The 72,089-nt window shown below is 39.7% G+C and overlaps 1 long non-coding RNA gene across 1 annotated transcript; it reads left to right on the top strand.

Annotated features, from left to right (window-relative positions):
• Positions 1–44,559: 44,559 nt before the first annotated feature.
• LOC120234658 lies at positions 44,560–56,515 on the top strand. Its single transcript, XR_005529155.1, has 4 exons — positions 44,560–44,624; positions 53,584–53,638; positions 54,084–54,170; positions 56,393–56,515. It is a non-coding gene; the product is annotated as an uncharacterized LOC120234658 (long non-coding RNA).
• Positions 56,516–72,089: the final 15,574 nt, after the last annotated feature.

The following is a 72,089-nucleotide window of genomic DNA, read 5'->3' as shown; positions in this document are numbered from 1 at the left end:
ACCACATCTTCTTGATCCATTCATCTGTTGATGGACACTTAGGCTCTTTCCATGTTTTAGCTATTGTGGAGAGTGCTGCTATGAACATTGGGGTACATGTGCTCCTATGCCTCAGCATTTCTATATCCCTTGGGTAAATTCCTAGCAGTGCTATTGCTGGGTCCTAGGGGAGTTCTATTGTTAGTTTCCTGAGGAACCTCCACACTGTTTTCCAGAGGGGCTGTACCAGTTTACATTCCCACCAACAGTGTAGGAGGGTGCCCGTTTCTCCACATCTTCGCCAGCATCTAGAGTTCTCTGATTTGCTCATTTTAGCCACTCTGACTGGCGTGAGGTGGTATCTCAGTGTGGTTTTGATCTGTATTTCCCTGATGAGGAGGGATGCTGAGCATCGTTTCATGTGTCTGTTGGCCATCTGGATGTCCTCTTTGGAGAAGTGTCTGTTCATGTCTTCTGCCCATTTCTTCACTGGGTTGTTTGTTTTTCGGGCGTGTAGTTTGGTGAGTTCCTTATAGATTCTGGATATTAACCCTTTATCTGATATGTCATTTGCAACTATCTTTTCCCATTCCGTTGGTTGCCTATTAATTTTCTGGGTTGTTTCCTTGGCTGTGCAGAAGCTTTTAATCTTGATGAGGTCCCAACAGTTTATTTTTGCTCTTGATTCCCTTGCTTTTGGGGATGTGTCAAGTAAGAAGTTGCTGTGGTGGAGGTCAATGAGGTTGTTTCCTGCTTTCTCCTCTAGGGTGTTGATAGTTTCCTGTCTCACGTTCAGGTCCTTTATCCATTTTGAGTTTATTTTTGTTCATGGTGTGAGAAAATGACCTAGTTTCATTCTTCTGCATGTTGCTGTCCAGTTCTCCCAACACCATCTGTTAAAAAGGCTAAGACAGCCTATTTTTACAGTATTAGATTCCATAGATATAAAGTTACTTTGTCAATTTTCTTTCTTTTTGATTTTTTATGTTTATTTTTATTTTTGAGAGAGAGACAGAAACGAGTGGGGGAAGGGAAAAGGGAGACACAGAATCTGAAATAGGCTCTAGGCTCTGAACCATCAGCACATAGGCCAATGCAGGGCTTGAGCTCGGCAATGGTGAGATCATGACCTAGGCTGAAGTCAGACGCTCAGACTGAGCCACCAGCTGCCCCTACTTTATCAATTTCCTATATATGTCAAAGGCTTACTCTCAGTCTTTTGCTCATCTTATTATGGGTCACGATAGCTCACCAACTGGCAACAGGCCAAACATTTGTCATAGCTGCCATATGCTCTGTCTTAGACAACTATCTGGACAGTTGCTGCCCATAACACCATGTTGCTGCCCATAACACCATTGATTTGAAAAATAAAGATGTCAATTGGATTGACAATACAGTAGTCTTTTTTCTGTAAAGGGCTAGATAGTAAATATTTTAGGCTCCGTGGGCCAATCTCTGTCACATTGACTCAACTCTACTATCTTGCTTTCCAGGAGTCATGAATGATATGTAAGTACATGAATGTGGCTATGTTTCAATAAAACTTTATAGTCAATGCTATATGGATTGTATATAATTTTTATGTACCATGAAATATAATTCTTTTTTGATTTTTCAACCATTTATAAATATAAAAGATATTCTTACCATGTGGGTCACACAAAAACAGGCAGCGAACTGGACTTGGCCTACGGGTTATAGTTTTCTCATCCTTGCAGTAAACCAATTTTGGACAATAGAAATATCCTGCAATATCTAATTTCCTTGATTCTGCTGAGGAATAAATGCAAGCTACCATATTTTTGTACTTTGTAATGACTATTCCTGGTAGTATCTGTAAACACAAAATAGCTTAAAAGGCCAAAACTGCACACTGGAAATGATAATAAAAATTTAAAAAGATTAGAACTCTCATGGATTGCCCACAGGAATGTAAGAGGATGCAGCCAATTTGGAATACAGTCTGGCAGCTCCTCAAAAAGTTAAGCCCAGAGTTACCATATGATTAATAATTTCACTCGTAGAGTGAAACAAAATAATCAAACACTTGTATGTGAAGGTTCAGGGCAGCATTATTCATCATAGCCAAAAAGTAGAAACTTCTCAAATGTCCGTTAAATGATGAATAAATGAAATATGGTATATCCGTAGAATGGGATATTATTTGGCCATAAAAAAGAATGAAGTAATGATATATACTTTAATATGGATCAACCTTGAAAACATTAAGTGAAAGAAACCAGATGCAAAAGGTCACGTATTCCATGATTTCCATTTATATAAAATGTCCAGAATAGGCAAATCCATAGAGATAAAACTACTTTTCATCTCTAAAATGCTGGTTGCCAGAGGCTAGGGGCATGGAGAAGAGAATGGAGAGTGTATTTTTGAGATGATGAAAATGTTCTGGAATTTGATAGTAGTGATGAGTATACCCTGTAAATACACTAAAACCCAATGAATTATATACTTTATAAATTCTATGTACATGAATTATATATCAATAAGGTTAATTTAAAAAAATTAAGCATGGAGGTATTTTATTATTTTAGTTTTTACTGAAAAACTTCATTTTTAATTTTTAAAATTTAATTCCAGTATAGTTAACATACAGTGTTATATTAGTTTCAGGTATGTAATATAGTGAGCCAACAATTCTATACATTACTCAGTGCTCATCATAAGGTTGTTATTTTTTCAAAACTTAACAAAAGAATCAAATTTTATCAACAACATTTGACCTGGAAAAATTTGACCTCAGTAAAGATAATAGCCATAGTAAAAACTTTGTTAAAATTGATAACATTTTATTTGAACAAAACATTGATAAATCTTTCTTGATGAGATGTGATTCAACACATTTTTATCTACTATTGATAAAAATTGACTCAATGAAAATGACTTTAGCTGAACAAACAAAACAAAACAAAACAAAACAAAACAAAACAAAAAGCCCTGGTAGTGGTTTAGCTGATCTCCATAGAGAATGGACCAAGAAATGAAATGGGCTTAATGGCATTCACTCCCCAAATCATTTTGTAACCCAAATTAATAAACATTAGTACTACTCAGTTATAGTATTTGTATTACAAATGCAGAATCAAAACATCCTTAGTCAAAATGGCAGACATGGAGCACATGGGTGGCTCAGCCAGTTAAGTGTCTGGCTCTTGATATCGGCTCAGGTCATGATCTCATGGTTCATGAGTTCAAGCTCTGATGTCAGGCTCTGCACTGACAGCGTGAAGCCTGCTTGGGATCATCTCTCTCCCTCTCTCTCTGCTCCTCTCCTGCTTTCTCTCTCTCTCAAAAATAAATAAACATTAAAAAAATGGCAGATAAAACACATCATACGCTGGGATTCTAATATCACTCTAAAATTTGTTGTATTAGCTTGCTAGGGTTGCCATAACAAAATACCAGAGACTGGATGACTTAAAAAACAGGTACTGCTTTTGTCATAGTTCTGGAGCCTCAAAGTCCAAGGTATGGGCAGAATTGGCTTCTTCTGAGACCTCTCTCCTTAGCTTATAGGTAGCCACCTTCTTCTTGTGTCCTCACATGGAGTTTCCTCTGTTCATATGCATGTCTGTGTCCAAATTTCCTCTTCTTATAAAAACACCAGTCACATTGGATTAGGGCACACCCTAACATCCTTATTTTAACTTAATCACCTTTTAAAGGCCCTCTCACCAAATAAAGTCATATTCTGAGGTGCTGGAGATTAGGACTTCAACATACAAATTTGTGGGGCACATACTTCAGTGCATATCATTTATGTGGTAATAGTGCATGTACACACTTTATGACTTCACAGGCTCCTTGAAAGTTAAGAATAGGAAACCTTAGGTATTATCCATCTAATGTAGCTTCTACCTTCGATCAGAAAGAGGAATGGAGACAACATTACACAAAGCACATGTCTCTGACTTTCAGCTTTTTGTCCCAGGATAGAAGAAGAGTCTGTATTCAAGAGGAAAACAATATCCTTCAATTTTGTTGCCATAAATGACACCCTGTTCTATAACTAAAGGAGTGCTCTTTGAGAATCATGAAAATCTTGTTTGCATAGTTTAGTAATGATGGAGCATTACTTATGAAAATGTAGTGAACAACAGACAACATCTTTATAATCCCAATGCTGGACCACACCCAGACATTGTTTTAAAAAGGGCTTCAGGATTAAGTTCACCTTAGATTGGTATCAAGAGTCTCCCTTAGAGGCTTTAGCTATCTGATAACAGGTATTCGGGCTCAGAGTTAGAAATGGGAGAAGGAAAGCTTCAGAGGTCACTAGTGCTTGGTTTTTGGAGCCTCTTTTCTTAGCTAGAGAAATTTAGGGACTTCTTAAATTGCTAGGGGAGAAGATGTCATGAGGACACCAAGTTTTGATGAAATCTTAGAGATTCTTTTGACAGTATTTTAAAAGTGTCCTGTCTGGAAGCAAATTATAAACAATTGTTATTAATTTAATTCATTCATGTTTATATTCCTCCTTCCACCAAATGTTTATTAAGTGTCTACCATATATCAAGCATGTTCTAGGTGATGGGTATTTAATTATGATCATATGGAGGCCACAGTTAGGAAACAGGCCATTAAATGAGTAATTACCATACAGTGTGATAAGGTCTGTAGTAGAGAACAGCAGAGTGGATCATAGGAGCCTGCAGGGAGAAGGGCACCCATGTCAGGCAGAGTGGTCAGGAGAGCTTTCCCAAAAGGCATGAGGGCAAAGCTGAGACCTGAAAATAAATAGAATTCAGGTGAAGATGGATTGGGGGGGTGGGGAGCTGGTGAAGGAAATACGCAAGAGATGTTGATGGGACCAGAACACATTCACTTTGGCTGAAGCATAGCATGTAGACAAGGAGGGAACACAGGTGAGGCTGCAGGAGTAGGTGGGGTGGGGATGACGGGTGGGGTAGGGGGATGTAGCTCCTAAAGATCTCTTGAGATAGGATAAAAAAAAGGAGCATATTCCAGGAGCTCCTTATTTACTCTTGGTCTGCTTCTATGATTCTGAGGTGCTCCAAGGAGGCTGTATTATGACTATGGGCTTTAGAGCTTCCTAACCTCATTACTTAATCTCTGTTTCAGTGCCCTCCCTTATCTGTAAAATGTAGCTAAAATAGTACCTACCTCAGAGGATTATTGTGAGTATGAAATAAGATTATGCATATAAACTGCTCTGAAGGAATGCCTACAACATAATACATTCTCATGAAAGTGTAGCTATTAACAGAATCCTTATTGTGAAGCCCATCTTACCAAATCCTAGGGCCTCTTTGTTCTAGAACGAAATTACAGTGTTTTGGCTGTTGAAGATTTCTTGCCTTTTTTACCTTGCATCCTGGGTTTCAAAATAATGGTAAGAATGTGTTCTAATTGCTTTATGACACATGCTTGGAATTATGGTCTCTTTACTGTTATTATGCCACAAATGCTCCGAGCCTAGAGCCTGGGACATTTATGATCAGGTGAGTCATGGAGTAGTATACAAGTCCAGACTGCTGTAGGGAACTTCCTGTTTGTTGGTCAGTGACTGTGAGAGCTGGGATGGTCTGGGTAGAGTCATCCTCATGGCCAAACGTCCACTGCTCAGGAAAGCTGAAGGAAGCTACGGCATACTTTGTGCCTTGTTAATAAAGGAGCAAAGGTTTCAGGTGAACCTTGGAATTTGTGGTTTCTCGGTGGGAAGCTGGGTTAACGACTTGTTTGTACTTTTCATTTCCTTTCATGGGAGGCTAACAGTAATTCCCTGGTCTGGTGATTGCTGTAAGGACTAGTCTTGTATAGTATGGTCCTAATATAAAAGCAGTTAAGGAATTCACTTAGTCAATTACTTTGATAAGTATTTACTGATGCTGTATTAAGAATGGGATATAAATATTACTAGTACATGGTCCCTACCCATGACAGGTGAGATTGATATGTCTACTAATAATTGAAGCAAAACAGTAAATGCTAACATAGATTTCTGTTCACGATGCTATAGGGTCGTAGACGGAAAAATTCTAATCTTGTTCATGGTTCTCATGGTTAATTTTATGTGTCCATTTGCCGCTGCCATGGTGCCCAGATACATGGTCAACTATTATTCTGGGGATTTCAATGAAGAGATTTTTTGATGAGATTAGCATTTGAATCAGTGGACTTTTGAGTAAAGCAGATTGCTCTCCATAATGTGGGTGGGCCTTATCCAGTCAGTTGAAGGCCTCAATAGAACAAGACTGGCAGACTTTTCCCAAGCAAAAAAGAACTTTGCAGCAGATGACCTTCATCCCAAATTGCAACACTGGCTCTTCCTGGATCTCCAGCCTGACAACCTTTGGACTTGAACTGTAGCACCTGCCCTTCCCTAGATCTGCAGCCTGCCAGCCAATCCTACATTTCTTGAGTTTGCCAGCTTCCACGATTGCATGAATCCATTCCTTAAAATTAATCTCTTTACCCCTATATTTACATCCCATTGCTTCTGTTTCTCTGGAGAACCATGAGTAATACAAAGTGATCAGGGAAAGCTTCACAGAATAGGTGATATTTGAGCTGAATCTTAAAGGATGAATCAGAGGCGTCTGTACAGGGTTGGGTAGGGGCATTCTAGGCAGAGAGACCTGCAAGCACAAAGACATAGAGAGTTCCAACAGCAAGGGGCTTCGGGAAAACTGTTAACAGCTTGGTTTTCTTGAACTCAGGATGTTTGAGAGATATGGAGGGAGATGGGAAGAGGAAAGCAGGAAAATCATGAAGGGTGCGTATGTGTACATGTATGTGTATGTGTATGTGGTGAATATGTGAGCAGTCACTCAGAGGTTGTGGGGAGTGGAAAGGAGTGTTTAGAAAGTGCTGGAAGTAGATGGGATTCAGGCAAGAGATGGCAAAGGGATGCATAAGGTAGTGGTGGCAAGGAAGGGGCAGGAAAATGGCTTTGAGAGTTGAAAGGGATATTTATGGGACCTTATGGATTGGGTCCAAGGTGGGGTTAATGGCAGCAAGGGCGTAGTAAAGGATGGCACCTCACTCTGGTTTAGGCCTATTGGTTGGGTGGTGGCACTGTGACTCATCTATTACAGATTTTATGATGTTGGATTATCCTGGATAACTTCCAAAAGGGTTTAATTAACAAAGTGCTAAAACAGAACTAAACCACAGACAACAAGAATAGCCTGCTAGGGAGGTTCTGGAAAAAGAGAGAATTAAAACATACGTTATAGATCCCCATCTCTTATCAGCTTCACTCTATGTCAAAGATAGTTAATTTCCCACTCAAGCTGGAGCATGTGAATTCTAGGGGGACAACCTGAGCCTAAAGTAAAGAAGTTGTGATGCCAGCTTCCCTATTCCCTGTATATAATTGTCCCCGCTGCACGTGTAACAAAGCAAAGTATGAACTGACATCATGTCCTGGCAGAAAATGTGGTCCTTCCTTTGGGATAACACGGTAAGACTGGTTTTCCTGCAATGCCCTCACTTCCTGCCTTCAGGAACATGCACCATATGAGGTCAGCCTGCAATTAGCTTGCTTGTGCCCACATTCCTTTGTAGCACTTTGGAGTTTATTATAAATTGCCCTGAATATCTCATTTTTATATTTTGTGAGTCCACAGCCCTCATCTTATTTATCCACTATGTTTTTCTTGAAGTTTCAAGTTTCTAGTCCCTAACTTTGTATGCCTTGTTTTTCTCCCACATTTTATTTAAATTCATGTTAGCTAACATGTCGTGTAGTATTGGTTTCAGGAGTAGAATTTAGTGATTTGTCACTTGCATGCAACACCCAGTGCTCATCCCAACAAGTGCCCTCCTCAATGCCCATCACTCATTTTCCCCACCCCCCACCAACCTCCCACTCCATCACCCCTTAGTTTGTTCTCTATACTTAAGAGTCTCTTATGGTTTGCCTCCCTCTCTGTTTTTATCTTATTTTATTTTTCCTTCCCTTCCCTTATGTTCATCTGTTTTGTTTCTTAAATTCCATTGACTGCTTAGTAATATCTCACCTCTTCTTTATTCATCAGTCAATGGACATATTTGGGCTTTTTTCATAATTTGGCTACTGTTGGTAGTGTTTTTGTAAACATTCAGATATATGTGCCTCTTTCAATAGTAATTTTGTACCCTGTAGATAAATACCTAGTAGTGCAGTTGCTGGATCAGAAGGCAGTTTTCTTTTTAACTTTTTGAGGAACTTCCATACTGTTTCCAGAGTGGCCGCAGCAGTTTGCATTCCCGCCAGCAGTGCACGAGGGTTCTGCTTTCTCCACCTCCTGCCAACATCTGTTGTTTCCTGAGTTGTTAATGTTAACCATTCTGACAGGAGTGGGGTGGTATCTCATTGTGGTTTTGATTTGTATTTCCCTGATGAGGAGTGATGTTGAGCATTTTTTCATGTATCTGTTAGCCATTTGTATGTCTTCTTCAGCATTATGTCTGTTCGTGTCTTCTTCCCTTTCTTTTTTTTTTTATATTGATTATTTTGAGAGGTGGGGAGGGGCAGAGAGAGGGAGAGGGAGAATTTGCTGATAGCACAGGGCTTGATCCCATGACCTGCGAGATCATGACCTGAGCCAAAGTTAAGAGTCATACACTTGACCCACTGAGCCACCCAGGTGCCCCTCTTCTGATCTTTTCTTAACTGGATTATTTATTTTTATGGTGTTGAGTTTGATAAATTCTTTATAGATTTTGGATACTAGCCCTTTATCTGATAGGTCATTTGCAAATATCTTCTCCAATTTGGTAGGTTGCCTTATTTAGTTTTGTTGATTGTTTCCTTCATTGTGCAGAAGGTTTCTATCTTGATGAGGTCCCAATAGTTCATTTTTACTTTTGTTTTTCTTGCCTCCGGAGACATGTCCAGTAATAAATTGCTAGGGCTCAGGTCAAAGAGGTTGCTGCCTGTGTTCTCTTCTAGGATTTTGATGGTTTCCTGTCTCACATTTAGGTCTTTCATCCATTTTGAATTAATTTTTGTGTATGCTGTAAGAAAGTGGTCCAGTTTTATACTTCTGCATGTTGTTGTCCAGTTTTCCCAGCCCCATTTGTTGAAGAGACTGTCTTTTTCCCATTGGCTGTTCTTTCCTGCTTTGTTGAAGATGAGTTGGCCATTTAATTTTGGGTCCATTTCTGGGTTTTCTATTCTGTTCCATTGATCTATGTGTCTGTTTTTGTGCCAGTACCATACTATCTTGATGTCTACAGCTTGTAATATAGCTTAAAGTCCAGAATTGTGATGCATCCTTCTTTGCTTTGCTTTTTCAACATTACTTTGGCTATTTGGGGTCTTTTATGCTTCCATACAAATTTTAGAATTGTTTGTTCTCACTCTGTGAAAAGTGCTGGTATAATTTGATAGAGATTGCATTGAATGTGTAGATTGGTTTGGGTAATGTTGACATTTTAACAATATTTGTTCTTTGAATCCACGAGCATTGATTGCCTGTACTTTTGCTTAAGGCAATAGGAATTATTTGTCATCTGCCCTTAAAACTGACATTTACCTATTCATTCATTCATTCATTCAACAAACATTCATTGAGTGTTTACTATGAGCCAAGTATGTGATCCTGCCCAATCTACATCCTTGACTCCCTCTTCCCCTCAATAGTTGCAGTCGTAGAGACGTGTTCCTATCTCAAGGCCTTTCCACCTATCTACTGGCTGCCTGGAGTGCTCTCCTCCAGAACTTCCCAATACTCAGGTTTCCTTGATCTCATGTCCTCAGAGAGACTAGCCTTCCATGCATCTGCTCTCTATCTCATTATCCTTTGCTTTGTATAGAGCACATGTTATAAAAAATCAGCTTGTTTGTTTAGTTGTTTACGGTCTATTTCTTCCTGTTTGGGCATAAGCTACAGGAGGGCAGTGTTGTTTTGTTCCCTGTGTAACCTGTGTGCTTAGCATGGTGCCTGGCTCGTAGTAGGTGTTCTGTAGGTATCTTTGGAATCAATGAATCAGCTGTTTTAGGCAATGAGGCATCTGCCCTGCTACTCTTCATGGAGAAGATGGGCTTTAAGTACATACTTGTAATGAATATACCGTACGAAACAGTGCATACAGAAGTATGGTAACTTATTTTTTTTTTTTAATGTTTTATTTATTTATTTCTAGGAGAGAGAGAGACAGCATGAGCAGGGGAGGGTCAGAGAGAGAGGGAGTGACAGACTCTGAAACAGGCTCCAGCCTCTGAGCGGGCAGTCAGCACAGAGCCCGACGCGGGGCTCAAACCCACGAACCGCGAGATCATGACCTGAGCGAAAGTCGGACGCTTAACCGACTAAGCCACCCCGGCGCCCCTGAAGTATGGTAACTTATAACAGGGGGAATTCATTGAGACCCTGGGTTCAGAGAAAGGCCCCTGAACCCAGTGAAATTTAAGTGGAGACCCAAAGGACTTCACAATCTCTTTTACACACTAGTCAGTATGGCCCAGTTTTCTTGTGCTTTATGCTACCCAGAAGCTCCTTCAGCTTTGACTCCTAGGATAAGACCTTTGATTATTAATGGGGTAAGGAGGTAATGTACCCTTCTAGCTATTTTAGGACACTCAGCACTTTTAAGATACATCACAGTCAGTCCATTTTAGCATATAATAAATAAGAATGTGTCAATCCAGCCCATTTTACCATCATGTTTATTAATGGGATTCAATGTTTCAGCTGCTCATGCATTCATTTAATGATCACAAACGTTAAACTGATGCCAACACACACATGACAAATCTTACTCCGTGTATCTCCTCTTCTGCAGAGGCAGTTAACCTTCATGCTGCCTGCGGTTGTTTCTTCCACTACAGCAGCACTGTTGTGTTAGGATTTAACAGAAGAGAGTTTTTCTCCTTTATATACCACAACGTTGCCAGTGAAGGACTGTCTGGTGTGCATTTGTGGGTTGTTACTCTGATGATCTATTTTATTAAAGGGTCCCTCTAGATATTATTACCTTGATCTTGCCCTTGATATCAAAAATGTCACTGCCACATGGCTGATGGAAAAATGTTTCATTGCTGGGAGCAGAGCCACATAAACACTTAATCACAGCTCTCCCTTTCCCTGTTTTATAACCCACCATAACCATAACTATCTCCCCATATATTTATTTCATTGCTGCAAAAGTTGATGTTTGTTGATTCAGTGGCTAGTTAGGGCTCCTTTCTAGTCCACTGAAAAGGTCTTTGTGTTTAGGGAATCAAATTATAATTTCAGCTGGTTTCTCCATCTCTTCAACAGAAAAATGGGTGTGTGACCAGAATGTACAATATGTAATTAGACTGGAAGATGGGACTCTGTTATTCCAAAGCTACAGTCAGGCCCCAGAGGATGAGAATTGGAGGAGTGGCTATCTTTGGAGTCCTCTGTCTTATAGCCTTCTTTCTCTGTTATCTGTGTGACCTTTGACAAACCTCATCTCTTTATGCAGCCCTGTCTTTCCCTATGAAGCCACGAGATTGGATTATATTGTGTGTGGACTCCCTTCTGGGAGGCAGCCAGAAGATTTATTGACAAGGTGTGGACATTTCTTGCTATGGTAAACTTCTGTTTGGTAGAATTGCTGAGGGACTCCATGCAGGCGACTTTATGGCCTCTAGTTACCTCTTCTAGCTTTTAGCATCTTTGAAACCAGCTGGAGGGAAAGAGAGAAGAGAGAATAGAAAATTGTGCTTACTCTGTAAACAGTTAATAATGCTATCAATTTCTACCTCATTGCCATATAATGGAGATAGGAATCTCATTATTCAGAGACATGCAAATGTAGCAATTCTAGTCTTTACATACAGCCTCTGAATCACCATGCTGTTCACACCATGTAATTGCTCTGTGAACTCAGGCACATAAAAAATGTCACTCTAATCACTGCCAGTCACGGCACTACTGAAGAAAGAACTAGAATAATAGGTATTTGAAGGGGGACATGCTGAGGATTGCACTGTTGCAAGGCAAAAACAGGTTGCCAGACACAGTGGCCTCTGATTGGCTTTGCAGAGCCACTGGCTGGAAACTGACACGGCTGTCCCCCAAATAATGGCAAAGTTTGAAGGTGGCTCCGAGAGACTTATTTTAAAATTAAACTAGCAAGGTTAGAAATGAGGGCTTTCTGTGTCCTTGAAGAATGCTATCAGATCTGATCTTTAACTACATTACTCACTTCCACTATACCAGAAATAGGGACTTTTGGGGCTCCTGGGTAGCTCAGTTAGTTAACTGTCCAACTCTTGATTTCGTCTCAGGTCATGATCCCACTGTCATGGGATTGAGCCCCACGTCGGGGTCCACACTGAGTGTGGAGCCTGCTTAAGGTTTTTCTTCTCTGTCTCTCTCTGTCCCTCTCCCCCAATTACATGCTGTCTCTCTTGAATAAGAAATAAACAAATAAAAAAGTAAAAAAAAATGGAGACTTTTAGGAGTTTCTTTGGCCTAGATATGTGCTGTCCAATATGGCAGCCACCAGCCACATGGCTGTTGAGCACTTGAAATATGGCCAGTACAATGAGATAAGCTGCAAATGTAAAATACATACTAGATTTCAAAAAATTATGGAAAAAATGAATGTAAAAGAGCTCTGTGATAATTTTATACTGGTTACATGTTAATAATATTTGAGGTACGTTGAGCTAAACAAAATATATATTCAAATTATTTTCTCTTTTTTTTTCTACTTTTTTAATGTGACTACTTAGAAAATATAAAGTTGTATATGTGGATCACATTTTATTTCCCTTGGACAATACTAGCCTGGAGAAATCAGATGCTTGTTTATGCTAATTGCTAAGATTCTACCTTGTTTTTATGGCTCTCTTGACAAAGTCAAGTTCCTTTAAAGGGGATTCTTCACATTGATTCAAGGAGTCTGGTTCCTTGTTGCTGTTTAGGCTCAGAGTTCTTCATATCAGCCTGCTCACCATTCTTCCTGGCACCTCTCTGCTTGTCACCCTTGACCGTGACTCCCAGTGTGAACAGCCTGGGTAAAATATGTCCCTGTTTTTGTAAAGAAGGCACCGTTTCCAAGGACACTTGTCTCAGTTCTAGGTGGACTGTGACTCATGGAGGTCATTGGAGTGTAAATCTGACACAGGTTTAACCTTTTGATGGGATTTGGGTTTTGTTTCAGAAAAACTATGGGGGCATCAAAACAGCAACACATCACTAACAGCATGTGGTTGTAGAGAGAAGTAGGGGTTGTAGTTAGATGTCAGAAAACAGATTCAAATCCCTGGTCAGCCACTAGTTAGCTATGTTTGATTTGGACAGATCACTGTGCTGGAGCCTCAGTTTCTCTTTTTGTCAGATGCCTACAAGATGAACTCAACAATGCTTACTTCAGAGAGTTGTTGACATATCAAATGAGATAATGTATAAGAAAATACTTGTGAATGTGCAGCTCTGTTTATGGTGGCAAATTTATGGCCAGAGGGGTAGATCCTGTGGGCAGATGGTTTTGTTTGGCTGGAAAAGTGTGTTTTGTTTATTTGGATCAGAGTGCCTGCAGGGGGATGCTCTCAGTTTGTGATAGACTTTACTTCTGTTGCTATCTTAACTCAGCTGATTGGCATCACTTGCCTGGTTGCTGAAGATTGATGTGTTTGTGTACCTTCTAAGATGGGAGAGGCAACACGTAGTAACACAACCATGCCTGATTCTAGCTGACGTGGTTCCTACCCCCAGGGGCTCAAAGGAAGCATGTAAGTTATACCATAACCAAGTCTGGATGAACACATGTTTACCAAGCACCTGAAGGCTGCACCAAATTCCAGGGCTAAAACTTAAGAGGAACAAATCAACTGTGGATAGAGCAAAAGGATGAGCAACTCACTCTGCCTTAGGGAAGGATATTTAAGAGGTGGGGTATAGGAGGAAGAAAAGTAAAACTTTTTAGCCAAGACTGGGCTATACTTAAAATTAGGCACTTGTCATATGCCATCTCATCCATTCCTTAAAAAGCTCTCAGAGCTGAATATTGTTATCTTCATTTTGCAGATAAGGTCTGGTGGTTTATGGAACCCACCCAAGGTCACAGACAATGGACAGAGCTAGGATTTGAATCCAGGTTCCTCTGAGTGGGCCCAAGGCCACCCAAGTGCTTTCCCTTGGGATTAATGAAAGCATGATTCATACTGATTGTTTTATTTCTGTTTGCTGGGCCTCTCTCCTACTTCTGACCCACTGCTTTCTGAGAGAGTTGTTGTTTTTTTAACCTAAAATTTATTATTTATTAAAGTTACAGTAGCATACTTTTAAATGCATAAAAAACTGCAGAATTTTTTCAACAAAGTTACCAGATATATTTAAGGATATGATAAAGATATGACTTTTGTTCTGTTTTAAAGTCATCATGAGACCCAAAGTTGTACATCTGGGAAATGTACCAATGAAGCTCTCTTCCACTGGTGTGTATATTTTAATTGGTGTCATGTGAGAGTCTCTTCCATTTTGGTGATTGGCTAGAATCCAAGGTTGTTTGGAAGATGGTACTTGAAGTTCATAAGGCATCACTAACTCTTCTAAGAGGAGATGGACCACAAACGTCAAAGAGAGGGAAATGCCAGGTGCTGAATCCACCTTCCTGTGTTTGTTCACTTCCTAAGGAGACTGTGTCTTAGGTATCCTGTCCTATCTTTCCTTTGACATAAAGGGGGTTTTATGGCCTGTGGAAGTTTGTTGCTGGGACATCTGACCAACTGCAGTGAACTCTGATCCCTGCAGTAACCAGGGCTGTTTTATCATAAAAGCTGGGGGGCTCTGGTCCTCTTTTTAAAAAAAAAAAAATTTCTAATGTTTATTTATTTTTGAGAGAGAGAGAGAGCAAGCATGAGCATGAGAAAGTGGGGGAGGGGCCCAGAGAGAGGGAGACACAGAACCCGAAGCAGGGTCCAGGCTCTGAACTGTCAGCACAGAGACCACTGCAGGACTAGAACTCATGAGCAGTGAGGGAGACCATGACCTGAGCCACACAACCAACTGAGCCACACAAATGCCTGGTTCTTGACTGTAGTAACCTTTAGCATTGATTCCCCACCCTCCACCTGGTAAGTTGCTTTGACCCCTTTCCATTGCTATGGCAATAAAAAGGCCTTTGTCTCACCCCTTTACCCTAGGCTGCCTTGGGATTGGCTATTTAAGTGGGCAAAGGTCAGGATGAGACAGTTACAACTGAGCACGCCTGGGGCAATGGCCTTGTTTTGGGCTTGCTATGTATCAGGAGACAGCAGCCTTTGTCAGCCTGTGTTTGATTTCCTCTGCTCAAGTGGGGGTAAAGGTCACTGTGCGCTCATTCAGAGCCCAGGCTCTGGAATCTGACACACCTAGGTTTGAATCCCTACCACACCAAGTTCTGGGTGGGTCACCTGGGGCAAGTTGACTTAACCCTTAGCCATCTAAGCTCTATTTCCTCATGTATAAAATTATGTGGTAAGAGCAAGGTTGTTGTGAGATTTTATTAACAACAAGCACTTATGTTGGTCTTACTAAGTGTTAGGCACTGTTTTGAGTGTTTTACATCTATTAACTTAATGAATCCTACAAAACCCTATGAGGTAGGTACAAGTAGCATCCTCATTTTACAGATGAGGAAACTGAGACATGGAGAGGCTTAGTAATTTTCCCAATGTTCCAAAGCTACTAAATGCAGACCTGAGATATCAAAGCAGTGTGAGTCAAGTCTGTTCCTAAGCACTAGGCTATGCGTAAATATTAAACACATGCAAATTTGGAACACAGTACATGTTCAAGAAATTCTGTTAGTCCAATTATTGTTATTTTTGATGGTCCTGGCTTTCATGGCTTCCATGATCCACTTCAGAAGTGGAGTGAGACTCTGAGGCATTTTTGTAAGATTCTGACTTTTTTTTCATAATTCTGAGCTTGGGTGAGAGTATTGTGCCTGAATTCAGTTCCTCTGTCTTTTAACTGTAACTAATTAAACCTAAATATGTTCATCACATTTTTCAGTTTACATTTGACATCATACTTAATGATGAACACTGGCATCTTCTCATAGGTTTCTTATCAGCTAAAGTGAGTTAAGGTAGGTAAAGTACTTAGACATGTGCTTGACAGTGAGTATGTGCTCTATCAAAAAAGAGTATAGAAGGGCCTTGAATATGATTTTACCTGATCCTCCACTTTGATCTTTCCTTGTGGGGCCTGCATATGTTCCCAGGTCACCTAGGACCAACCCAGACAGCTTACAGTTGTTGGATACTGTGTTGCCGTCTGCCGGGTCAGTAGCTCCTTGGGGTCAGAGTCTGGCTTGATGCATCCCTGATGGTCAAGGCCCACCATACTGACTGGGGCACTGAAAAGAAGCAGGAACTTGGCAAGAAGCTGAATTACATTTCTTCGTTCCAAATTCCAACAGGGAACAGGCAAAAAGAAACAAGAGGAACATATCTTCCTTTCCCAAACTTGCTTTTCTGCCTTTTAGGTCTTTATTTCAATGATTATTTCATGACACAAGGAGCTAATAACACCCTTCAGGTGGCTTAATAGTTAATCTAACATCACCTCGCTCAAACTATCAAAATTACATAGAACTAAGTCACATTACATAGAAAATAGGGTTAAGGGACTATAGATACAATAAGGACAACATTGGCTCATATTGTTTCTGTAACTGTGAAGATTCTTTGCATATAATATCTTTCTATGCGTATATATTTATATATTACATATTGAGATTTACCTATGTATCAGGAATTGTATGAATGTATGTATGTATTTAAATCTGAGAGCGAGCACAAATGGGGGAGGGGGAGAGGGGGAGAGAGAGAGAATGAGAGAGAGAGAGAGAGAGAGAGAGAGAGAGAGAGAGAGAGACTTAAGCAGGCTCCATCCTGAGTGTGTGGAGCCTGACTTGGGGCTCTATCCCATGACCGTGGGATCATGACTTGGGCTGAAATAAAGAGTCAACTGACTGAGGTACCCAGGCACCCTCAGGCATTTTTAAAAGCTTTATCTGGGGGCGCCTGGGTAGCTTAGTCGGTTAAGCGTCCGACTTTCGCTTAAGTCATGATCTCGCGGTTCGAGGGTTCGAGCCCCGTGTCGGGCTCTGTGCTGACTGCCAGCTCAGAGCCTGGAGCCAATTTCAGAGTCTGTATCTCCCTCTCTCTCTGACCCTCCCCTGCTCACGCTGTCTCTCTCTCTCTCCTAGAAATAAATAAAAAATATTTAAAAATAAATAAATAAAAAAATAAAAGCTTTATCTGTATTAACTCATTTAATCCTCATGATAGCCCCATGAGAGTAGATACTTTTATGATCTCTGTTTTAGGGATAAGGACACTTTGGTACAGAGAGATTGGGCAGGCTACCCAAGGATGTAGCTTGTAAGTGGTGGAGGTAGGATTTGAAGCCAGGAGACTGGCTCTGATATCTTGCACATCACACTTAATAGCTGATTCCTTATTTTGATGAAGTCTTTCACTTCTAATCTGTAATTAACACAGAAAACACTATGTTAGTTATTAAACAAACACATCAGAGAGATTTCAGAAGGGCCTGCAACTGCTCTGAAAGAGCTCTGAAAGAGCTCTCTTGAGTAGTCAGCAACTATTTGCCACCTGTGAACTTCCTCTTTAATGGCAAAGGGCTGGGAGAAGTGTGAGTTCCTAGGAGAAAGTGACACAATTGGCTTTAATTAAGTGCCCTTTACCAGAAGTAGCACACTTCCCTTCACCTGCCGCTCCCATAGTTGCTGCAAGGACCCAGCATGGAACTGATATTTCCACTCTCCCTTTGGTTTAGTCAAGGGCTGCTATAACAAAATACCATAGACTGGGTGGCTTAAACAAAATTTTATTTCTCATAGTTCTGGAGTTTGGGAAGTTCCAGATCAGGGTGCCTGAAGTTCATTTCTTGACCAAGGGCTCCCCTGTGGCTTGCAGATGTCTGCCTTTTCGCAGTGTGCTCACCTCCAGTGTGTTCAGGAAGAGAGACAGCTCTCTTCTTCTAAGGCCACTAATGACATCACGATGGCCCACCCTCATGACTTCATCCACACCTGTATTCCCAAAGGTCTGCTCTTCAGATGTCTTTGTTTTGGTTAGGGCTTCAACATATGAGGTTTGAGGACAGTGGGCACTAGTGCTATTGATTCCAGTGCAAAGTGAGACACTGAGTAGTTAGATAATAAGTACTTGTTGAACTGGAAGGAGCTGAATGGTCCCTGGTATTGTAAAGTCCTTGCAGATTTGGGCTTTCCTCTGCCCAGAAGAGGGACCATAGAATATACTGAAACTGCCAAAGTGCCCAAGAGAAATAACGGTGGGGGTCAGAGTCACACAGTGTCTGTGAAGCCATTTCTCTTTAGGATAAATAGAGGAAAGAGATGGGTGTCAGAGTGATGAAGCCCAGGTGTGCATGTTGTTGCTGCCATGGATAGGCTCTGCAGGCTGGGCAGGTCAGGGAAGCCCTGTCCTTGCTCTTCTGTAAAGTGAGATGATACCACCTCATGAATGCGTGGGGGGAGTGGTGGGGCAGCATTTATAAATCACTAGCACACCTCCTAGCTCAGAGGAGGTACCAGCAGAGGTTTCCTCTTATTAAATTAGCTCTTTATCTGTGCCAACTGAAGCTTTCACTAGGATGTGGGCAACCAAGAGAGCAGATATGGGAATGCTATGTGCACATGAGTCACAGACTCACAGAATCTGAAGTTGGTAGATAACCTAAAAGGGATACGTCATGGGAACCAAATAAAGTGTTTACCTGGGAGGCCACCCACAAAGCCTGGGGTTATCTATTAGCTGAAAACAGTGAGCTTTTGGGTATCTCTTGTGGGGAGGGAAGGAGAGAAATGAAGGAAACTCACTACAGGTGAAATGTGCCTGGAAGCCCTTATAGCTCTCAAAACCCCCATCCCTCAGAAACTTTAAAAGAACTGGGGGTAGTGGGTAAAGGAAAACAGCTTGTAGAAAAAGGCATACTAGACACACACAAGGAAGAGGCGGGTAGTATGAAGCAAGTATTCGGAAGCAAGGGAAACTTGATTCATTAAAATTGGAACAATACTTATCCACCCGGTTAGCTTTGTGTGAGACCAGGAAGTTTCCAGACCTTCTGGGTCCTCCCCTCCCATCTATCATTTACCTGGGCCATCCAGGTGCCTTTCTCTACCACCAGCTTTGACATTAGGTTAGCTGCTCACTGTCTCTGCTATTCCCCATTCTCAACACAAAGCCCGTGACCCGGATTATCAGAAACCAAAGGGCAATGAAAGTTTAGAAAAGGCTGTTGAGGGGCACCTGGGTGGCTCAGTCGGTTAAGGATCCGACTTTGGCTCAAGTCATGATCTTGTGGTTTGTGAGTTCCAGTCCCTGTGGGGCTCTAAGCTGACAGTTCAGAGTCTGGAGCCTGCTTCAGATTCTGTGTCTTCCTCTCTCCTGCTGCTCCCCACTCATGCTCTGCCACGCTCTCTCTCAAAAATAAATGAACATGAAAAAAATTTAGAAAAGGCTGTTGTTCTTTAAGAGTAGTGAACATAGGCTCAGCAATCAGACTCATCTGGCTCCACTGCTTATTTGTTATGTGACCTTAGATATGTTTCTTAACTTCCTTGAGCCTCAGTTTCCTCAGCTGTGAAGTGGGCATTAATAATGGTACCTACTTCTTATGGTTGAATGAATTAAATTGCATAATACAAGTGAAACACAACAGCGACTGGAAAATAATGAACATGTAGCAGAGAATAGCCATTATCATTCTTAGTAGTGATATTTTTATATACTGGGTGAAACCCATTATGTGTTTCCTCTCTGATCCTGGTGGTTGTGGGCTGATGGAGAGAATAAGACCAACGGATGGCTCTGCCTTTAATTAATGGTGCAATGTTGAGCAAGCCTGTGACCACCTTGAGCCAGAGTTGCCTCCTCTCTGAAATAAGGACATGGTCATGCTTCTGCTTATGAGACTACCAGTGTCCTGGGAGGTGCACAAGAGACATTGCAAGCCTTCATGGGGAGGGGAGATGTAAGATAATATCCATAATTGCATGGCTGTCCTACAGTGGTTCTCCAGGTGTGGACCACAGCATCCCCTCTTAGCAATGCAAATACTCAGGGTCACCTCAGGCCTTGCAGACCAGAGACTCTGGGGATGGGGCAGGTGATCTGTATTTACCCAGCATTCCAGGTGATTCTGCCGCACCCTCCAGTTTGGGAACCACTGCGTTATGGTTATCCAGAGAAGGGAAGGAATGAGATGCCCACAAAAGACTAACTTTTTACTGAGTAATTCTGAACTTTGGAAGATACTTGTAAATGATCTTTTCCTTCTCTCTTCTTATGCAGAAGGATATTCAAACAATTTTTTATGTAGCCAGTGTATGGGCTAAATTGCATTCCACCAGAATTCATATGTTGAATTCCTAACCTCAGTATCTTAGGATGTGACTGTATTTAAAGAGGTAGTTAAGTTAAAATGAGGTCATATGGGTGGGCCCTAATCCGATATGACTGGCATCCTTGTAAGAAGAAATTTGGCTCTAGAGAGGTGCAGAGGGAAGGCCATGTGAAGACACAGGGGGACGATGACCATGTGTAAGTGACAGAGAGAGGCCTCCAAAGACACTAGTCCTGCCTATAACTTGATCTTGAAAGTCTAGCCTCCAGAATTGTGAGATAATACATTTCTGTTGTTTAAGCCACCCTGTCTGCGATATTATTGCAGTCCTAGCAGACTGATATGGTCAACAGCCTCGATGGGGCCCTCAGCAAAGTAGAGAGTGAGGTTCGCATAATTGGGGCTGGCAGCTACAGGCAAGGAAGTGAGTTTGGGTTTGGACTCCTTTGGGACAGCGAGGGGAAAGCCATTTTGAGATGCCTTTTTTGATGAAAAGAAAATAGGTGGGGTGATCGCTCACTTTAAAAAGAATTCTTCACTTTACAAGTGACTCACTTGTCACAAGAGAGAGATTAGAAGCGGTGATAAAAACACTACGGATCAGTGTTTTTCAGATCAGAATGAAAGTCAGAGGAAAAGTATTATTTGTTCTACAAACACTGCTTTCACATATAACCATTTAGGAATGTGTTTACCTCAGGAAGGCAGACACCTGGGACTACAGGTAAGCGATCGCATAGAGCCTCTGGAAGAAATTGGTTGCAAGGGCCAAAAGAGCTTGGCCGTTTGCAGCCCACAGAGCATGGATCAAGAATATTTACACTTACACCTAAGGAAAAAAGAACTACAGGAGCCTGATGATGACTTGATTATTTGCTGAATGGATTGACTCCCCCTACCTTTGAGTTTCATCTGCATTTTATTTATTTATTTATTTATTTTTAAAAAATTTCCCTGGAGATTTAGGCTTAGAAGTGTGGCCAGGTTAACCTGAGGCTGGGTGGATAAGTGAGTCACAGAATTTGAGAAAACACCTCAAATAGTTTCTGCCGTCTAGGCACCTTCTCTAGGGTGTGACCATTGATGTTGCCACAGAAAGACAGATGCACAAACAGAACCTGCCTTCCCCAGGGCTTCCACTGTAGCCATTATCCTGGGGTGGACGTTTGACAGGTCATCATTTTATCTGTCCTCTTTTGGAAACTGCTTATGAGAAGGAAGCCTTGCTCCTTTCTCCCCACCTTCACCCTCTAAATTTGTACTATATATATTTTTTAAAACATCATTTAAAACAAATATACCACAACTGAGTAGAAGGCTGACTCTCCTCATTTTAAATGAAGAGACACGTGGTTGTTTTGTTTTGTATTGTTTTTAAGCATTCAGTATGAGATGCGGAAGTTCTTCCAGGTGCTAATAATTTCTTTCTCCCATTAGACAGTCCTTCTAGGGAGTCTCTGGCTACAAAAAGTGTGAAGATTGCATTATCAAAACAACAATTTGACCTTTGAGCTTTGCGGAAAGGACATACCCAATAACAGACCATTTGTCTGTCATAAAGATTTCCACATAAGATTTTTCTTCCTCTGTTCATTCTGTCCATTGGCGTTCATATAAAAACTAATTGCAGGAGTCACATGTAAGTGTAGTAAGTAAATGTAGTAGGCTCTCTTGTATGAAGTGCAGTTCATTTTGCAGCCATTGGCATTTGCAAAAGTACTGTCAAGTGCTGGATAGGGGCAGAGAGAAGAGTGGGTAACTTGCATGAGATTCACTGCGGGGTTTGTTTTCTTTTTTTTTTTTTTGTCCTGTCAAATGTGTTTCTGATTTCTTTTTCCCCCCTTTTTTAATAGTTTATTGTCAAGTTGGTTTCCATATAACACCCAGTCCTCATCCCCACAAGTGCCCTCCTCCATGCCCATCACTCTCCTTCTCCTCCCCCCATACCCATCAGTCCTCAGAGCTGGGTTGTTTTCAGTTTGAGGCAGAGGAGAAGCTGGGATCAGTCTTGTGCTGAATATAAGATGCCGCACTGTTTTGTCAGTGACATAAAATCTTACCTCTGGTAGAAAGTTCCATGGTCCCTGATTTGTTTTCTTTCTGTTTTCAATAGTTCACTCTTTGTTTAGGAAGTAGCCTTTACGGTCTGTTGGGTCTACATAGACATTTCCCAGCTGAGAGTGAAAGAATATGTAGTTGACACTTGCTGTAGGCACTGGGGTGTGCTGCCCCAATACCCCGCTTCAGGACTGCAGCTGGAGTGGGAGTGGCTAACAGCTCATACCCGAGTCCTTGTGTTCCCCCAACCCTGGTGAAGAGAAGTCACGTAGTTCAAGATCATGACCTTTTCCTAGGAGCAGCTGGAATCCCATGACTGGCTAATGTGGGGGTAGAAAGTTTCAGCCTCCTAGCCTTATTTTGGGACGTCTCTGTAGAGCCATCCCAGCTCCTGAGCTCCCCATGAGATCAACTGGTCTTTGCTGTGATTGTATTGCAGCTCCACTGCTGCTTTTGCCTGAATTGGGAGCTTTGTTTCCACACAGGTGTTGATGCCCAGATCCTTCCCGAATAAACCTCTTACATGCAGTTCTCCATCTCTGATTCTGTTTCCCAGGGAGCCCAACCTGCCAGCAATAGTTTCCCTTAAATATGGCTATCGTTTTATGTCTCATATGGATAATTGTTAAGAGATAAATTCATATTTTCATTTCAGAAATTGGTATGTATTGCTTTATTTGTATGGACATTTTTTTCTGTGTATGCAAAGGGTATGTGAGAATTGAAAACATTTTGAAATCCATTTGAACAAAATAGCAGTGAGGAAGCTCCGTTGGTTAAACCTGAAGTTTTGGTCATCACGTTTGAATGGACTGCAAACCACACAGTTTGGCCATATAGCAGAGGTGCAAGTCCTGTTGAGAAAGCTCAAAAGTTCACTCTCCTTGTTGATTAGTCTGTTTTCTGTGTTTTCCTGGCCTCAACCTGTACTCTAACCTGGCCAGTCACAGTCAGAAATGTTCTCTTGACCTGCCCTTGGAACAGGTGATAGGATGTGGATAACCACTGCAAATCTGTCACCGTGACTGGAAAAACAGTCCCCAGCAGCTGCCCTCCCATGTATGGAAAGCAGGACATTTATCAAGATCAATCCAGGAGAAGCCAGTTTGGAATGTTTCCCCAAAAGATAAGAGAGTAGGTTTCCACAATTTGTTTTTTTTCAAATTTAAAATAAACACAATTTTGGCACAAAAATAAACACATAGATCAATGGAACAGAATAGAGAGCCCTGAAATAAACCCATGCTTCTATGGTCAATTAAGCTAGGACAAAGAAGGTAAGAATATACAATGGGGAAAAGACAGTCTCTTCAATAAATGGTGCTTGGAAACTGGACAGCCACCTGCAAAAGAATGAAACTGGACCAGTTTCTAACACCATACACAAAAATAAGCCAAACATGTATTAAAGACCTAAATGTGAGACCTGAAGTCATGAAAAATCCTAGAAGAGAATATAGGTGGTAATTTCTTTGACTCACAAATAAATAAATAAAATCATGATAAAAATTATCAATTAGAGCATTTTTCTAGATATGTCTCTTAAGGTAAAGGAAACAAATGCAAAAATAAACTATTGGGGTTACATCAAAATAAACAGATTTTGGAGTGCCTGGGTGCCTCAGTCGGTTAAGTGTCCGACTTCAGCTCAGGTCATAATCTTGCAGTCTATGAGTTCAAGCCCCACATCAGGCTGTGCACTGGTGGTGTGGAGCCTGCTTGGGATTCTCTCTCTGTCCCTCTCTCCCTCTGCCCCTTCCCCACTTGCATGCTCTCTCTCCCTCTCTCAAAATAAATAAGTAGACCAAAAAAAAAAAAAAATCTTTTCACATCAAAGGAAACCATCAACAAAACAAAAAGCAGCCTACTAAGTAGGAGGAGATATTTGCAAATAATAGATCAAAAAATGGGTTAGTATCCAAAATATATAAAGAACTTTTACAACTCAACAACAGAAAAACAATCTGATTCGAAATTAGACATTTTCCTAAAGAAGACATACAGATGGCTAACAGACATGAAACAGTTGCTAAACATCACTAATTATCAGGGAAATGTAAATCAAAAGCACAATGAGATATCACCTTACATGTGTCAGAATGGCTAAAATAAAAAGGACAAGAAATAACGAGTATTGGTGAAGGTGTGGGAAAAAAGAAATCTTGTGCACTGTTGGTGGTAATGTAAATTGGTTTAGCAATTTGAGGTTCCTCAAAAAATTAAAAATAGAAATTCCATAGGATTCAATAATTCCACTAATGGGTATTTATGCAAAGAAAACCACAACAGTAATTTGAAATGGTAGATGCACCCTTATTTTTATTGCACTTTAATTTATAATAACCAAGATATGGAAGCAGTCTAAGTGTCCACTGATAGATAAACGAATAAATAAGATGTAGTACATTTAAATGGAATATTACAGAGTCTTAAAAAAGGATGAGATCTTGCCATTTGCAACATGGGTGAAACAAGTCAGTCTGAGGCAAATACCATATTATTCCACTCATGTGGGATCTAAAAAACAAAACAAATGAATAAACAAACAAAAAGCAGAACCAGATCTATAAATACAGAGAACAAACTGATAGTTGTCCCAGAGAAGGGGCTGAAGTTGTTTACCAACAAGGAGAACCAATGAGTAAGGTGGAAATAGAATAGCATTAAAAATGTCTTTGGCTTAAATATTTTGTTATGTTTTTGTGAGCTGATGATTGGAAATTTATCAGAAACTTTGATATTTTTGAAAATGAGTGGGCAGAGAGGGAGGGATAGTCAGAATTAGTGAAAATTCAATGTAAGTGTGAAAAGTAATGAGAATTTGTATCTATTTCATTATTGTACAATTGTATATTTCATATCTACTTATCTATTTAATATCTGAACATTGACAAAGTTTGGGGAATTATTTTGCTAAAAGAAAAAACAATTATATTAGAGTGGTGGAATTAGAGTAATTAGAAAAAAGTTTTATGAGTATTTTAATAGTGTTTTAATAAATTAATGTTTAAAAATAAGTATCCACAGAAAAAATAAAAGAGAAGTTACTAAAATAGAAATGGAAAATGAAAGGACAGGGAGATGTTGACATTTGAAATAAACACATGTTCCAGAGAAGCACTTAGCTGGAATTTAATTGATGACATTTTCTATTATTGTGCCTATTAAGTTGGGTTTTAGCCTGGATTCAGAGGTTTTGGGCTTTTCTGATGAGCTGGTGGGCCTGGTAACCTGCAGGCATCTATTAGCGTGAGTTAATTTGCTTGGGTTGAATCGGTCTGCTCAGAGGAGGAAGAAAGGAAAAAGGATGGTCTGGTGCCAGTGTCAGATAATGACCCCTGGCTAGGTCCTGGGGACTCTTGGAATATAGGGGCTGTTTTATGAGGGGTGGTAAATGTGTATGTATGTATGTGTGGGGGGGGTGTTGGGGGCCAGGAACAATGGAGAGGAAGAGCACTGTGGGTGCCATGAGGCAGCTGTGGCTAGTGGACTGAATTGTGAACACACATGAGCAGAAATACTCAAGGAAGATTTTACAGGACTTGGGAAGCCTGCAAGAGCAGATGCCAGTAAGAGCCAATGGAATTTGGAAAATAGCTGTTATGTGCTAACATTTACTGAGCACCTACTACGTCCAGGTGCCAGGAGAAATTCTACAGTCATTAGCTCCATTAATCCTCCAGCAACTTCTTAAGGAGGGTACTTTTACTCTTTTCTAATTAATAAATGAGGAAATTGGAGTTTGAGGAGTTTAAATAACTTGCTCAAAAAATGGCTAAGCTACACATTGTTTCTCAATTTTTCAGAAATTCTATTGGCTGTATTTTCTTAATGGGAAGCTCTTAAAAGTAGGTAAAATCTTGAGTTAAGAAGACAAATTTGGGTTTCTGTCTTGCCTTTGCCAATATCTGGCTGTGTGGTCTTGGATATGTTATACCACCTCCCTGATCCTGATGGAGTTGTTGGAAGGGCTAGAGATAATAGACACAAAGAAAAATACTTAAATGATGGTTGTTATCCATCATTCAGGAGCAAAGCCTAGCTAATGACTATGAATTCATTGATAAATTAGCTGCTATACACTTTTCAGCCAAAAGGAAAAAGTAAACTTTGACCACAGGCTGTGACACTTGATAGATTAATTGCACACACAAATCTTTTTTTTTTTTTTTTTCAAAATTCCCTTATTATTAACTCAATGTGATAGTTAATTGTGTGTCAACTTGACTGGGCCACAGGGTGTCCAGATATTTGGTCAAACATTGTTCTGGGTGCTCCTGTGCAAATGTTTTGGGATGAGATTAACATTTAAATTGGTAGACCAGTAAGTTTGCCCTTCTTAATATAGGTGGGCTTCATCCAATCAGCTAAAGGCCTGAATAGAACAAAAAGGCTGACCTGAATAAGAAAGAATTCTTTCTGCCTGGCTGCTTTTGGATTGGCACATTGGCTTTTTCCTGTCTTTAGACTTGAACTGAAACATCAATTCTTTCTGGATCTTGGTTCTTCTGGCCTTTGGACTTGCATTGGAACTTTACCATTGTCTTTCCTGGTCTCTACTTTGTTGACTCACACTGCACATCTTGGGATTTATCAGTCTTCCTAATTATCTGTGCCAATTCCTTATCAATTTCTCTCTCTCTAGATAGATATGTATATGTACACACATCCTAAGGGTTCTGTTCTGTTTCTCTGCAGGACCCTGAGATTATATTCACTCAAAAAAATATTGACCTAATGATGTCTGGATTCCAGGCACTGGACTCCAAGTCAGAGATAGAGAATGAATGAAGCAGTCTGGTATCTTGTCCTCATATTGTTTATAGTTTACAGCCAAGGCTAGTTGGAGAAGCCTTGGAGACCGTAGATATTTAATTGCAAATAAGGAACTAAAATTGTAGTAAGTGCCACAGAGAAAACATAGCAGGGGCTGTGTGCAAAAGGCACGGCCCTCCCCCACTTTGAGCTTCCCTGAGGAAATAATGCATGAAGTGTATAAGCTGAGATGTGAGGGGTGAGTGGGCATGAATCTGGGAGAGAGAAAGGGAGTATGATGGGGAAGCATCCTGAGCAAAGGCAACAGAGGAAGTTCGTTCTTTTAAGCCAACAAGGTGCCTTGTAAGTTTCAGAACTAAAAGGAGGCAGCTGCAATGGAGCAAAGAGGTGCACGTTAAATGAATGAATAACCCATTTATTCCCTCTTCTTCTATTTTTTGGAAGAGATTGTATAGAATTGGTGTTGATTTTTTCTTAAATGTTTGATAGAATTCTCCAGTGAAACCATCCAAGCCTGGAGATTTCTTTTTAGCAGTTTTTTGTTTTTTTTTTTGTATCTACCTATTTATGTATCTATTTATTTTGAGAGAGAAGAGAGAACAAGAGTGGGGGAGGGGCAGAGAGAGGGAGAGAGAGGGAATCCCAAGTAGACTTCACACTGCCAGCACAAAGCCCCATATGGGGCTCTACCTCATGAACTGCAAGATCATGACCTGAGCCATTTATGAAGAGTTTAACTGATAAACAAACTGAGCCCCCAAGATGTCCCTCTTTTCATTAATTTTGAAGCTATAAATACAATTTCTTTAATAGTTAATAGGGCTAATCAAATGATTGATTTCATATTGGACAAGTTGTGGTAGTATGTGCTTTTTGTAGGATTGGTCCATCTCATCCAGGTCCTCAAATTTATGTTTGTAACATTCTGTCATTATTTTGATGTCCACAGTGCCTATAGCAGTATCCCATTTCATTCCTGATATTGGTTACTTGTGTTTTTTCTCTTTTTGTTCTTTGTCAGTACTGCTAGAGGTTTGTCAGCTGATGGTATAAAGGAACAGACTTTTTGTTCCAGTGATTTTTCCCCCTACTTTTTATTTGCAGTTTTATTGATTTCTGCTCTTTTCTTTCTTTTTTTTCTGCTCTTTTCTTTCTTTACTATTTACTTCTTTCTGTTTTCTTTGTGTTTATTTTGCCCTTTTTAAAAAACGTTTATTCATTTTTGAGAGAGAGTGTGAGCAGGAGAGGGGCAGAGAGGGGGATGGGAGATCAAAAGTGGGCTCTGTGTGAAAGACAAGTATCATATGACTTGTAGAATTTAAGATACGAAACAGATGAACATAAGGGAAGGGAAGGAAAAATAGTATAAAGACAAGAGGTGGGGAAGACAAAGCATAAGAGACTCTTAAATATAGGGAACAAACTGAGGGTTGCTGGAGGGGTTGTGGGGGGGGGATGGGCTAAATGGGCAACGGGCATTAAGGAGGACACTTGCTGGGATGAGCACTGGGTGTTATATGTAGGGGATGAATCACTGGATTCTACTGCTGAAATCATTATTGCACTATATGCTAACTAACTCGGATGTAAATAAAAAAAAAAAAAGTGGACTCTGTGCTGACAACAGACAGCCCAATGCAGGGCTTGAACTCATGAACCATAAGATCATGACTTGAGCCAAAGTTGGATGCTTAACTAACTGAGCCACCCAGGTGCCCCTGTGTTTATTTTGCTTTTTTAAAAACATTCTTGAGGTGGAAGCTTAAGTTACTGATCTGAGACTTTTCTTCTTTATTAATGTTAGTGTAACTGCTACAGATTTCCCCCTTAGGGGTGCATTAGCTGTGTCCCACAAACTTTGTTACACTGTATTTTTGTTTTCATTCAGTTCAATGTATTTTTTAAAAAATTTTCCCTTGAGACTTCCTTATGACCTGCGGAGTATTTGGAAGTGTGTTATTTAGTTCCAAGTGTTTGGTTTCTAAGTTGATTGCATGTGGGTAGTGAACATACTCTGTATAATTTCAGTTCTTTTACATTTGTTGAGAGAGGTTTTATGACTCAAGATATGATCTCTTTTAGTATATGTTCCATGCATGTATTCTGCTTTTGGTGGGTGGATTATTCTATAAATGTCAATTGGATTCTTCTGGTTAATAGTGTAATTGAGTTCTTCTATATCCTTGATGATTTTGTGCCTAGTTGTTTCATTAGTTGTTCAGAGAAAGGGTGTTGAAGTGTACAATTCTGGATTTGCCTATTCTTTCAGTTCTATCAGTTCTTGCTTTATATATTTTGTAACTCTGTTGTATACACATTTAGGATAGTTATGTCTTCTATCAGTTTTTGCTTTATATATTTTGTAACTCTGTTGTATACACATTTAGGATAGTTAGGATAAAAGGTGGATTGACCCTTTTATCATTATGTAATGTCTTTATCTCTGATAATTTTCTTTGCTCTAAAGTTTACTTTTTATGATACTAATATAGCCACTGCCACTTTCTTTTGATTAATGTTTTCATATATATCTCTTTCTATGTTTTTACTTTCAAACTGCCTATATAATTATATTTGAAATGAGTTTCTTACAGCTAGCATATAGCTGGGTCATGCATTTTAATCCACTCTGCTAATCTGTCTAATTGATGTATTAGACTATTTATATGTGTGTAATTATTGATGTGTTACAGCTTATGTCTGCTATTTTGGTATTTGCTTTCCATTTGTTTTGTTTCCTCTCTGGATTTTTGTTTGTTTGGTTCTCTGTTTTCTTTTCCCCCTTCTCCTATGGGTTATTGAACATATACAGGGTAGAAATCTTAACCTCACCTTCTCTCCTTTTATCCTACCTGTTTTTAAGTGCCCTAAGTAATCCATCTACATACATTTAGACCCACATCAGATGGTGTTATCATTTTAGCTTCAATTGTCAAACAATTTAGAAAACTCAGGAGAGGAGAAGGATTTGTTCATTCATATTTTTGCTGTTTTTGCTCTCCTTCCTTCCTTCCTTCCTTCCTTCCTTCCTTCCTTCCTTCCTTCCTTCCAGATTACTTCTTTTATCATTTCCTTTCTGTTTAGAGAACTCCCTTTAGCTTTTCTTTTAGGGTATGTCTGATGGTGACACATTTTCTTAGTTTTCCTTCATTTGAGAATGGATAAATTTTTCTACATTCTTGAAGGATATTTTCACTGGATACGGAATTGTGGGTTGACAGAAAGAGGTTGAGTTACTTCCTCGACTGCCATGATTTCTGATGAATGATCTACCATCATTATAATCACTTTCCCATGTATCAGTAAAATGTCATGTATTTCTTTCTGCTTTCAATATTTTTTGTCTTTAGTTTTCAGAAGTTAGACTGGGTGTCTTAAGAAGATCCCTAGTGATCTTTCTTCTTCTTTCAGCCTTTCAGAGTGTTAGGTTTGTCTTATATATAAGATCCAGAGTTTTTAGTTGTACTTAGCAGGAGGAATAGGCAGGTGAGAATTCTACCACTGAACCACCAATGCCTGGCAAGCAGGAGGAATAGGGAAAAGCACATCTCCATCTTTCTAGAAGCAGAGGTTCCTAATGTGTATCTAGATTACTTATTTAGTCTTTTTAATCCTGGCCAAAAAAAGAAACGGATATAAATGAAACTTCAGTCTTCAAAATTGAATCCACATGGAGGACTGCTGAATTTGTGTTCTTTGAGATAGTGTGTACCAATATTTTGGGGGAGTAAACCTCAGGCCTTGACTTTTCCAGGGAAGTCAGTGTTTCAGGCAATTTTATTGTTTTAAATAAAAGAATTCCATAAACTAAAAAATGTGATTTTTCATGTGAATAAACTAAAAATGTTAGCAAAGCTCTTACATCTGATTTTAAGTTCCTATTTTTATTTTGGAAAATGAGGTTCCTTTCTATGGTCATGAGGTGCTAGTGAACCCTAGGTAATTAACATTTATTTTGAGGCACTCTTTGGCTGAACATCTGGATGATTATTGGAGAATAATGATAACAACAACAATAATAAAAGTGAGCATTTATGGAATATTTTACTATGACCCAGGCTCTGTGGTAAGTATTTTGCTCACTGCCTCATGTCAAATTCATTTCAGGCCTACTCAGAAAATAGTAAAATGTCCCCCAGTTTACAGATGAGTAAACACAGGCTTAAGCAAGTTAAGTAGCTTGCTTAAGGTCACACAGGCAGCAAATGGGGGGGGCGGGGCTGATTCTACCACTGCCCAGGTGGTAGACTAGCACCAGCAGATGGAAATAATGTGAGCCACATGTATAATTTAAAATGTTCTATTAGCCACATTAACATGTGAAATTATTTTTAATAATATAAATTATTGAACCCATTATAACCAAAGTATTATCATTTCAATATGTAATCAACACAAAAAATTATTGAGACATTTTTACATTTATTTGTACTAAATCACCAAAGTCTGGCATATATTTAACACTTACAACACAATCTCATTTTGGAGGCTAAATTTTCTTTGGAAATAGTTATTTAGATTTCAAATAATTTGCAGTTGAAAAAAATAGATTCAATTATGCAAATTGTTCCAAACATGCTCAGAAGTTCATCAAAAACTATATTCAGTGTAAGTCCTAAATTTAAATAAATTGAAATCAAATGCAATTGAAAGTTTAATTTATCAGTCACTGTAGCCATATTTCAAGTGTTTAATAGTCATGAATGAGCTGATTGGATCACTTCATTACTGTCCCTGAATTCAGCTTTGCTTTGAGAGCTGAAACTCAGGGCGAAAAAAAAAACAAAACAAAACAAACAAACCTTATACTGAAGCCAGAAAGAAGGAGAAAATTTATGGAAGCGAAAAGAAGGATCAGCCAAAGATCATAAGAAAAGACCTTTTCTTTTGGCCACTGTTGAAGTTATAGTAAGTTCTAAAGTCTTAAGTAACCAGGGAAGGAAGTTCTTCCATTTCTGAGAATGTGTCGTGTGCATTCTATGAAACCTGTCTTTTCAAAGATAGCTATGTCTTTTTTTAAAAAAATTTTTTTTTTTAATGTTTTATTTATTTCTAGGAGAGAGAGAGAGACAGCGTGAGCAGGGGAGGGTCAGAGAGAGAGGGAGTCACAGACTGAAGCAGGCTCCAGGCTCTGAGCTGGCAGTCAGCACAGAGCCCGACACGGGGCTCGAACCCTCGAACCGCGAGATCATGACTTAAGCGAAAGTCGGCCGCTTAACCGACTAAGCCACCCAGGTGCCCCAGCTATGTCTTGATCTATGAAGGTTTAAAGCCAAATGAAAATAGCACTGAACTTCTAACAGAGTAGTCACTTATCATCTGACCACCTCTGCAAAGTCAGGAGCTATGTCCCTGCAATGCTTAGACATGCAGTAAGGGATCCAGGTCAAAGCTGAACCCTCTACCACAAACCTTGGAATAGAAAAGATCTCAGGTTTTTTTTCTTTTTTTCTTTTAAAAAAATGCTTATTTTTGAGAGAGAGAGTGAGAGAGAATGTGAGCAGGGAAGGGGTAGATAGAAAGGGAGACAGAATCCAAAGCAGGCTTCAGGCTCTGAGCTGTCAGCACAGACCAACACAGGCTCGAACTCAAGAACAGTGAGATCATGACCTGAGCCAAAGTCGGAAGCTTATCTGACTGAGCCACACAGGCACCCCATTTTCTTTTCTTTTTAAATGTTTATTTATTTTTGAGAGAGAGAGACAGAGAGAACATGAGCCAGGGAGAGGCAGAGAGAGGGAGACACAGAATCTGAAGCAGGCTCCTGGCTCTGAGCTGTTAGCACAGAGCCTGACACAGGGCTCGAACTCAGAAACCTTGAGATCATGACCTGAAGTGAAGTTGGACGCTTAACCAACTGAGCAATCCAGGCACCCATCAGATTTTTTTCTTATTGCAATTGTTTGCGGAGGTCTCTTGATTCTGAAACTTGTCCTAAAGTGGCAAAAATTATACCTTAGTGCCAAATTGTAGTTTCTAATCTTTTGAAACTTAAACCCATTCCATAGAAGTATATAATTTCACAAACCCCTTAGGAATAAAAAAAATCATTGTATTTGTTTTGCAGTATAATTAGAAAGTAAAGAAGTAATTATAAGCTAAAAATCAATTTTAGAGGTATATTATTAAGGATTCTATTGACATACATTTTAATATGTCCTGTAATATTTATAATACATATAAAAGACCAATTTTATCTTTTCTCTCTTTGACAAATGACATGTTATTTAATTTGCTCTAAATAAATTATTTAAAGAAGCATAACTTGACAAATGAATATAAAAACATATCTTGTTTGCTTTGGAGACAAGATGTATGTTAAAATGTAGATTGAGATTTGAGTATGCTAAATCACCAGCAATAATAGTATTCAATCTGATGGCTGGAATTCTCACATGTTGTGTGCTTAAAAAGGAAAATCATCACTTTACAGTAGTCCCCCCTTAACCACAGTTTTCCCTATGTGATTTCAGTTACCTGTAGTCAACTGCAGTCCGGGAAGCAGATGATCCTTCTCCTTAGAAGGTCAAGAGTAGCTTAACACTGTGTCACAATGCTTATGTCACTTCTGCCACTTCTTCTCATCACATATGCATTTTATCATCTCATAACATCTCAAGAAGAAAGGTGAGTATAGTTAATAAGACATTTTGCAGGAGAGAGATCACATTTGCATAACTTTATCATAGTATATTCTAATTGGTTTATTGTTATTGTTTTCAATGCCTTACTGTGTCTAATTTATAAATTAGATGTCATCATAGGTATGTATGTATAAGAAATAATATTGTATACATAGGGTACTAACCATGGTTTCAGGCATCCCCTGAGGGTCTTGAATGTTTCTCTTGCTCACAAGGGCAATAGGGAGGACTACTGTAATTTATTTTTTTGAGTTCTGTTTCTATAAGAAGAGATAGAGTGAGGGCTCTGGGCCCTCATTAAAGGGCAAATCTGTATCCATTTAGACAGAGGTCGAGAGAGTGGGATTTAGAGCCATATATTCTGAGTTCGAATCTAACTCTGCCACTTACCAGCTTGGAAACTTTGGGAGTTACTTAACTCTCTGTACCATCTTTTTCCTTGCCTACATTCTGGGGCTATTGTGAGGATTCAATGAGTTCATATATGTAGGGGCTTAGAATACCTCTTGGCTCATTGGAAAGTCTTAATAAATGTTTATTTAAATTTTTATTGTTTATCATTTTAATGTTTACTAATTCAAATGGTTTATTTCCACCTGGATGTTCTGCTCAGCGTATCTAATGTCAAGCTTATCTATTTCCCTTCTGCACTTGTTTTTCATACACTTTCTATAAAAGTCAATGCTACGGTCAAATGTTCCCTGAAACAATGAATGCTATGATAATAACCAGACCATTTCTTAGAGTCTTTTTACTAGTTCTTATGGAAGTTATCATATATCACATTCTCATCTCTCTTATTCTTAGTGAGTTTTAGATTTTTGATCTTAGAAGTCCCTTTGGGATGGTCTTTATTGTACAATTTAGGAGGAGAGATGCCATGCCTCATATTGATCTAATACATGGGTCTGGACAATGGGCTAAGATATCTGATATATCCTCTCTCCTTCAGTGCACATTTGAGTGAGGCTGGAGAAGCATAAGTTTAAGCTTCTGAGTGGTCAACTCCCCATTTTCTTTCTCTTGAGCCTTCATGGCCCCTTTAGGATAGCCAGTCATTCATGTATTTACTGATTCAATCAGCAAACCTTCATTTGGTGTCCATTTTGAATCAAGAATTCTCTAGAACTACCTCATGTGATGCTATAGTTCCCTAGTTTATAAACTCTTCTTTCTTCCCCCAAAATTTCACCCATCATGTGTGGGTTGTTTGCTTCTTTCTCCCGGGTCCTGTCTTGTCTGCCCAGGAAGTTTGGCCACCTCTCATTGTTTTATCTCTATTCTCCTACCTTTCTATCCTTTAGACTGATTTGAAGGTCTAAAAAGTCTTTTTAATTTCCCTTCTTCTTATTCCTTCCATAGGTGAATATAGTAATATACGAATTTCTACAGGAATATAGGAACTTTCATTCCAAAAGTGAATATAGGAACTTTCCAAGACATGTCTACTGAGAACCTGGCACAGTGTGTGTTTGGGGTATGATGGTGGTATAGACATCAGAGTAGAAATTAGGGGTTTTGCTTAGAAGTTAATTTGATCTAATCTTAAGTTAGAAAGTGCTAGGAACACTGACAGAAACAGGAGAGAAAACATGGCATAGAACAAATTCCATAAGAATAAAATCCCATAAGGATTAGTTTGCATATGAGATTAGGAAAACAAACAAATAAACCAGGCCTGGCTTTTAAGAAGGATATATCATGTGTGCCATCCAGCTGCTCTGCAAAGGCTTTGCTTAAGAAATACAGTGTAAGAGGCAGCGGATTTCAGTTTGCAGAGCATCATTGTTTTTTTTTCTAGGAATAATTATTATAGTCTCTCGACTCATCTTCAAAAGCCACCTGTGACAACAACATCGTGAAGTCGAAAGTATAAGATTCATTATTTTAATTCTTTTGCTTCTGATGAAGGTGATCATTTTACAGCTGGATTCTCCTTAGTTCATAGAGGAAAAAAGATTCTAAGAAAAGCTTTGAGCTGTTTTGGCTTTCCCCAGAAAGCTGTCTAGCTGGAGTGGAAAAATAATAGCACTGGCTTCCGGCCTGGCATTGACAGATACCCTACCTGTATCATTGCTCCAGCCCCCTTCCTATCTTCCCCCACTTTTTTCCCCCTCTTGCCACTCTGTCTTCCCCATTTTTATTCCTTCTCCAAGGCCCAGGTTTTGTCCTACATGTCATGACACCACTCAAATGGGAGGTAGTAGTGACACAAGTATAAACTCTCTTCTCAGGCTGTCTGAGGTTGCTAAGCCTGCATCCTCTCTGCCTCCCTGGCCCACGTTCCTGGCATCTTAGAGCCCTGTACTTGAGCTGACCAGCCTTTCTCAACTTCAGTCATTTCCAAATCTTCTTCACAATTTTGAGATATCTAAGTAGTGCCCATATGGTCAATTCCTTTGTAGTTTTAATTTGATTTACTTAAAAAACTTAAACTTATCTTAGAAAGGAATTTTAATTCATTAGCATAAATAGAAAACCACTATCACTGTCCTCAAGCCCTGTGTGATGGTATTAGGAGGTAGAGTCTTTGAGAAGTGGTTAGATTGTGAGGGTAGAGCTGTCATGAATGAGATTCATGCTGAAGAGAGCTCCCTTGTCCCCTACCACCTGGTCAGGATATATGGAGAAGTTTGCAGCCTGAAAGAGGGCCCTTACTTGACCTTGGGGACACCCTGATCTCAGATTTTCAGACTCCAATACTGTGAGAAGTAAATTTCTGTTGATTACAAGTTACCCAGTCTCTGATAGCTTGTTACAGTAGTCCAGACAGACCAAGATAGTAAACTTAACAATGAATACAATAAAAGCAAAATAAAGAAGTGTCCAACTGTGTGCATTTAAAATAATTTCTCAGACTGCTTGTGTTTTAGTATTGCCTTTTGGAAAATTTCCTGCGAGAACCCTCAGGTTTCCTCCTAGAACACTGACGGTGGGGCTAAGGTGGCATTCTCTTGCCACTGCAAGGACCTTGGGCTCCATGTTCACTCTGTGAATGACTTTGTCCAAGCTACTATTTCCTGTGAGATTTCCACATTTCATAGCTACAGAAACAATGGCCACCTCTTAGAATTTTTATTAGGATCAAATGAGAAACATCTGTAGGGCCTACCACATACCTAAGAATAAGAAGCATTTGTTGGGAAGGAAAGCTTTTCCTTCACCTTTTAAGATTCTTCTGGCTGGTCGAAGAATGAAATTGGCATGAGACAGATTAATAAGAGAAAATCAAATTTAATTACATACATATGGGGAATCCACATAAACATGAGATTCTAAAGAGAGGCAAAATGAGGTATATATGTCATCCTGAACTAAGGGGAAGAGGGTAGGAGTCTGAGACTTTAAAGGGAGAGACAGCAATTCATGGGAAGATAAAAAAGAATAAATGTTTAGTAAACAAATGTTTGCTGGGCCTTCAGAAGCAATGGAACATAGAGAGGTCTTTGATCAAATAGGCTTTGCTGGGTTCCTCCCTGTCTACCATACCTAGTTCATGTTATACTATAGTTATCTATGGTAATAAGTCTCTTCCTGAAGCAGATCCTCTAAATTCTTTTAGGCAGTTAGAGAAAGATCACAGTTTCTTCCTGCGTCTTTTGGCCCTGATTGTTTTCAGCTCAAAATAATCCCCATGCCAACGTAGCACCTTTTGGGGTGATTTGTTCTAACCCCTACACACTCAAAAAATGTTCATTGCTTTACCTACTGCTCTTACTGAGTCAAGGAAACTTGAATGGTAGACCCTCTTGCCTTTTTATTTGGCAATGTGCTAAATTGGGTGATTTGATTCTTAAAACAGCCATCCTCCCTCCCCATTCTATCGACTTTTTTAGAGTGACACAGTTACCAGTGCTAGAGCTAGGATTCAAATTCCAAATGTATGATTTGAACGTATGTACAATGTACATATGTACATTTGTACGATTTCAAAATCTATGCTCTTAATAATTAAAATGCACTGATTTTTAAAAAAAATACAACCTTTTTGAGATATACTTTAGATACTATAAAATTTAGCTATTAAAACATATATTTTGATGAATTTTGACCAATTTGTATGCCTGTGTAATGACCAACACAATTTAGATTTCACCTCTAGAAGTTCCCTTGTGTGCCTTTCTGGTCACTTCCCTTTTGCTGCACCTTTAAAGTTCTGTCCCATTATTGACTATGGTCTGTTCATTTTCATTGCTGAGTAGTCTGTCCACAGTGGAACAGATTTTTTCTTACCCCTTGCCTGTTAATGGACATTTACTTTTGAGGCATCTCAGTCCTGTTCGTTTCTCTTCATGCCCGCCAATCACTGAGGTGCCAGCATCTCTTTCCTGGACTACAGTGATTGCCTCTTCAACTGATGCTCCGGCCTCCTTCATAGCCTCTTCAACTGATTCTCCACTCTGTAGGAGAGTGATCTTTTGAGAGGCAAATCTGATCAAGAATCATCAACTGACCCTAAAATTCTTCACCCCAGAATAAAGATCAAAATCTGTATTTCGGCTGGCAAGGTCCTGCAATGCCCAACTCCTTCATACCTGTGCCACCTGTCTTGTGACTGCTTTGCCCAATGGCTCATTGCCTTCTGGGTATCTTTGACCTTCTTTCAATTCCTCTTATGCTCATGCTGCTTGCTGTTCACAGAAAAAAGCCTCAAGGCTTCTGCAGTGCAGTTTCCTTCATCTGATACTGGTTTTCTCTCTCCAACCCTTCCTGGCAGCTCTCTGCTCGCTCCATTAGAGCCTGCTACCCTCCTTTCAACCTCCACTCAAATCTTGTTTCTTCAAGGAAGGCTTTTTAACCCTCCTGGTTGGTTCAACTCATTAGTTCTCTCAAAGAATTGTATTTTTTTTTTCCCTCCAGGATACTTTCTCAGTGTGTAGTTTTCCCTTCTCTGGTGGCATTGCAGCAAATGATTAGTATCTGTTTCACAGTGCTTAGGGATCTGGGCAGGCAGTGTCTGTGTCTTTTTTACATCCTGCTGATTCACGGTACTGCTCAGTGCTTGGCACAAAACGGACTCCTGGCAAACAGAAGTTAAAGGAGTGAATGACAGAACTGACCCTAAGATCTGCCAGTGTCCCCCATGAACACTTGTGTGTGCCACAGCTGGGTAAACTGCGGTTGACCTCTGGAAAGGAGGCATTAAGAAACTCATTACATTTGGGAAGGATTTATTTTGTACTAGATCAGGTAATTATCTTACTGTTCATATTTGGGAGAAATGGGGATCCACTTACCATTGTGCTTTGAGCTTTGGAAAGGAGATTACATTCTAAGAGAAGTAATTTGTGAAACAAATGTGAGATGAGTCAGATTATAGAGGTGGGTGACCTGAAAGGATGGAATAGCTTTTAGGCCCCATGGCATTGATGGCAACAGGCTTTAAGTTATTCTCAGAGATGAAGAAAGAATGAGTTCTGAGGGGATTCATAGCCTCAGAGCTTTGAAGGATAAACTAAATTAAATTGTCTGTGAGGAGCTATCTGCAGAGTGAGGGACTGGACCTGTCAAGCCCCAATAAGAACTCTTCAATTCTGATTACCCTGGAGATGACTCGATCTGCCTTCTTACTGGTTCCACATTCACCAAGTAGCCTTCTAACTATAATCCAGTTTCCCATGCAGATTGGTTCACAGGCAGTGAATACAGCCATCAACTAATCTAGTCTCAGATCTGTTTGATGTGTTATATGTTGTTGTAATTAATCATTTGCCATTCTGGTTTTGTGTATGGGTTTTGGTGATAAGCTTGGTTAGGGGGAATTTGTCTAAAAGAAATGGCTGTGTTCTTCTCAGTGGCTCCTGAGGCTGCCTAGCCAGTAGGCCAGGATCTGGAGACTGGAGGATTCACCTTGAAAGTACCCTGCTGTGGGGGGAGGAGTGTCACTTTGGGTTGCCCATTTTACAGATCAGTAAATTGATTGTTATTGGAAAGGTGCCTTAGTATAATAGTTATTGCAGAATGTAGGTCTCCATTCAGTCTGCATAATTTATTGATGTGCTTTGGATATAATCAGGAATGCAAGAGGAAGGGTCAGATAATAATTGACAGCTAGTTAAACATTTTGTAGTAGAAATCTATACTTGGAGCTCTTTGTGTTCAGTTTAGGGAAAGCACAATTTTGAATAACAGAGAGTTGTTTTCACAGTGACCTCAGTTTATTATAGGATGAAAAATAGCTGCCATGTATGAAATATTTACAAAAGCCAAATATTACAAGTTCATTAGTTAGATGTTAATTACCATTTCTTTAGCAAATAGACTTTGTCTCAGTTTCCTAAATGTAAAATAGTAGTAACAATAGCAATTGTTAGTTGAGTGTCTGCCTTGTGCCAAACAAACACTGTTTTATGTGCTTAACTTTAGTATTAGCTCATTAATTCTCATAAATAGCTGAAGAGGTAGATGCGATTGCATGATGATTCTGCAGAAGAGGAATCTGTCCAGGATTATGTAGTGAGTAAATGGGAGGGTTTTAAACACTTCACTACCTCATAGAATTAAATAACTTAATACACATAAAACACTTTGACCAGGATCTGATTCACTTTAAGCTTCAATAACTGTTAGCCATTATTATTATCAATTTGTTTTTATTGCCCAATTTCTGGGTTAGGAAAAATGGAACTGGGATTGAAACCTTCTGTATTCAAATCCCCACCAGCCTTTTCCATTATCCTTTGCGGCTGTGCATGCTTCCCTAAGGAAAACCAAAGTCAAAAAACACTTTGGCTTGAAATACTCCATCTGAAACTGTCTGCATAACAAAAATCACACACTTTAAAACCTAACATATTTTCTTTATTCTGCCTTTTCACTATTATTCCGAGTCTATCCTCTTTATTCCCTGTGCACTCCCGGAATTGTTTCACTACATTTAACCATATGAAAAGCCAACTGTCCACAGAGACTAAGTATTTTGAATCTTATGACAAACTTGCCCAAATTTTTTTTTGTTTTTTTTTTGAGACTCATGCCCAGTTCAGAGCCCAAGGTGGAGCTCAAATTCATAACCCTGAGGTCAAGACTTGAGTTAAGATCAAGAGTTGGATGCTCAACCAACTGAGCCACCCAGGTGCCCCAGTCTTTCCAACTCTTAAGGACATTTACATATGATACTTTTATTGCTAATATTTAAGAAAATGGGGAGGTTAAGTTTATTAGGAAAGGAAAGGTTTATAAGACTATTTACAGTGCTAGGAATCATATTCATTGCTAGTTGGAACTCAGAAGACTTTGAGATCAGGGGAGATGCTTTTGTTATTATTTCCTTGCTCCATAAGCCAAAGAGAGGAATATGATTTTTCAGCTGTAGCCAACAGCTAAGATGTTTGTATCTATAATAGTAAGCCAGCCACAGAATTAAATTTTTTCCAAAGGAATTATCATCCTCAGCTCTTTAAAGTGCAAACTATTTTTCATGGAAAATAGGATTAGGATTTAAAACCAGGTTAGAAACCAGTTTCTAATTTTTTTTGACTGACTATATGAAGGCTTTCTATGGATGATACACAATGGTTTTCAGTAGCGGAAGTATATTGGACTAAAAATCTGCTTTTCCAATAGTGATACATTTTCCTTTTTCCTCGTCAGTTAATCAGTTGGTCCTCTGATTTGAAGCTCTTCAGCTTGTTTTAGCCTTGGTACCTATGCAATATTATTCTCTGTTATAGAAGTTTTATGTTTTGCCAGGAAAAAGTTTAAGTGAATTACTTTGACATTATGTTGATGAGGCATTTCTGTGGGATATTAATCTCACTATATACATGAGGGTCATGTGAATTTTTTTCTGGCAGTTTGGATTGGTTCTGAGAGATTTCTAACAGTTCAGAATTAAATAATCTTGACTTTGGTTTGGACTTGGGTACTTAGAAATTCACTGTTATAAACCACTAATGAGAGTGAAAAATTCAATAAAAAAGTCATATCCTAAGGACCATGGCCTGAAAGAGCAAACAGTGGTTGTAGACAGTAAAGCTCATTTCTCTCTTCCCTCTGCTAATTGCTTTCAATTTTTTATTTGAAATGCAATCAATGTGTCTGCTTCCCTTCTGAAGATGCTAACAATAATGCAATGTGTAGAATAATGGACAGTTTTGTTTTAACACTTAAACAAAGGGAAGGAAACACCCCCTTTGCCCTTTTGCCAACAAATGCTCTGTGGCTTCTTTCATTTAGTCTCCGTAGATTATTCCAGTCCTTAGATTCCAAAGCAAACACAGATTTGAGAATGAGAGCCAGGCGGGACAAATCAGGCAATGATTTAAAACTTTCCATGGGCTTTAGAGTGCTTTATAAAGGCTTCATTTATTTATTTTAAAATTTCACAGGAAGAACTGTTATCACAGATTCATAATAAAAGAATGGAAAGATCTATGAATTGTGATTCAGGCATGTGTGTGTGTGTGTGTGTGTGTGTGTTGTTTATTGGAGAGGAAACAGTGTGGGCTTAGGATCTGGGTTTGAGTCCTGGTGACATCACTCAGCTGTGTGAACTTGGGCAAGAAACTAAACCTATGTGGACCTTGATTCTTGTCTGTTAAATATTCACACTGCACATTTTTAAAAAGTGAGATTTAAATCAACTAATGAATATAAAGAGCCACAAGAGTGCCAGGCACTCATGTAAATTATATATTGGGATGGTATTTGACTGTCCTGTAATACCTTTGTAGAATGAAACACAGTCATTGTGTTAAGATGGGGGAACACCTCTACTGGAATCATAGACTGTTTAAAGTCTTAGATTATTGAAAAATGGACCCAACAATCCATGATGTATAAAAGATCGATCATGCTTTGATATTTCTGGCCCATGTAGAAGTATAAATTTTTAAAATGAGATATATTTTACATGCAGAAAAGTGTACAGATCTTAAATAAATAATTCAGGTGTTTTGACAAATGTAACTTGTCAAATTAAGATATAGAACATTTCTCTCACGTGGAAAGTTCCTTTGTGTCCTTTTCCAGTCAATACCTGCTCTTTGCAGAGGTAATCATGCTTCTGATTTCTACCATTACAGATTAGTTCTGCCTTTTCTAAATATTCTATAGAATATACTATTGTTTCATTTGAGATCATGACTTTGAGATGTGTCCATGTTGTTGGACAGTTTATCAGTTTGTTTCTTTTTATTGCCAAGAATTATCCCATTATGTGAAGATATTATACTTTTTCCTTTATCTTGCTGATGGACATTTGGGCCTGTCACTTCCAGTTTGGGTCTATTAAGAATAGATATGCTATAAACATTCTTGTACAAGTCTTTTTGTTAACAAGTGTTTTTATTCCTTTTGGGTAAATACCAGTTTCCCACCAGCAACTTATGACACTTGGGGTTGCTCCACATCTTCATCAACACTTGTTATTGTCAATCTTTCTAATTTTAGTCATTCTGGAAACAGGAATCTTTACCACCTGATTTGGGTCAAGTGATTTATAGCAGTTATACTTAACCTGAATGTCTTGACACGTATTGGGTCTGCATTGATTTTGAAGTATCATGAAACATTTATCAAAATAACAGTAATAGTTTAAGCCATCAAGCTTATGAATAGTTTTGTTTATCTTTTGAAGAGGATTCAAGGTCATCTCCAAAATACCATACCTCTGAATTATAGGTATCATGATATATATTTTTCTGAAAGTGATAAAAGAGATACAGTTAATGCTACAGAAATTACATGTTATAGACTCTTAGCTATGCTTTAATCTATGGCAAGTGAAAGTTATAGGTGCCTTCTTAAAACCTGTAGCAACTATGAATTACTGAAAGATAGGATGAGAAATTCAGGGGCCAGCAAGTAAAACATTTTCACAGCCTAATAAGACAGTGGGTGGTGTATGTTAAGGTAGGTTTATTTGTTTGTTCACTCATCAATCTGTCTGTTCACTCAAAAAATATTTGCTCAGCATCTAATTTATTCCAGTAACGGGGCTAGGCTCTATCAATACAAGAGTGGCAAAAATGCAAAGAAAATTTCCAGTCTAGTGGGGTTAAGAGACACATACATAGATGGTTATATAATAGTTGGTCATCACCTAAAACAAAGAGATCAAGATTAAAAGTTTAGCATCATGACTTTTACAAACATCACAAGAGAACCTAGGGATAAACTAGTGACACTACTTATTAATTTGTTCAACAACATTTGTTAAGCTCCCACTAGATGTTAGGGACTTTGTCTGAAGGACAAAATGAGAAAACAGTTCTGTCCAGTGGATTTTAAATGTTAGCATGCACAAGAAAAAAAGAATGCTTGTGTTTTTGTTTTTTGTTTTATTTGAGAGTGCACGTGTAAGCCGGGGAGAGGCAGAGGAAGAGGGAGAGAGGGAATCTTATGCAGGCTCCACACCCAGGGTGGAGCCTGAGGTGGGGCTGGATCTCACCACCTTGAGATCATGACCTGAGCTAAAATCAAGAGTCAAATGCTTAACCACCTCAACCCCACCAGGCACTCTGAAAGTACTTCTTAAAAGCATGGATTTCCTGAGTTAGTAGATAAGGAGTGTCAGGAGTCTATTTAACAGGAATCCAGAATACTTTGAAAAAATACCCTAGTCTATTAGTGAAGGAAGACATAAATACTTACATGACCTCATGAATGAGCAATAATGGAAACATACAAGAGGAAGGTAAATCCACTCCCACCTGTAGGAAAAGCAAATCTCCTGTCATTATTGTGTATGTCTAAAGGTGATTGAGCAACATTAGCAGTATGTTTACATCATAATCATCAACAGGTCATTCTGGCCCTGCTGAATTCAGACTCAAGATGGTAACATCAACTATTACCTGACTTTTTGCCCTGCCAGCCTCTAATTGTGAGCCAGTTCCTTAAAAGAAATCTCTCTTTCTCTATATTTTTAAAAAATAGATCTAGTTACACTGACTCTGCTTCTCTCTGTCAATAGTTGACTAGGGCATTTATGTTCCAGTTTCCTTACCTGGTACGGGCACTCTTATCTCTGATCTGGTTGACCTCTGTAGGCATTTGGTTTTCTGACCCTCAAAACAGACATAAGATGAAGTTTTTTTGGTATTTAATGGGCCAGGTCAGAATAGCATGGGGAAGAATATGGTGCCTGTCTTCTTCCTTTTTTGTTTTTTGTTTTTGTTTTTAATGTTTATTTTATTTTTGAGAGAGAGAGGGAAGTGGGACAGGGGAAAGGCCAGAAAGAGACGGAGACAAAGGATTCAAAGCAGATTCTGCACTGAGAGTAAGAGCCCAATGTGGGGCTCAAACTCATGAACCGTGAGATCATGACCTGAGCCAAAGTCAGACACTTAACTGACTGAGGCCCCCAGGCACCCTGGGTGCCTATCTTCCATTCCTTACCCTCACCTTGCCTCTAAGTATGTAAAACTGAAAACGATATCAAGCCGTACCAAAGTATAGGTCAGTTCAATAAAGTTCAGACTTTTCTTCCCCTCAAGGTGACTTCCTGGGTACTTTTTGGGAAATAGTGATTTCTTTCCAAAGTAACGTTTCCAATGGTATTGCTTTGGTGGTGTTGAACTATGGGCTTGGTTGGTCTCTGAGGACACTAGGTTGTCTCCAGTCTCTAGCACTTCCCTTCGCCCAGGTTTTTCTCTGCTTCCTCTGCATCCCCAGTCTAGAATGTAACCCTAACCACAGCCTTTGTGACTGCAAGCTTGGGTAGTCCCTATCTCCTTCGAGCCCTTCTCTTCTCAGGCCCTAGAACCTGTTCTCCTTGTCTTCTGCAGCTCTAGAGGCCAAACTGTGGCTGCAGAAATAAGTACAGTTACCTTGGGCAGAGAGAGCCAGGGTTAATGCTCATGACCTGATCTTGAGAGGCTTGCATGTGGAAGTTGGCAATGACTCTGCTTAAAAGACTGTCCCAAGAAGGCTTTGAATTTGTGTCATGCCTGAGGCTGGAGCCTTTGCATGTATTATCTTACCAAATCCTCATTATTAATCCCATTCTCCAGATGAGGAAATGGATGCTGATCATTTCTTGGTAAGTTGCAGAGTCTGGCTTTGAACCCAGGTCTGTGTGACTAGTTTTGGTGTTTTATTTGGGGAATGGAACTTGAGCAGTCACTTTTGCCCTGTGGAGCCTGAGCAGATCACAGGGAAAACTGCAAGTTTAGTAAGTAGGCTGTCCTTTTTCAACTTAGCACAATGATGCTAGGAATGTGAGTACTTTGGACTCTGATAAGGAAGAAGACATTTAAGGGCAACAGGTAAGACTTGGTCCTCTGAATTACACTGTGAGAAATATTATCAGATTAAGTCTTCTTTCTCTTTTGTTTTCAACCTGATTCTTGTGGCTAAAAGCAAAAAGACACAATACTATTGTTCTTGTTTCAACATGAAATGACATTCATAAAACTGTAGGCTATAGGAAAGCAGACCCCAAGACCTAATCTGATAGTTGTTAGCATGTAAGTCTGTTTAGACCCCTTTACTTTACCTGGAAGAACCCTGATGGAGTTGATTTTCCAGTTGTGATAGATACAGGGCCCTAAACGAAGACTTCCTGAGCAGGGGAGGCAAAACATAAGACATATAGAAGTGGATTGGGATTGGGGGTAGGAGTGGGGGGCCTCTCCTAGGCTCAGTTGCAGGACCTTCTGTATATGAAGCTATGTTTTTACCTGTATGTGTTCCCTCTGGACCATAAGCTTCTTAAAGTCAAGGACCACCATCTCTGGAATCTCTGTCCTCTTCACCTAATATATGCCTTGTATACTATAAATGGCCATGGATGTTTGATGGACACATGAATGCATGGACAGAGGGATATGAAACAGAAGAAAAGGTCTATAGGCCACAAATTATTGTGGGGGCATCTAGGCATGCAACACTGGTGAGGAGGCTCTGAAGTCAGACTATTAGGGTTTCTATTCTGGCCCCACCTTTCCATTCTACATAACCTTGGACAAAGCACCCCACCTCTCTGGGCTTCCTTTTCTCATCTGTAAAATGCTAGTAAAACGGATTATGATGGTCTTTATCTTGTGAGATTGTTATGGAGTTTAACGAGTTATAGTATCCTGTGTTGGGCAGGGCATTACATCTTTATGATAGTCATTCTGGATTTTAAATAAAAATGTGAAAGGTAAATTGAGCTAGAGATTTGGAAGGTTTTGATGGATGATATGGAAAAGTCTAGAAAATTCAAGACATGTGAGGATATTGGGTTTGGGAGAGAGGCTGAAATTAGGAAATAAATGGAATTCCAATGAGATTATCAGGGGGGATATGAGAGAATTGAGTGGTTAGGCAGCTTGTGTCCTGAACATGCGAAATTCCCCACAATGATCAGTGGACTTTTCTTTCAGGTGGCTTAAGGGCTTTTGACTGGTATTATTTATCTACCCCAGTTTTTGGCTCTTAAGGAAAATTGATCTCCTCTTTAATTTTCCAGGAAATTGGTAATAGGTAAATTTTATGCTATTTTGAAATTTTAATCTATTCTGAGTTTTGAGTCATTTTTATTTCTTCTCCATGAACCTTCCTGTACTGTACAAGAGAGGCATAGGACTCTTTGAACTCTGCTTCCACATGTTACATGTTATATTATATTACATGTTATTTATTAATATCATATACTCTTAAATTATTATTTTTTGACCATCCAATACATTTACCTAATTCAAGAATCAGCATGATGTGGAAGCCATGCATTGTGAACTCTTGCTCTGTCTCCAGCTACTGACCTTGCCCCTTTTCCCATTTAGGTAGCCACATGCATTAGTTTCTTACAGCTCCAGCCAGTGTTTCTTAATGCAAATTAAGCAAATACGAATATAGTTTTTATTTTTCTCATTCTTATTGAAGCACCACAGTTTATTTTCCCAGTTCTCTAGAGAAGGGCCCTTGAATGACTTCAGATCTCTTGCTGTTACAAAAATGCTTGTATGTGCTCCAGCTTTGTGTTTGCAGGTCTATCTGAGAGATATCACGGGAACCCACTGGAAGTGGGCTTGCTAAACAGAGGGTAGACATTGCCTATGGACCTCCTTATGGGCTGTGTCATTTCTATGGGCAGGTGTGAGCCTGCTTTGTGTCCCCACAGCTTCTCACCCAGTATCTTGTCACACTATTGCTGGTCTAAGAGGTGAAACATGCTTTCTCAGTGTAACTTTAACTTGTATGCCTTTTATTATGACTGTACTTAAGCATCTTTTCATGTGCTTGAGAACCACTCCTATTTCTTTTATTTTGTAAATCATGTGTTTATGTCCTTTGCCTATTTTTCTATTACTTAAGACTTTTTGTTGTTTGAGTTCTAGAATACCTCGGACATTCATTGATCAAATATTTACTGACCAACTACTGCTCACCAGTCTCTGCAAAAGCACTGACTAGATAGAGTTAAATAGGACACTGCCTTCCAGAAGCTCACACTCTAATGGAGGATCTGTTCTATTTATAATATCTATCTATCTATCTATCTCTACATCGATCTTTATTTATATTTATACCTATAGGTAGATATTTATGTGTCTATAATTGTCTATCTCCCTATTTATCGATATCTGTGTATGTGTGTGTGTACGTAAGAAACACAGTATATGTGTGTATAAGAAAGAAACACAGTATAATGTCCAAGCATTATGATAAAGGAGTGTGGAAGTTGTTTTGGACCCAGTGAGGTGGGCTAATGCCCCCATCCAAGTTGGGATGGGCTGGAATTCTACATACATTCTTTCTAGGCTGACAGTGGGGCAAAGAGCAATCCAGGTTGAAGAAATCATGAGGGTCCTAGTTTCTTGTTCCTTCATGCTGCTCTCTGGTCTTCATGCCCATGCCCTCTTCAGTGCCAATCACTTAGTGAGTGCTAACTACATGTTCCCTGAGTGCAGTAACTGAAGAGGAGTCTGACGTAAGAGCCTTGTTGAGGTGTGAGAAGGCTGGGGCAGTGGCGTGGGCAAGGTCATCGTCACGGGGCAGACACTGTGGCAGCATTCTGCTCTTTCTCAATCCTTTCCCTCACTGGCAGGGAACGCCAGAACCTTCTTTGACCCTTCTCCCTTTCAAGGAGCTGACCCATCAAATTCGCTATGGCTCTCTGTCTCCTTTTCACCCCTTCGCTTCTGTTAAACCTTTCATTTCCCTACCTTTATCATCCACTTCTGCCTGTCTGTCTCCCTTTCGTGGCTGGCATCCTCATTGTGTTCCCCAGGCCACTATGCCAGAGATAGTCTTTATATCATTCGTCTGGAGATTGTCTTGTCTTTTTCTCCCCTTCCTGCAACTCCTGTCCCCCTCCTCCCCTTTCTCTGTAAACTCACAAAGACAGATGCCTTTGCCAAGTGTCCCAGTCTGGTGGCTTCAAACAGCTCAGATTTATTCTTACAGTTCTGGAGACAAGATGTCCAAAATCAAGATGTTGGCCAGGCCATGTTCTCTCAGAGGCTCTAGGAGAGGGTCGTTCCTTGCTTCTGGTGGTTTCCAGCAATCCTTGATGTTCCTGGACTTGTGGTAACATCCCTTCAATTTCTGCCTCTGCCTTTACATGGCCTCTTCCCCATCTGAGTATCTGCATCCAAATCTCCTTTCCTTACAAGGACTCCAGCCACTGGATTAGGGCTCACCCACAATAGGATGTGACCTCGGATGACCGACTTGATCTCTCTGCACTTCAGTGTCTACATCTGTAAATGAAGAAAGTGGTCCCACCTACCCCATGGTTGCTACATATTAGGTACTTGGTACAGGACCCAACACATATGACATGCTCCAGAAACAATAGGCCCCTAACATTCCACCTCTGTTTGCACATGGTCATGTGGGCTTAGAGCAGAGCTTGACACCAGACCTGCTGTTCCACCGAATCCTCCACGCACAGAGGCCTGCCCGATGTTGGCACAGTAAGCCCTCTAGAGTACGAGATGTCAAGTCAGCTCAAGGTTTATCCGCGAGACAAGTTGAGCTTTCCTTTCTCTTTCTCTGTGTCCCTCATTGTCCTTGTCTGGTCTGTGTGCCAAGCCTCAAGTGGCATAGAGTAAATGTTAAGAGAACAAGCTTTTGGGAATGGGGTGGGGACTGTGAGCTTAGGTCACCCAAGTGACATGCTCTTTGTGCAAATCTCCCCCTTTCCCCTCCCTTTTTGTTTGTCCTGTACGCAAACAAATTCCCTAGTGGGTGGGATAGAACTACCCTGCCTTGGCTTTCTGCTGATTTCATGCTCTTTGATGCTGGTGTGGCTCTGAAGGAGCTGCTAGTAAGGACAAACCACCATTTGTTTTGGGGGGGGAAATGAAAAGAAAGAAAAAAAAATCCAGTCTTTTATCTCTGTTTCCCTCTAAATTGCCAAAGGTCTTATTGTGGATAGCGGGAACAAGCAGGGTTTTATTTTTCCGTTCCTGCCAGGCAGCCATATGAGCATCAAAGCTCTCAGGACCCTGGGGTGTGGGGTGTGAGGGTAATGCGAGTCTATACAAACCCAGGCTGGGCTCCACCAAGGAATGATTGATGCTCCCAGGGAGCTGGGCTCATTTGATGGTGGCTCTCTGGGCAGGAAGGAGGAGCTCCCTGTTGTAGTGTGGGAGGGGAGGCTCTAATGAATGTGAAGTCAATTGATGAAACCACTCTGTATGGGGAACAAGATGCTCTCTTCACATTCAGAATGCTGGCTTCCCATTGAAGAGGCAGGGTAATATTGCATGGCACAATACTAGTAATAATCATAAACACCATCAGCTTTTTTTCTGTGCAAATATAATGTGCCAGGACCTGTGATAAGTACTTTAAATATGTAGTTTCACCTAGCCCTCATCACAAATGTATAGCATAGTAACTGCTGTCTATCCCTGTCCTATATTCCAGGAAACTGAGGCATGAAGGATTTAAATGACTTGCTTGAGGTCACACAGAGGCAGGATTTAAACCCAGGTCCACCTGACACCAAAGTTTGCTCTTAACCATTAGGTTCTATGGCTAAGACAGGTTAAAGGATAAAAATAAACAGCAGTAAGAAGTAGGAGAAATTAGCCTTCATTTACTGACTAATAATAAACACAGAGGAGGTAAGTGGCGTGGGAGAGAAAGTGGGTGTAGAGTTTGAGTTGGATACAGATTTTGTCTTGTGTGTGACCTGGGTAGGTTACCTTGGATGTTATCAAGAACCTAGGAATTGTCATTCTTTCTACTCTTCTATGTTTGGTGTGGCAAATTTTATCTTCAGTCACAATAGCTGCTCTCATGAACACAAGATGGCTACCATAGTTCCAGACATCACATGTAGATTAAAAAAAAAAAAAGTGTGCTTTTCCCCCACACAGCCACTTTTATGAGCCTGCAATCTTTCCTTTTAAAATATCTTCTGTCCCTGCCTCTCAAGCATGTCTCATCAATCACTGGCAAGGGAACTGGAACTACCATAAGAACCTTAGACCAATCAGGTTTTATTCCTGGGGAAACTTGGGATAGGATCCCCTTCCCTGAGGCTTGAGGGAAAAGGTGAACCCTATTGGTCCAATATTGGAGAAGGTAGGATCACTGGGTAGGCATTTAAAAAATATCCTACAGAATGCCAAGTTCCCAGCACAGAGCCTGACAACTGATAGAACTTCATTCCCTTCTCCAAATTCATCTGAATGAGGGGAGGCAGCCCATTTTGATTAGTTAAGTTTCCAATTATGGGTCATTTTTAAAAGATACATTGTGGGGCCGCCTGGGTGGCTCAGTTGGTTAAGCATCCAACTTTGGCTCAGGTCATGATCTTGCACTTTGTGAGTTCGAGCCCCATATCAGGCTGTATGCTGACAGCTCAGAGCCTGGAGCTTGCTTTGGATTCAATGTCTCTCTCTCTGCCTCTTCCCTGTTCATGCTCTGTGTCTCTCTCAAAAATAAATAAACATTAAAAAAATAAAAGATACATTGTGATGCCTTTATGCAAACCTAACAACTTGATGAAAAAGGGAGTATTCAGAGGTAGTTCTGGCTGAGAAGTCTTCAGAAATGGAGAGAGACAGCTAGATATCCATTTATCTTACTAAAAGGTCATTTTCAGAAAAGGGTAAACTCACAACTCTCATACAGATAATCAAGTGAACATGTTTTCAAGAATTTATTTTACTTGTATGATACAATAGAATTAGGCAGATATTGTGTTATAATATTAGTTTGCTAGGGTTGCCATAGTCAAGTAGCACAAACTGGGTGGCTTAAACAACAGATTTATTCTCTCACAGTTCTGGAGGCTGGAAATTTGAAGTCATGGTTGTTGAGGATTGGTTCCTTCTGAGGGTTGGGAAGGAGAATCTGTTCTATACGTTTCTCCCATCTTGTGATGGTTTGCTGGAATCTATGGCATTCCTTACTTTGGCATTCCTTAGATGCATCATCCTTGTATCTGCCCTCCTTTTCATATGGCATCGATTTTATGTGGCTGTCTGTGTCTTTGTCCAAATTCCCCCCCCCTTTTTTTTTCCATGTTTAAAGGGGTGCCTGAGTGCTCAGACAAAATTTCCTCTTTTTATAAGGGGACACGGTTATATTGGTTTAAGGCCCACTTTAATAACCTCATCTTAGCTCAATCATATGCAAAGACCCTATTTTCCTTCTTCCCTCCTTCCTTCCTTCCTTCCTTCCTTCCTTCCTTCCTTCCTTCCTTCCTTCCTCCCTCCCTCCCTCCCTCCCTCCCTCCCTCCCTCTTTCTTTCTTTCTTTCTTTCTTTCTTTCTTTCTTTCTTTCTTTCTTTCTTTCTTTCTTTCTTTCTTTCTTCCTTCCTTCCTTCCTTCCTTCCTTCCTTCCTTCCTTCCTTCCTTCCTTCCTTCCTTTTTTTCCCCTTCTTTCTGTTTTTCAGTAGGCTTTATACCCAATGCGGGGCTTGAACTCATGACCTTGAGGTCAAGACCTGAGCTGAGATCAAGAGTCAAACACTTAACATGACTGAGCTACCAAGGTGCTCTGTAAAGACTTTATTTTCAAATAAAGTCACATTTGCACATACTAGGGGTTAGGACTTTAACATTGTTTTGAAGGGGGGAACATTATTCAACCTATAACAACTGTTTCAAAAGAAAGGTCAAAATGGCACACATTGATAGAAGTAAAGGAATGTTGAGATGAATTGCAAATGGAGACAGAACTGTTCTGTCCAGTTTTTTTCATGTTTTTTTTTTAAATTTATTTCTGAGAGAGAGAGAGAGACAGCATGAGAAGGGGAGAGTCAGAGAGAGGGAGATACAGAATCTGAAACAGGTTCTAGGCTCTGAGCTAGCTGTCAGCACAGAGCCCAATGCGGGGCCAAACCCATGAACCGCGAGATCATGACCTGAGCTGAAGTCGGACGCTTAACCAACTGAGCCACCCAGGGGCCCCTTTTCTGTCCAGTTTTAAGGACAGTTGGAGTGATAGTGGACTGGTCAGTTAAATCACTACTGGACAGGATAGAAATTATATATTTATCCATTATCTATACTTACAAAGCTCTGCAAAATAACTCAGATACAGTGAACAGAGCTAGAATCTTCTAACCTGAAAGATTAGGCTGTGGAAGGGCATGCATAGTTTTCCACTGAAACAGACATTTTCCTATACTATTATTAGCTCATGTATTTTATTCTGTGGATGAGATGGTCTGAAACTCTGCTGTGCATTAAGTGGTCCTGACACCTCATGTGCATGATTTGCTTTCTTGGCAGCCTTACAGGCAGCTCCATTTCCTGGGTGTTTCCTGTAACACTGAGTGGGAGATCTGGCCATGTTTCCTCAGTGATCCTTTGGGCTGTGTGAGGCCAGCATTGCTCTCTGTGGAGATGTATAGAGTGTGTTACAGATATTCTCTGTTCTCTGCTTCTCAGTCACCCTGTGGAGGCAGGAAAGAAGGGCCCTGGGTAGACGCATTGCTACAACTACGTAAGCTGTAAGATAGAACATATGGACCAATTTCTGCATCATATTTATGATCTCCAGTCCTCATACCTCAGCCTCCAAAATGTCTAAGGGCATAACTTCTTGCTGTTACTATCTGCATCGGCTATTGAAATTCTTCCTCCGGCCGCATGGGAGAAAGCAACACACAAAAACAGTATTCAAATGTCTATGTATTAAAAAAGGAAACACAAGCAAGAATTTCATTAAGAAAGTGTTTTTAAAGAATTGCAGATACAGGGGCTCAAAAAGGAAATCTCTTTCTCCTTAAAAAGAATAACGTTGGGAAAAGATACATTCAGGAATTCTCTCCCCTGCAATTCATATTCTCAGACATTCTTTGGCATTCTTACTATATAGTTTCCTCTTTATTTTTTTTATTTTTTTGCTTTTTTTACTGTATTGATATATTTTTTATTTTTTTCCAAAGGAGAAAAATCTTACTGGAGAAAACCATGCCAAGCCTGAGAATGTTGCATACCCGAGGCCAAGCTCAACAAGGCCAGGGAACTCTCTGGTGAGAACTAACCCCACCAGTAACAAGGCCAGTCGCACAGGCTGTAGCTCACAACTGGCAGGAAGGCAGTGAAGTATCCTTTGGTCTGTATGTTCCGCTCTCTGATTTACTCCCACTTAACCTCCTGCCAGTTTCCTAAGCTTCACTCTGCCTGGAAGTTTCCCAAGCAGATGTCCTACACTGGTCAAAAGTCTTAATCTCAAATTCTGCTTCAGCACCCTAGGCCTCTTCAGGCAGCACCCACGCTGCAGTGCCTGCGGGGCCCTCACTGTGGTTGCTTGCCTCTTGGTGAACCTGCCTCACATGTCTGGAGAGAAACTCAAGGGGGATAGGGCCACTTTCCACTCTATAAATCCCAGGCCAGTTTCTCTCAGGCTGCTGCTGCTGCTGCTGCTGCTGCTGCTGCTTCTGCTTCTTCTTTTTAATGTTTATTTATTTTGAGAGAGAAAGAGAGAGAGAGAGAGAGAGAGAGCAGGGGACAGGCAGATAGAGATGGGGGCAGAGGATCCAAAACAGGCTCTGTGCTGACAGCAGAGAGCCCAGTGCGGGAGCAAATTCACAAACTGTGAGATCCTGACCCGAGCCGAAGTTGGATACTTAACTGACTGAGCCACCCAGGTGCCCTCTTTTTTTGTTTTCCTTAATTGATTTATTTTGAGAGAGAGAGAGAGAGAGAGAGAGAGAGAGGGTGAGGAGCAGAGAGGGAGAGAGAGAGAACATTAGAGAGAATCCCAAGAAGTCTCTGTGCTATTAGTGCAGAGCCCAACTTGGGGCTTGATCTCACAGTTTGTGAGATCCTGACCCGAGCCGAAGTTGGATGAAGCCGAAGTTGGTTAAGCCCTTAACCAACTGAGCCAGCCAGGTGCCCCAGGCTCCTTAATTTCTTTTGAGACTTGGTGAGTGTGCTACTTTGCCTAGATAACTCGTCCCTTGGAACCCATGGCACTGGTATCTCTTAGGAACTGTACATTCTTTCTTGACTTTCCCAGTTCCCCTCACCTACCCCTTCTTCTCACATCTTCCATTTACTCAGTGCTGACTCTGTGACAGGCAATTTGCTAAGCACTTTGGTGCATTATTTTTATTCCACCTTCAAAGTGGCTTTGTGGGTTATATAAAATAATGAATCCAGGCTTACAGTTGAGGAAACAGTGTTCAGGGCAGTTAAGATGATAATAGCCAAGTTTGAAGAGTCAGGGTTTGAACCCAAACTCACTGACTGAAAACCCAGTGTAATTTACTTTGACTGATCACGTGCCATAGGGCTGAAACCTCTGTCATGAGATTCTAGGAAAAGAATGCCCAAACCAGTATAGTTTGTCAGTTATGCAACTTAAAGGTACCTGAATTGCTAAATGTGATTTTGGGTGAGGGATTAGGGTTAGGAAAATTATGATGAGTTATTGACTTTCTTATAATGTGATGCTTCCCTCTTCCCATTGGATCGTTTCCTTTCAGGAACTTCTCTCAAAGGCTGAGACTATCCTGGTGCCTCGTTAAACTCTGGAGGCAGAAGGTTGCATGATTTTCAGGGGCCAGACTTTTAATGAATTTAGCAGGGATGGCCTTGAGTTAAATTTAGAAAAATCTTAAGTTTTATATCTGGGATGCCATCTCCAAGTTTTGTTAGTCTTTTCCTCTTTAAAATAAACCCACTAACAAAGATACTTGATTGAGCAAACTTTAATCAGGCCCCTGGACCTTCCCCTAGGCCCATCATTTGTGTGTCCTTGTAAAATCTAGATTTAGCAAGAACCTTGATAAGTCATTGTAACTAGAGCCACTCACCCTTGATATTTGATCACCTTTGCTATCTGATCAGGTTCTTTATCTCCCAGGTGATGTCTGATCATCCTGCCTGTTGTCAGCAAGAATCCCATTAGGTGGGTTTAGCCAGAACTCCTCTTATACCTTAGTAAGTTTTCATCCACTACCCCCTATTCTGCTCCTTGGCTTTAAATGCCCACTTGCCCATGCTCTATTTGGAGTTGAGCCCAGTGTCTCTTCCCTGCTGCAGAATACCAGTGCAGTGTTCCCTGTATCTGTTGTGATGGTCCTGAATAAAGTCTGCCTTACCTTCTTTAACATGTCTCACTGAATATTTTTTTCTTTAACACTTATGGTGCTGTGACTCAGATAGGATCAGATTCACCATCTGGGCCCCTGGACCTCTCATCTAGGACCCTAAGAATGCAACTTTAAGTCTTTGTCTTCCTTGATAGGTTGGGGATCCTGTGGAGAGTCTGACTCTGGAACCGGTGCTACAGACAGACATTGTTAAAGCTGGTAAGGACAGATTTTGACTCTGAAGATTCTGAGTATACTCCAGAAGCAGACTTAGAGTCCCAGACAAACAGATGCTGGGGTATAGTCCTACATTTCTCTGTTTGTAAGAAGATGAGTTGGAGTCCCAGTCTTCCTTGAAAGCTATCTGCTGGGCTGGAAGTCTCTTCATTCTGTTTCTCTTTCCTGAGAGGGGATTATTTTCTACCCTTCTGGGCTGGAAGTCTTTCTTCTTGGCTCTCTGTTCTCCTTATTGGATTCCGCTTCTTCCATGGGAACTTCTCAGTTGACTGAGACCCCTTCTTGTACCTCTGTTAATTATAGGCTCTGCCAACTGATCTGCTTCTTTTCTTGTTGGCATGATTTTGCTGAGGATAATTTAGAACTCCACTGGCCTCTTTGGAAAACCGGAGATCTCCCTAGACCGGCTCCTCTAAGGCCTCTCCTTCTTCATTGTGTCTTTCCTTCTTCCTCCTCTCACCACCTCCAGTGTTCCCTCCCATGCCTCGATACCTTTTATATGTTCCCCTTCAAGCCCTTACTTCCTCTACTCCTCTGCCCAACCTTGCCAGACTTTTCCCTTCTCACCTTATCCTCTCAGCTCCCTACAGCCACTTGGATTTTAGGCCCCCTACCCTGCCTTGGGGGCTCTCAGTGGACTCTGACACCTCTAAAAGCAACCACCTAAGACTGAAAAGAGAGAGAGAAAAAAGCTGGAACCAGAGTGTTTTGTCCACTCAGATATACACTGGAGATGTCCAGACAGCTGCTAGTTGTGACTACACTGGCCTAAAATTTAGTTTACATATCAGGGCAAAATAAAATGTTAAGTCTTCTCCACAAATATTGGCATACAGGTAACTGTAACTTGTCCCATTTTCTGGAAACACAATACAGACAAAAATATAAAGTGGAGATAAACCAGTGAGTTTGTATTACTATGTTTTATTAACTTATGACTAAAATTTGGAATGAAAACTAAAAAACATCTGTTTAGATATATGTGTATGTATGTCTGTATGTTATATACAAATGATATTGTTCTATCTCCAGATGGTATTACCAAATTAATTTATAAACTCCCCCAAATGAATTCTACTCAAATTGGTTTAAAGGCAACTGTGTACTTAAATAAATTAAATTGTCTTAAAACTCTCAGAAATAAAACTAACCTGTGTGTGTGTGTATGTGTGTGTGTGTATGTGTGTGTGTGTTAGAGTCACATGATTAAGCATATTCTTTGGTAAATAAAGCTACTTTAAAAAACTCTTGGTAAAGTAAAATAGGTGTGTCCTCAGAATTCTGAGAATTAATTATAATGTGGATATAAAATTTTTCCTACCTAGATTTACCAGTCAGACAAGCTTATATTATCTCTACTATATGTTTAAAATTATAAAACTATAAATTTAACCTAAGAATAGAATGTACAATAAAAATAATTTGCTTGAAGCATGTCAACATGCCAGTAAAAAAAAAAAAGAAAAAAAAGAGGGAAGAACCAAATGTTTAACTTTTAGATTCTTTGCTCCGTGATTTGTTTGAAAGTTGCCTGATTTTCTAACAAGAAAAATAACTTAAGATGATGGCCAGCTTTGTTTAATGTTTGTTTAATGAAATTTTCATGAGCAACTCAAGCATAATTATACAAACAGGTGAATTAAATAGATGTTAGTGGGATACAAGTTTATTAATGAACTTTTCAATAATAATTATGCTTTATAATGTGTCTACTTTAAAATGGTTGCAAAAATCGAAGATGTTATATATGAACCTAATGGTAACCATAAATCAAAAACCACTAGTAGATATGCAAAGAATAAACAGAAAGGAATCCCAGTATGTCACTAAAGAAAACCAGCAAACCATGAAAGAGAGCAAGAGAAGAAAGGATCAGAGAAAAACTACAAAAACAACCACAAACCAAGTAACAGATGGCAATAAATTCATACCTATCAACAATTAATTTGAATGTAATTAGACTAAACACTCCAATCAAAAGACATAGGCATAAATAGTTATGGAGAGGGAGGGAGACAAACCATAAGATACTCTTCAATACTGAGAACAAACTGAAGGTTGATACAGGCTGAGGGAGAGGGGAAAATGGGTGATGGGCATGGAGGAGGGCACTTGCTGGGATGAGCACTGGGTGTTATATGGAAACCAACTTGACAATAAACTATATTTAAAAAACAGAACAAAACAAAATAAATGTTACCAAAAAGAATTAAATTTATTTTAATTATTAGCCCTTTAAAAAATAGACATAGGCAGAGCAGATAAAAAGAAAACAAGATCTCATTTACAAGCTGCCTATAAGATACTTATTTTAGAAATAAAGACACCTGTAGATTGAAATTGAGGGGACGGAGAAGCATTTATCATGGAAATGGATGTCAAAAGAAAGCCAGAGTATCAATATTGATATTGAACAAAATAGACTCTAAAACAAAGACTGTAAAAAGAGACAAAGAAGGACACTATATTAATAATAAAGGGGACAATCCAACAAGAAGATGTAACAGTTATAAATATTTATGCACCCAATGTGAAAGCATCCAAGTACATAAAACAATTAATAGCAAACATAAAGAAATTAATTGATATTGATAGTAATAAAATAATAATAGGAGACTTTAACACCCCACTTAACATTGATGGACAAATCACCCAAACAGAAAATCAATAAGAGGGGTGCCTGGGTGCCTCAGTCAGTTAAGAATTCAATTTCTGTTCAAGTTATGATCTCACAGCTCCTGACTTCAAACCCTGCATCAGGCTCTGTGCTAACAGCTCAGAGCCTGGAGCTTGTTTCAGATTCTGTGTCTCCCTCTCTCTCTGCCCCTCCCTCACTTGTGCTCTGTCTCTGTCTCTCTCTCTCAAAAATAAATATTTTTAAAAATAAAGCCAATAAGAAAACAGTGTCTTTTAATGACACACTGAACCAGATAGATTTAATAGATATATTCAGAATATTGTATCCTAAAACAGCAGACTACACATTCTTTTCAAGTGCACGTGAAACATTCTCCAGAATAGATCATATATTAGGCCACAAAACAAGCCTCAACAAATTCAAAAAGATCAAAGTCATGCCATGAGTCATTTCTGCCCACAATGCTATGACACTAGAAATCAACCACAAGGAAAAATCTGGAAAGACCACAAATACATGGAGGTTAAATGACATGCTACTAAAAAATGAATGGGTCACCAAGAAATCAAAGAAGAAATAAAAAAATACACAGAAATATGAAAATGAAAACACAGTGGTCCAGAACCTTTGGGATGCAGCAAAAGCTGTTCTAAGAGGGAAGTTTATAGCAATACAGGCCTACCTCAAGAAGCCAGAAAAATCTCAAATAAACCTTATACCTAAAGGAGCTGGAAAAAGAATAACAAACACAACCCCAAACCAGCAGAAAGAGGGAAATAATTAGAGCAGAAATAAAGACCAGAGCAGAAATAAATGATATAGAAACTAAAAATTCAATAGAACAGATCAATGAAACCAGTAGCTGATACTTGAAAAGATCAACAGAGTTGATAAACCTCTAGACAAACTCATCAGAGAGAGAGAGTGTGAGAGAGAGCACAAACAAAATCACAAATGAAAGAGGAAAAATAGCAACGAACACCACCGAAATACAAACAATTTTAAGAGAATATTATGAAAAACTATATGCCAACCAATTAGACAACCTAGACAAGATAGATAAATTCCTAGTAACATATATCCCACCAAAAATGAAGCAAGAAGATGTAGAAGATCTGAGGAGATCAATTACCAGATGGCTGCATGGGTGAATTGTACCAAACATTTAAAGAAGAGTTAATACCTATTCTTCTCAAACTATTCCACAAAATAGAAGAAAGAAATTTCTAAATTCATTCTCTGAGGCCAATATCACCCTGATACCAAAACCAGATAAAGATATCACAAAAAAGGAGAACTACAGGACAATATCTCTGATGAACATAAATTCAGAGATCCTCAACAAAATACTAGCAAACTGAATCCAACAATATATTAAAAAAGTCATTCACTACACTCAAGTGGGATTTATACCTGGGTTGCAAGGGTAGTTCAGTATTTGCAAATCAATCAGTGTGATACATCCCATTAATAAAATGAAGGATAAAAACTATATTATCATTTCAATAGGTGCTGAAAAATTATTTGACAAAGTACAGCATCCATTTATGATAAAAGCCCTCATACATACCTCAACATAATAAAGGTCCTATGTGAAAACCCGCATTTAATATCATCTTCAGTGGTGAAAACCTGAAAACTTTTCCTGTAAGATCAGGAACAAGAACAAGGATGTCCTCTCTTACCACTTTTATGCAACATAGTACTTGAAGTCCTAGTCACAGCAGTCAGACAAGAAAAAGAAATAAAAGGCATCCAAATTGATAAGGAAGAAGTAATACTTTCACTATTTGCAGAAGGCATGATACTCTACATAGAAAACCTGAAAGATTCCACCAACAAACTACTAGAACAGGTAAATGAATAAAGTTGCAGGATACAAAATCAATGTATAGAAATCTGCATTTCTATACCCTAAAAATGAAGCATCAGAAAGAAAAATTAAGAAAACAACCCGTTTATAAGTGCACCAGAAATAACAGGACATCCTGTCCAAAGGGGTGAAATATCTGTACACTCGAAACTATAAAACACTGATGAAAGAAGCTGAACATTACACCAAAAGAAAGACCTTCCATGCTCATGGATTGGGAGAACAAATATTGTTAAAATGTCTATACTACCCAAAGCAATCTACATATCTAATGCAGTCCCTACCAAAATACCAATAGCATTTTTCACAGAACTAGAACAAGCAGTCCTAAAATTGTATGGAACCACAAAAGACCCCAAATAGCCAAAGCAATCTTAAAAAAGAATAAAACTGGAGGTATCCCAATCCCAGACTCCATGTTACATTACAAAGCTCTAGTAATCAAAACAGTATGGTACTGACACAAAAACAGACATATAGATCAGTGGAATAGAAAATTCAGAAACAAAGACACAATTATATGGTCAATTAATCTTTGACAAAGCAGAAAATAATATCCAATGGGAAAAAGACAGTCTCTTCTATAAATGGCTTTGGGAAAACTGGTCAGCTACATGCCAAAAATGAAAGTGGACTGTTTTTTACACCATACACAAAAATAAACTCAAAATGGATTAAAGACCTAAATGTGAGATCTAAAACCATTTAAATCCTAGAAGAGAGCACAGGTAGTAACATCTCTGACATCAGCCATAGCAACATTTTTCTACGTATGTCTTCTGAGACAGGAGAAATAAAAGCAAAAATAAACTATTGGGACTATATCAAAATAAAAAATTTCTGCACAGAAAAAGAAACAACCAACAAAACTAAAAGGCAACCTACTGAATGGAGAAGATATTTTCAAATGACATAAGTAATAATGGGTTAGTAACTAAAGTGTATAAAGAAATTATACAACTCAACACCCCCAAAACTAATATTCCAATTAAAAAATGGGCAGGAGACATGAAGAGACATTTCTCCAAAGAAGACATCCAGATTGCTAGCAGACAACATGAAAAGATTTCAACATCACTCATCATCAGGGAAATGCAAATCAAACCCACAATGAGATATCACCTCACACCTGTCAGAAAGGCTAAAATAAGAAGGAAGTGTTGGTGAGGATGGAGAAAAAGGAACCCTCTTTGCACTGCTGGTGGGAATGCAAACTGGTGCAGCTACTCTGGAAAACAGTATGGAGGGTTCTCAAACAAAAATAGAAATACCCTATGACCCAGCAATTGCACTAGTAGGTATTTACCCAAAGGATACAGAAATGCTGATTTGAAGGGGCACATCCACACCAATGTTTATAGCAACATTATTTACAATAACCACATTATGAAAGCAGCCCAAGTATCCATTGATAGATGAACGGATAAAGAAGATGAGGTATGTATCTATAATGACATATTATTCAGCAATAAAAAGAATGAAATCTTGACATTTGCAATGATGTGGATAGAGCTAGAGAGTATAATGCTAAGTGAAGTAAGTCGGTCAGAGAAAAACAAATACCATATGATTTCACTCATGTGGAATATAAGAAAATGAACGACTAAAGGAAAAAAAGACAGTGAGAGAGACAAACTAATAAACACTCTTAACTATAGAGAACAAACTGATGGTAATTGCGGGGATGGGAAGTGGTTAAATAGGTGATGGGGATTAGGGAGTGCACTTGTGATGAGCACTGGTATATGGGAGTGTTGAATCACTATATTGTACACCTGAAACTAATATAACACTGTATGTTAACTGTACTGGAATTAAAAGAAAAAAAGTTGTTGGGCACCTGGGTGGCTCAGTTGTTTAAGCGACTGCTTCAGCTCGGTCATGATCTCATGGTCTGTGAGTTCAATCCTAGTGTTGGGCTGTGTGGTGACAGCTTAGAGCCTGGAGCCTGCTTCAGATTCTGTGTCTCCCTCTATCTCTGCCCCTCCCCTGCTCATACTCTGTCTCTCTCTCTCTCAAAAAAAAAAAAAATAGTTGCAAAAATCTTTTCGATAACTTGAAACCTTAACACTATATTGTTTAGTTAAATTATGGATATTCATTGAGTAGATCACTTTCAAGTAAGATAAAATAAAAATATTGAAACATTAATTGCCAAACATAAGTTTATCTACTTTTGGCACCTTGTTTTTATACAGAATACAGAAACTAAATATATTTGAGTCTGTTAATAAACATGAAAAATTGTACTGGGAGAAAGATACGCTTCTAGAGAATTATGAAATAATGTATTCATAAATTTGCTACAGAATGATCCTATGTGGCAGGCAGTTCACAACAGCCTGCTTCTTTTCACTGAAAACTAGGATTACTAATGGTTAAAAATGCTAATCCATACTATGTAAATGAATCTACTAAAAATAATAAAAGTAAAGAAAAAAGAAACTGCAAAGAAAGATGTATTTTTGATAAGTGAAAATATGAAGTTCGTGTTTTTGTTAAAGGCAAAAGAGAAATTTTGTTCTAAAGTAGAATGACTAATTGTTCTAGACTTAGAAATAAGAAAGAGTAGGACACAAACTGAATGAATATAAAAATTTTTTTAAGAAGGTTTATGGAAAAGGAATCTTGGAAAAGGAATTTTTCCTTGCCAAGATTGAATGGATTTATTTATATGGGTTTTTAAAAAAAAAATTAGGCTTAGTATTACAAACTAGTACACTGATACAAAATTAGAACTTGTTTTTCTCTCTCTGTTATAACAACCAAGTTTTCTTAGATTACTGGTCTGCTCTTAATAAGACACTGTAAAATATATATATGTTTTTCCTTACTGTTAAGTAATCTGCCTGGGAAATCAGGATTTTGTGTCTTAAAATAATTTCCTGTGCCTCATGTTGTCTTTATCAGGTGTTTGATTACTTAAGAAAACCAAGTATTCTCAATATTAAAAGAGCTCTGATTAAAAAAAAACCAATTTTAATGTTTATTTTTGAGAGAGACTGAAAGAGTGCGGATGGGGGAGGGGCAGAGAGAGAAAGAGAGACACAGAATCTGAGGCAGGCCCCAGGATCAGGGCTGTCAGCAGAGAGGCCCACACAGGGCTCAGGGACACAAACTCCAAGATCATGATTTGAGCCAAAGTTGGACCCATAACCGACTGAGCCACCCAGGTGCCCCAGAACTATGATTTTTTTTTTTTAAATAACTATGTAACTTTCTCTATTTGCCTTTGAAATCTTTTAATTGTCACTTTGGTTGAATGGATCATGAAGTATTGTTTCACAGTGACTTGTAACTGAGTGGTCACATGTTCAAACCTTTGGACATTTTTAACAGTTTTCCGAAATCAAATGCTAAATGGAGTCTTTGTTACTTCCCAGAACACTCCTGGAAAGTCTCAAAGGATTTGTTTTCACTTTGTAAAAGAGAGATGTTAAGCTAATTAGGATTATTTGGTATGTTAAATTATGTAGGAAGCAACATCAAATGAGAAGTGATTCCAAGTGAATCTTTGTAGGTTATATGTGTATGGATATATGTTACTAATATAGATATTCTAGAAATTATGTGAAGTTCTTAGAAATTTGCAATACTCTCATTGTCTAGTTATGTTAAAACATTGGATGCCATAGAAATAACTGTTTTTCCTTATCAAATGAACTCTCATCAGAACTTTAACCATGGCCATTTTATGTCTTTTTATTCAGTTACTGTCTTACTCTGATTCTTCTCTGAAAGGATTTACAATTAGCTATAGGTCAGAATGCTCCCTGATGACATCACTTGAATAGTTTTGAGGGTATCCCACTGTACTGAGAATTTACAGATCTAACGAAAAAGCTGATGGATTCATAAAATGCTGACCTAACATCATGCAGAACAAGAATTAATTCATGGGATTGTATCAACTCATGAAGATGATTATAAGTTTTCTATGAATTTTTGTTTGAAGCATTCATTGTTGGCTCTTTAATATTTTCCAGATTTAGGAAAGCCTTTTCCTCATTTCTTTCAAAGTATCTGTAACTTGCAGACGTTTGGTAAATTACACCTTTGTAAACAGAATTGAAACATTTATCTTTTCTTCATCCTTGATCCTTCCAGAATGTGGAAACTCTTAGCATTCTTATTTTCATGACAATATAGTTATTTGCATAAGTTCAGTAAGAATCTCTTCTTGTAATAAGACACAATTAGAAACCTTGGTTATATTAACAAGGCTTCGACTGGAATATCATATTTGAGAATGATGTGCATCAGATCAGATATGACCCAACAGCTTTAAGGAAATAAGGTTGACCCTAAGGAGCCAAAGCTTTTAAGGCACCCCCTGAGAAAAGGTGGACTGTATCTGGCCTATAGGATTCCCCAACTCACAGGCGAGTAAGGAAGGTCACTTCTTGGCAGACCCAGGAATCTTAGAATATTTAGGGGATACTGAGAAGAGAGGAATCCACCCAAATCAGTAGATGTTGAAAGCAAAATATGGTAGTGAATTCTTGGCTTGGCTTCCTAGCCTTGAGAGGCTTTTAAAAGTCCAATCTATGACATCTAAATTCCAGCAAAGCAAACCAAAAAGTGGGCTCTTGCTGCACTTGTGTAAATAATCAGGCCAAGATTAATGAGATCAGACTTACTTTACAAACAAAGTCGTCTTACTTTGATTATCTTTGAAATCAAGAAATGGGGTGGCTGTAGAGTTTTTTTTTTTATTCTTTTAAATTTTTTTATTTATTTCAGAGAAAACTATAGTGCACTCTTGTGGGCTCTGTCTTGCAGAGCCCAAATCTTACGACGTCCTGAATTCTTTGTTTGCTCCAATATTTGGTTACAACTCTCCAAAATAGTTTCTAATTATTCTCCTGATTTGGAATTAAAATAAAAACTAAAATGAAGAAGGAGGAGGAGGAAGTGGAGGAGGGGGGAGGGAGAAGAGGAGGAGGGCAAAGCATGCCTGAATAATGGTGGAACTTAGACGTCAGAGGTATTTAGAGGTTGGTGCACGTTCCTGGTGACACTTAAGTCAGATCTCTTCTGTCTTCACACCAAGATGGCTTCCTCTCAACACAAACTCTCTGCATATGCCATCCCTTTGGCCAAGACTGCATCTCACCTCCATTGCTTTGTGTAGCTAATGTTCACTCATCCTCTAGATCTCAGTGGAAGCATTGCTTTCTCAGGGAAGCTCTCTCTGACCTCTCTAAATCAGATTTTTCTAGCTTCTTAAAGCACCATGACCACTCCTTCTTAGGACTTGTCACATGGATACATGGTTGTTGGATTGTTGACAGACTCCTCCACTAGATACCAAGTTTCAAGAAGATATGAGTGATGCCTGCTCTTGGTCATTTGTATCTGTAGCCCATGGCACCTTACCTGGTACATGGTGGGCCCACCCTAAATAGTTGTTGAATGAATGGACTTGGAACTTTCAATGACTTTAGGCATTTCCCTCTACTGCCTCCACCCCCATCTCATATTAGAGGGGCTGAAGATATACATCATTATCCATCTACAGAAGCATATATTAAAATTTTTTTTTAAATGTTTTATTTATTTCTGAGAGAGAGAGACAGTGTGAGCAGGGGAGGGTCAGAGAGAGAGGGAGACACAGAATCAGAAGCTGGCTCCAGGCTCTGAGCTAGCTGTCAGCACAGAGCCCGACGTGGGGCTTGAACCCACGAACCGTGAGATCATGACCTGAGCTGAAGTCGGCCGCTCAACTGACTGAGCCACCCAGGTGCCCCTACAGAAGCATGTTAATGTAAAACTAATAGAGCAAAGCAAAAGACATTCAATAACCTCTCCCTTCTTATTCTTTCAACATATTCCTTTTTCAGGTTCTCTGTCAACACAGTTGATACGTTTTCTGCATGCACATGCGTGTGTTTCCCTGACATGGAACTTTTACTAAGCTTATCATAATATTCCTTGGGATTCACTTGGGAATAATGCAAGATAAACATAGTATGACCAGTCTTGTAGGGCTGAGCTTGCTGTTTGAGGCCCACAGCATTAGGTCAGAGGCCGCCTAGGAAACTGATTAGCATGACTTGGACCATTGAACTAGGTAGGACTCCCTACCTCCCCAAGTAAAGATTAGTTTGTACCAGTTCTTTTTTGCATTGGAAAAAGAATTTTCCATGCTTTGCAGATAAGATCTTGGTCATTTAAAAGGCTTTTACCTTTTTTCTCCACCCTGCAAGCCATGATGGTCACATATGGTCATTGCTGGGTCCACCTCACCCCAGGAGGTCTTTCTAAAAGCTGAAAGACAACACTCTGGCCTCAGACCAAATGTGGAGTGGAAATGGCCCAGCTTCTTGGCAGCTTCTGTGTCTCACTGACAGCAGCCCAACTTGTAGAAGCATCTGGTATCAGGAATATCCTGAGCTCGGGTCCTGGGAAAATTTTTCTCTGTGGCTTTTGCGGGGGGAGTGAGGGGGTGAGATTTAAGGACTCTGTGTGTGTGTGTTGAATATTATATGTCAAATATTTTCAAAAACCTTAGAACTAACCAAAATAGATTTTACTCTAGAAATATTATTGGTCATTTATGATGGAGACTTTTTATAACTTTTAAGGTTGAGATTACATCACATTTTTTCTAATGGCAGTTATTTTGGAAGACTGAGGATGGGAAAGCAGATTGTAATTTAAATTGTGCAGTAGATATTTTCCATGTGGCTTAATATGAAGTTTTAGGAGTCAGGATCTGGGGTCTTCAGTCCAAATTGATTTCATTCTTCATCCAAGGAGCATGCAGAAGAAAAGAACAGTGATAATAACAGTGATTAAGTGTGTGGACTTAGGTGTTGGTCAGAATCTCAGGTTATTAGCTGTGTGACTTCCACACAATTTGGGAATTGCAAATTTGCATGCTGGGAAGGGTAATTTCTACTTGGCAGAGCTGTAAGGACTATTTGCTATAATATATGTAAAGTGCTTAACATGCATTAAGTGTTGGATAAATGATGAATTTTATTATAATTATTATTCCTGCCATATGTCCAAGCCATACTTGACACTTCTGGGCAGCAACCTCAAGGTGGTGAGAGGAATTGAATTGTGGTTTCTAGATGGTAAGAAGGATGCAGTGACTCAAGAACCAGAGGGGGACGCCATTCTGGAGTAGGTGCCTCTGATCTCTCTCTGTTGCTAGCAGTCCCACTGAGGAAGCATTTGTAGTTTATAGCAGACTTTATCCTCCCCCCTCTTCAACATTTTATGTTTTTGTTACAAAAACATGTAGGGTAGATGATGTTAGCTTAGTTCTTAGATATAGAAGTTAAGTGACTAGCCAAGGGAAGTTAAGTGACTAGCCCAAAGTTGCACAGCTAATAAGTGACAGAATTTTAAAACAGGAACTAAATTCAGGTCTTCTTGTTTTTTTGTTTTTTTAAATGTTTGTTTATTTTTGAGAGACAGAGAGAGAGAGAGACAGAGCACAAGCAGGGGAGGGGCAGAGAGAGAGGGAGACAGAGAATCAGAAGCAGGCTCCAGGCTCTGAGCGGTCAGCACAGAGCCCAACACAGGGCTTGAACCCACAGACTGTGAGATCATGACCTGAGCTGAAGTTGGACGTTTAACCAACCGAGCCACCCAGGCGCCCCTAAATTCAGGTCTTCTAATGCCTAATTCAGGGGTTCTTTCTGTATACTAGAGCAGTAAAATTCAACCAGTATTCCTATCAGAAGTTTAAAGGTTTTGATGCTATCTTTTGTTAGCCTGGCATAGCAGTTTGAAAATTTTAGGGGATCTCCTTTACCTGTTCCCCATGACCCCCCTGGAAGACATGTATTTTCTTTCTTTTTTTAATGTTTTTTATTTATTTCTAGGAGAGAGAGAGAGAGCGTGAGCAGGGGAGGGTCAGAGAGAGAGGGAGTCACAGACTGAAACAGGCTCCAGGCTCTGAGCTGGCAGTTAGCACAGAGCCTGACGCGGGGCTCGAACCCACGAACCGCGAGATCATGACCTAAGCGAAAGTCGGACGCTTAACCGACTAAGCCACCCAGGCGCCCCGACATGTATTTTCTTTAGATGAGAAGTTATGGAGGTTTAGGAGCTCACAGAGATTGTCCAGATTCACTTGGTCAGGTTGGGGCGTGGGGCTGGTGATGGTGCAGACCAGACCTGCCCCCATCGAGAGCCCCTCTATTGCCAGCACAGGAGCAAGCACCCACTAAACTCCCAGTGAGTATGAATTGAACAGTTGTAGCTAACATGCCACAGTTACAGGCATTTTCTCATTTAACCCTCAAGACGCCCCATGAGGATCTAGAGACTCCGAAGCTAAGGAATGTTCTCTCTGAGTCTCACATCCATGCTCAACACTGCACATACTCTTTTTTGATTAATGAGGTCAGGCTTGCTGATTCTTGATGTGGTGCCCTTTCTGGTACTAACTGGGTCCAGTGTGGGCCAGTAAAAACCAAGATTCCAAATCAAACACAAAATGAACCAACCGACTGATAGATCCCTGGAAACAATCAAGAGGCAGGAACAGAGATGAACGAGATTTGGGTAGCTCTTGCACAGCCCTCCTCCTTGTAACTGTCATCAGTATACAGCACATTCTCCAACAGCAGCCCCCACCCTCAGCCTGGAAACGAAAATAGAACACTCCATGATGGTGCCACATTGGAATGTATGGCCTGAAGAAACTCAGTGGTCTTAAATTAATTTAGGTTGAGGAAAGACAATGCGTTTTTAAAAGTAGTATGCTTTTGATCCCTGACTGCAAATAAGCACCTTGGAGGCAGCTTAACTTCTTCCTATCTTATCTGTGGCTCCTTCCCTTTCCCCTCTGGAATAGGTATAGGTATTGGCCACTAATTCTTTGTCTTGTGTCAAAGACCTTTCATGCACTCCTCCTCAACCATCAAATATTCTTTCACTTCATTTTAACCCCTATAAACATCAATTTATTGTTCCATCTCCTATCTGTACAGCTTGATTCAAGGGAAAGCTGGGGTCCTAAATATTTCAGAGTGATGGAAGCATTAGTGTAGCCACTGAATTGACCCTTGGAGCAAAAAGGAAAAACAAAAGTTTGGTTTCAGAATTATAAGAATTTTTTCTTTACTTTTTTTTTTTCCTTAATGTTTCCCTCTCTCAGACGATTGCTGCTCTGGCTGCCTGGATCTCATCAGCGCCCGCCATGGGCTCGGCAGGGTGGTGGTGGGTCTCCCAATATTTCCTTTCATTGTCAGAAGGAAGGGCCTCAAGAATTATAAGAATTTTTTCATTGCATCATGTACCAACCAGCTGGGTAGCACATCAGCTGAACTTGTCGCTATAGGCGTATTTGCTGCTGCAGAGGAAGGAGCTGGAAGATAAAGAAGGGGTACAGGTAGGAACAGACAGAGCTGGTAGGCAAAAGTGACAAAACATTGACCTGAAATGCACTGAGAATCTCTGTATCTGAAAAGCAAACAGCAGGGTCAAAGATGGCCAAGGAGAGGACTTGTCTTCCTTTTAACCATGGACTGGAGCGAAGCTATTCTTTTCCGGCTCCATGAGTAGTTAAGGGCAAAAAGAACAACCACTGGCCTGGCTATTGACAATGAAATATGCTGGGTCTAATCCACATTCTCTCTTAAGGCAGTGAGTGGGTACCTACTGGTTCTCAGAGCCTCTAACCAGTAGACGGCACAGTCCCTCCAGCCCTTAAAGGTGATCTCAAGTTTCGATGCTCTACAGAAGGTAGCATGGTGTAAAGCAGGCCTCTCAAATCTTAGCCTGCATCACACTCATCTGGAGAGCTTCTTAAAACAGAGACTGTTGGGCCCCATAGCACAGTTTCAGATTCCGTGGGTTTGGGACGGGACTCCAGAACTTAACATTTCTACAGATTCTCAGCTGATTCTGATGTGCTGGTCTGGGGATCATGCTTTAAAAACAATTGGTCTAGAGAAAAAAACAGGGACTTGTAGGCAGTCAGGGATTCGGGTCCCAGTTCTGTCACTTCCTGTGTTCCTTTTGAGTGAGATACTTAACTTCTTTGAGTTTTGTGTTTTTCATCTAGCAGGGCAAATAACAGAGGATAATGGTAGTGTGGTTAGATATGTGGACTGTGTTCAATTCTGTTCCTGCCACTGACCACTGGTGTGGCCTTAGACAAACTGCTTCCCCTTTGAATCCCTCAGTTTGTTCACCCAGAAAGTGGGGGTCACAGCTGTCGACTACCCAGAGTTGCTGTGAGCTTTGTGAAAATAAGTCAAAACAGTCACAGCAGTGGCTGGCACATGGTAAACGTGATACAAATATGCACTATGGTCACTTTTTGTAGTTGTGTGACTTAGAGGAGATGAAGAATATGAAGTGCTGAATGTCATGTCAGGTATATAGAAAATGCACAGTAAATGTCAGTTGATTTCCTCTCCTCATATCAAAACAGGGAAATGAGAGCTGGGAATGCTGACTGAAAGAATGTCCTTTATGTGGTGATCTCAGTAGGAGGCATGGCCAACAAAAGACACCAGCATGAGGATTTTAGCTGTTAGTGAAGCAGAATGTGCCAGATGCCTACTCATTTCAAGATGTCTATGCCAGTAAAGCCTGCCTTTGAGTAAAGATCAGCAACTTGGAAGACATTAGCCAGTTGATGTCTGGCACTCATAAGTGTGGGCAAGCCTTTGAGGGACTCCCAGCAGGATGGTGGATGGCTAGCATTCCATTTCACTCTGAGGGCTGGAACCACTTACGTGTGGCTCGGGACACAGAGACTTCAGGCTGGTGGTACTCGGCCTGATCCATTTTCTTCATCATCTTCATTATACAGCTCAAGGCAGCCCTGAAATCATTCTGGAGCTAATGCTGAGCTCTAAGACAGCTGTAGCCATTTATTTTAGTTTCTGGCCATGTTGTCTTATAGTGGTCTGTGGATAAAGGGCAGGGTGAAAAGTTAGATAAAATTGTCCATCATCCCTATTGTTTCCAGTGAGAATTTAGTGAGCTGCTCTAGGATAAAACATTCAAATATGTCTTGGCTGCATATTAGTAACTCCCTCTTGGATATTTTTGATACCGAATAGTATATTAAAGGCCTCGAGAAGTGCCACAGTAAAAAAAATAATGAGTTTTATTCTTAGAAGTTCTC

Source organism: Hyaena hyaena, unplaced genomic scaffold (assembly GCF_003009895.1).
Source record: "Hyaena hyaena isolate Hyena2069 unplaced genomic scaffold, ASM300989v1 scaffold_113, whole genome shotgun sequence".
Lineage (NCBI taxonomy): Eukaryota > Metazoa > Chordata > Mammalia > Carnivora > Hyaenidae > Hyaena > Hyaena hyaena.
This window is presented reverse-complemented; position numbering and strand designations above follow the sequence as displayed.